The sequence below is a fragment of the Diospyros lotus genome, chromosome 2 (assembly GCF_014633365.1).
Source record: "Diospyros lotus cultivar Yz01 chromosome 2, ASM1463336v1, whole genome shotgun sequence".
NCBI classification, from domain to species: Eukaryota; Viridiplantae; Streptophyta; class Magnoliopsida; order Ericales; family Ebenaceae; genus Diospyros; species Diospyros lotus.
Window position 1 is genome coordinate 28,396,084 of NC_068339.1, and position 72,089 is coordinate 28,468,172.

General features: G+C 36.5%; 5 protein-coding genes across 5 annotated transcripts; 2 read left to right on the forward strand and 3 right to left on the reverse strand.

Moving 5' to 3' along the window:
• Positions 1-19,628: 19,628 nt before the first annotated feature.
• On the forward strand, positions 19,629-20,707 carry LOC127795924 (probable long-chain-alcohol O-fatty-acyltransferase 5). Its single transcript, XM_052327904.1, has one exon. The coding sequence runs from the start codon at positions 19,642-19,644 to the stop codon at positions 20,704-20,706; it is 1,065 nt and encodes a 354-aa protein (XP_052183864.1). The 5' UTR covers positions 19,629-19,641; the 3' UTR covers position 20,707.
• A 419-nt stretch (positions 20,708-21,126) lies between these two features.
• On the forward strand, positions 21,127-22,939 carry LOC127795926 (uncharacterized). The gene has a single exon (XM_052327906.1). The coding sequence runs from the start codon at positions 21,129-21,131 to the stop codon at positions 21,426-21,428; it is 300 nt and encodes a 99-aa protein (XP_052183866.1). The 5' UTR covers positions 21,127-21,128; the 3' UTR covers positions 21,429-22,939.
• Positions 21,496-22,740, reverse strand: LOC127795925 (BAG family molecular chaperone regulator 5, mitochondrial). The gene has a single exon (XM_052327905.1). The coding sequence runs from the start codon at positions 22,738-22,740 to the stop codon at positions 22,126-22,128; it is 615 nt and encodes a 204-aa protein (XP_052183865.1). The 3' UTR covers positions 21,496-22,125.
• Positions 22,940-23,705: 766 nt separating the features above from the next.
• Positions 23,706-29,207, reverse strand: LOC127794535 (fumarylacetoacetase-like). The gene is made up of 14 exons (XM_052325710.1): positions 28,940-29,207; positions 27,488-27,566; positions 27,214-27,272; positions 27,002-27,126; positions 26,792-26,866; positions 26,180-26,255; positions 25,935-26,034; positions 25,787-25,846; positions 25,613-25,683; positions 25,447-25,509; positions 25,214-25,278; positions 24,404-24,500; positions 24,160-24,285; positions 23,706-24,007 (listed from the first exon to the last, which is right to left on the reverse strand). Exons 1-14 carry the CDS (start codon positions 29,141-29,143, stop codon positions 23,945-23,947), a joined length of 1,263 nt encoding a protein of 420 aa, XP_052181670.1. The 5' UTR covers positions 29,144-29,207; the 3' UTR covers positions 23,706-23,944.
• Positions 29,208-46,649: 17,442 nt separating this feature from the next.
• LOC127794536 (fumarylacetoacetase-like) lies at positions 46,650-66,057 on the reverse strand. The gene is made up of 14 exons (XM_052325711.1): positions 65,723-66,057; positions 53,183-53,261; positions 52,756-52,814; positions 52,554-52,678; positions 52,356-52,430; positions 51,249-51,324; positions 50,988-51,087; positions 50,847-50,906; positions 50,606-50,676; positions 50,427-50,489; positions 49,844-49,908; positions 47,614-47,710; positions 47,371-47,496; positions 46,650-47,168 (listed from the first exon to the last, which is right to left on the reverse strand). The coding sequence occupies exons 1-14, from the start codon at positions 65,924-65,926 to the stop codon at positions 47,106-47,108; spliced, it is 1,263 nt and encodes a 420-aa protein (XP_052181671.1). The 5' UTR covers positions 65,927-66,057; the 3' UTR covers positions 46,650-47,105.
• Between the last annotated feature and the right edge of the window lie 6,032 nt (positions 66,058-72,089).

Consider the following 72,089-nt stretch of genomic DNA (forward strand, 5'->3'; position numbering starts at 1 on the left):
ACATTCCTAGTTCTCTCGAAACTGGAGACCCCTACAGAACCCTTCCAATGCTCAGATCAGTTCCCCTGAAGACCCCTTCAAGTCCAAAGCTATCCAAAGATACAATCTAGGGAAAAGTATTCCAAGGTATCAACCCAGCTTTCCCGAACAATGAATTGAGCTAAGTTTCCTAGGACAAACAAATTTAATTGTTGTATTTTGACAATAACAATGGGGGTTTAGTCCTAGATCGAGGCAAATCCAGTTATTTAGGTTGTGTCTCTTACTTTAGTTTAGACCCAAACCTCGATCTGAGTATTTAGTGATATGTGGAACCTCTGGAGAATTTGATGGAGGGCATTTTGTAAATTCACTTAGAGAAAAATTTTTCCCCATCACTTTAACACCATTCCTTGAGCTAAACTTCAAGGATCAAGTTAGAAAGTAGCTAAGGAGGTGACTTTTCATTCCCTGACTATTGGACACTCAATGTTTAATGCCAATCTCCATAACAACCATATGCCTACTACTAATAGGATGACTACTTTATTCGTGCCTTCTTGGGTATAGGGATTGACAATTGGAATGATGCCACATCACCTATCCAAATTCCCTTTTTTGTCAGGTCACATCCTCTCCATGCTCTTTGCCCAAAGGTTGCTATGCCTTTTGTTTGCATCTTCAATATTCTTGTTTCACCAATCTCAACCTATAGTCCTCGGTCAAACCCTTTTATTTCCCAATCTTTCCTTTTATTTTTAGTCTTTTAAGTAGGTATGCCCTCTTTTTCCAAGCAAGTAAACGTTGAAAGGATGAGCTCGAGTAATTGATGTTTTGCATCTGATATAATTTTGATGATGAAAAACAATTGTATTTTGATGATGAAATAAAGTTATGAGATTTCAATGTTAAACAATTTTATGATTCAAAATATTCTTTTTCATGTTATCATTTATCGTTTCAGTTTTTTATAAAAAGAATAGTCGACTATGTGTTTGTGTTCTGTTGACTATGTCTATGGATAGTCGACTATGTGGTTTAGTGCTGTCGACTATGTCTGAAAATAGTCGACTATGCTGGTTTAATCTGTCGACTATTTAAGACTTCTGTCGACTATTTTTGCATCTGTCGACTATCATGTAAGGATAGTTGACTATGGCTTTTCATCTGTCGACTATTTTTGTTCATAAAATTTAAAATCCTCTTCATATTTTTGCATCTATCGATTATGTTTATGTGTCTGTCGACTATGAAAAATTTGTGTTATAAGATAGTCGATTATGCCTTCTTGTCTGTCGACTATGTCTTGTTTTACTTGTAAAAATAGTCGACTATGCATTTTCTTCTGTCGACTATATCTTTTGCAGAAAGCTTCCAACGACTATTTTTCAAACTCCAACGGTCACAAACGGCTACATTTCTCTTTAATCTCTTGGGAAGCTTATAAATACAAGTCATGGATGATCAAGAGAAGGCTAATGGACGGGAATGAAATTATTTGAGCTTACTGTTATTCTCATTTGTATTTAAAATCGTCTGTGCTTTAATTTTTTCTCTTCAAGGCTTTGATCTTCACTTGTAATTATTTACTTCAAGCCTTGTATCATTTTTGAGAGACATTATAACTAAGAGATTCATCTCTTAGATTCTCTCCAATTGTACACTTCTTGTATTTCCTAGCTTGTGTAGCTAGAGGGCCTACTTGGTTTAAGTAGGAGGTTGTATTTCCTAGCTTGTGTAGCTAAAGGGCATACTTGTGTAAGTATGAGGTTTTAGTGAATTGGTTCAAAATCCTTAGTGGGAGTTAAGGTAGTGGATTAGGCTTGGTTTAAGCCGAACCTCTATAAATTCTTTGTGTCATTTATCCTTCCTGCTTTTACATTCATTGAGCTTTATATTTGTCAGTTCATATGTTTAATGTTTTAAATCACTGAAACCTCAATTGGGTCAAAAAGATTTCGAGTCCTATCAAGATTTTTTAAAATATCCAATTCACCCCCCTCTTAGTGTGTGCCATAGCACCTCCGATTCTAACAGTGGGGTGAGCCCGAGTTTGTACTCGAGCTCTAACAGTTGTAATGCCCCCAAGTAGGTCCCATATTAGGTTATCAAGTGAGGGGTAATAATGACGTTTGGGCTATCTCACAATGTTGTTATTAGTGATGTGTGTCATAATGCCATCTTGTAATAAATACATTTAATGTATCTTTGTATAGATTTATAAAAGGCAAGTCTATCTTTATTCATAAAATCTCCAGTTTGATATATGAATGAGTCCTTAGATCTCCTGTGTGAGTCTTATTCTTAAAGTGTTAAGACTACGTGAAGAGATTCTTTGATGACAAGATTTCTTAAATGATTCATGATCCTTAGATTAATTGGATGGAGACTCTAATTAGTTAAGTATGGGTTGGCACAAAGTTTACTACCTTAATCAGTATGAGTTACTAATAGTTAAGGATGGTGAGTCACATATCTTATGATATGAAGATGTCTCTAGTAATCACGTGGGTTCTTGTTGGAGAACAACACACTGAATGTGACACTAACGACTGACCACATGGCATTGTGGATAATGGTCATGTCCTGTAGTTGCGATAGTGTAGCTAATCCTTAGAATTGAACTGACACGATTGTTTTTTGTATTGGTGTGCGAGATTTTCTAATGCGTCAAACCATTTAATTGTAAGGTAGGGACGTTCATCTAAGTGGTTCCATATTTCTAGTATATGGAGTCAGGTGTTAAGAGATAGGATTTGTCACCCTCATCATTATTGATGAGGTGAACGTCCTATATGGTCTATTGTTAGTGTAATAGGACAGCCCCTGGCCAAGGAAAATCGATTGTTCAAGAAAAGTGTTTCCTGAGGTGTCATCTAGTCATGCTGACAACATTTGACACATAGTTACTGAGTTTGTGAGTTTATCATTCCATGACTTTTTCTCGATCAGGACGTTAGGTAGCAGAAGGATTATAGCACATGGTAATCGTCAATTTTAATAGGCTCACTTGAAGTTAAACTTCATTGTTTTCTATATTGTCTTAGATCCCTATTAGGCATTTTTTAGTACCTCTTAGATCTTCATTGGGGTATGGAGAGATTCCTATGATGGGTCAAGGAGTATTGTCCAATGCCAAATGGGTTTTGGCACTATCTATTTGCTTGCGGACAGTGAACTAAGATGTCACACACCATATAATGTTGCATCTAGTATTAGCATTGTACGACCATTATGTCTCAAATATATCATTAAGTGTTAATGAGGCAAGTAGTCGATTGCCTACAGTCGACTGGCAGACGGTTGGGAGTCAACTCTCAGAGCTGTCTCGACCCTCCTTAGTCCAATCCACATGGCAGGGAATTGAAGGCAACCAAGCAAAGTAGAAATTGGACGTGGAGGAGAAAATTGTAGAGTTTTGCTTGGCCCTTTTCTTTGCTTCTTTGTTCTTTGTTTTTGTTTTCATCTTCCTCAGTTTCCAATTAATTCACAAAGTGTGAGTGTCACAAGTGGAGAGACACACAGGTGCTAGTGATTCAAAATCCTCAAGCTAGCACTAGAAGTAGTGCACGAAGCAGTATCGGATTACACACTAGGTGTGGACAGACTAGGCCCTCCACATAGTATGGAGGATTCGGTCTCAGTATAAAACAATTTCTATACTCATCCTAACATCAAGCTTCAAGTATGCCTTTATTGTATTTCATGTGATGAGATAACATATTGCTTAAATATCAAAGTTGTGTATAGTGTGTGTATTTATAATTTTCATTGTGTATGCTTGATGCACATAAAATTTTTAATTTTACCCGCACCCCCATAAGTGAATTCCATTAGTTGTTGAGGAGAGTTTAGAGTTAGACTCAAATGCTCCCCTTTCCAAGGAGGTTACTCCCCTTATGTAGTGTTTGTTAACTAAGATATGAGCTGAAAAAAGTGAGATATGAAAAGCATTCCAAATAAAAGTATGTTCTATTGTGTTTGTTAAAATTATCTGGCAACCTACTAAAAAGAGGTCATGTGACTTCTTATATGTCAAAAATCATATAAGAAATCTCCCTACCCCCAGAAAAATTTATTCAGGATTTTATAGAAAAGAAGAAAAGAACCATATGCCCACTCTTCTCATTAAACCCTCATGCTTTTTGACAATGAGAGGGATATTTTGGTAAAAAAATCCTTATCTCGGTGCTTATCATATGTATTTTAACAAACATATGGAAAGAAAAAGTGCACTTCTTAGTACATTCAAAAAAATTTAATAAACAATCTGATAGAAATCTTGGAATGCTTCTCATCCTTATCTTAACCATTCCATATATTAGTTTGGAAAGCATTTTAACCTTGTCTTGATACTACCTTATCTTTCTCATTTTAACGAATTCGACCTTAGTAAGGAAGCGACTAAGGAACTCATGGGTAGGTTCGAGCTTCCTAATGATGATTATACTTTCTCTCATCAAAAGGCTCGTTAAGCCCATAAGGCTCCTAAGGGCTCCTTGGTAGTTTGAGGATGCCTTAAACGTCGGTCTTCATCTTCCACTTCATCCTCTTATTGTTGAAGTCTTCTCCATCCTTGAGATGAATCCTTCTTAACTCGTTCCCAATGAATGGAGAATTGTTTTTGCCTATTGTTAGTGATGTGCCCTAATGTTAGAGCTAAATGACATCTAGTGTGTGTGTAATAAATACATATGATGTATCCTTGTATGTATTCACTGAAAGGCAAGGTTTTTTTTTTTTTATCATTCATTACTCTATAGTTTGTTGTATGAATTAAAGAAAATCACTAGTATAACAGTATAGACAAAAATAAATTTTTTACCGTGTATCAAATACATGCAGCGAAATATAGCATACATACACATCATACATAATTTGGGTATTTAAGCAACACGCATATTCAACAATTGAATACATAAATAAATGCATACTTGAAACACGATGAAGGGATTAAATACAGAACCAGTTTCTGTATTGAGACAGAGTCCACCCCAAGATGTGGTGGTTCTAGTTGGTCCACACCTAGTATGTAGTAGGGTATCATTCCGGTCATCTCTTCCTGTGCTAGACATAGAGGATCTACGTATCACTGGTGTCCGTGTCTCAAAATTATTTACATAACAATTATACATATAATTTCTATGATTTTTCAGAGGAAGAAGAAAAAAGAAAAAGAAAGAGCAGAAAGCAGAGTGTCAGGGAAGAGGAAGCAGGAAGGCATAAGCAGGGCCTCTGCCTTTTATTAATTTAATCCCTTATCCTCAAATTGAAATCCCTTTTCAAATCTACATACCCCCCCCCCCCACTCCCTCCCCCAATTAATCACTTAATAATTCAGAGATTACTATGTAATTTTACTATGAACTTTTACTATGCACTATGCATTGTGTAATTTTGGTCGTCGCCCTTTACTGCACAATCAATAATTGATTTCACACTAAGCATTATGCACTATGCATTTCAACTATACACTATTGACAGAAGGGCCAATGGTCAACATTTAACCAATCAATTCTTGAGACATTTTGTGCACACGATGTTAATATCAAATGCAACACTATATGGTGTGTGACTTTCTAGGTTCACTACTTGCTAGCAATCAGATAACACCGAAATTATTTTTGGTATCGGTTCGGTATCGGTCAACCCCTTGACCTATCACCAGAACTTCTAAAAATCCCGACGACGTTCCAAAAGTTTCTGAATAGCACCTAACAGCAGTTTAGGACAATATAAGTGGTAGTGAAGTCTCATTTCAAGTGAACCTATTATAATTGATGATTATCGTGTGTTATAATCCTTCCATCATGTAATACCCTTGATGAGTCATGATAAAAGGGAATAATGGTATATGAAAATTTCCATAATTGCCCTTGAATCAAAGAGAAGGCACATATATATAAGATGTCTTAAGAAGGGCAAAAACAGTAATTTGGAGCCCCGTCCCATAAAGGTAAATTATTTTGTGGAGAAAATATTTATAAATTGGGGAATTAGATTTATTGGGAGAATTTAATTCTTGTTTAAATGTATGGATAATTATGAATTAAAATGGAAGCCAAGTAGGGTAGATTGGTGACACTTGGCAATATCTCATGAAAGGGATTTAATTAAAATATGAAAATAAGAAATTAGTTGGATTAAGTGTAAGTGGGACACTTGACATGATCTTGTGAAGCAAGAGTGAGATTAAAAGTAATTCAAAAAGAAAATAAAAATAGTCTCTCAAACATTAAATGAGAGTCATTATAGTGTGAATTAAAGAAATTTCTTATTAAATAGAAAATTAGTCATGCATTTATGTGGGAAAATAGTGGATTAAAGAAAATGCAAATTAAAAGGGATTATGTCTTTTAAGAGTGATTTAAATTAAATAAAAAAGAAATAGATATTAGTCTCCATTAAATACTTGAAAATCTAAGGCATTTAAATTAAATGAAAAATGTTGAAAAATAGTCAATCTTAAAATTAGTCAATATTTCTTAATTTTAAAAATTGGAGAATTATGGGAATTGGAGCTTTGATCCAATGGTTGAGGATTTAGCTTGGAAATGATCAAGATCTAATTGCTACAATTGATTCTTGAAAGTGGCATGGATTGCCAAATTTACAAATAAATAAATATCTAATAAGCTTAATAAAAAGAATGGATGATGGAGATTTAGTCTCTAGTTTATCATCAAGGGTGGAGATTTAAAGAGGGTAGATGGCAAGGATTGTGTTTTTCTAGAGAGTATAGATTAGTTCTTTCTAAATCAAATGATAGGATTAAGTTTATCAAAAGCACAAGGATTGTGCTAATTTCAAAGGTTAGGATTTGTTCTTCAAAAGATTGATCAAGGGCTAGAAATTAGTCTTGAACTTGTGAGATGTCAAGACATTATATAAGGAAGAAAAATCTCTAAGAGGAAGTTTTGCATGGTGGAAGAAATTAGAGAACAATGGAGAGTTCTCTTGTGAGCTTCCAAGGGAGAGAAATGTAAGATTTGATCTAAATCTTTTCTAGAAAGAAAGAAAGTCTTCATTTCTCATTTCATTTCTCTAGTCTTCAAGATCATTTAATGCTTTAAGAATTCTTTTCTTAAGGTAGTTGAAAGCCAAAGAGAGTCTTGGCAAGTGAAGTCTTGAAGCTTCAAGGAAATAAAGGTAAGGGATGACCCCAAGTGGTAGGGTTTGCTTGCATTTGTAATTGTTTTGTATGAGTTGCATGTAATGATCACATTTGCATGATTTGTGTTCTAGTGTACCTATGGCTATATGGAGGACTAGTGATGTGGGAGGGGTTGGTTAGTGCCTTAACCTATGTAGTTATGAGGGCATGGAAGACTACCCATTCATTGCATTGCATTTGCATTACATGTTCATTTCTCATGTTATATTTACTTTTGCATAGCACCCTTACTGAGTAATGACTCATAAGGTCCTTGACCTCTTTGTAGGTGGGGAATCTTCTAAAGGAAAAAGAGTTTTGGAAGGTTGAAGGTAATGGCGCAAGGAAAAATGCATGTGAAGTTGAATGTATTTTGTTGGTATAGTGGATGTTGATGTATTTATTTTAGTTAAATATGTATGAATGCTTAATGTGGATGGATTGAGGAAAAATTTGATGTTCTGGAACGTATTTGTAATATAGTAGCATTCTGGAAATTTTGGTTAAAAATATATATATATATATATATTTTGATGAAAGTCGGACTAGAGAGGCCGAGCGCGCGGCTAGGGCGCGGCCACGGGTAACGGGCGCGCCCGCGGCCCGTGCGCTGGGGGCACAACTGAGGGTTGCCGCATGCCCCTACTACTGTTGTTTGCAATTTTATTTTATTTTATTATTTTTCTTAATTTATTTTATTGATGCTACTTGAGTTTTTGAAATAAAGGCATATTTAAAAATATATATATTCATAAATAAATAAATAAATGAGGATTTGAGCCTCTAAATTAATTATTAAATTTATGTAAATTTTGAGGCATTTGTGGCAAAATTTCTATATTTTAGAAAATAAATAATTGAGTATTTTCCTTGAATTTTGAAAAAAAATGGATGAAAAAGCTTGATGTTTGAATTTCAAAAATTTATTTCCTAAGGATTGGGAATTTGAGGTATTTTTGAAATAAATAAAAAGAAAATCAATGGAGATTTGATAAGGAAAATTTTATTAAATTTTTCCAAAGAAATATTAACCGAAATATTTTCTAAAATATTTGAAAGTGAGAAAAATGGATTAATAGTTGGGCAAAGAAAATTATTTTCTCATAATTAAGGCCTTATGCCGTAATTTTAATAAAGCAAGTGTGTTAGCTTATTTTGTCGAATCTTGGGAAGTCATCATTGGCTCTTCATTAAGAGTTTGAGAAGGAGCGACACTTTACGAGGTTTCGGGTTTTATTTTCGTGGGGTCGTTTCGATATTTTCCCAGATCCTCAAGTGGAGCGAAGGGATGGCAAAGCCTAGTTCCCACTTAGGTCGTTTCTCATTGAAACATAGCCCGTCTCTTCATTTTTGGCCTTAGCGTGTGAATAGTTAGTTGATTATTCACAAGTAACACCCGTAAGTTGGAGCAGGGCGTTACACATCACCTAACATCCTAACTAAGAGAAAGTCATGGAGTGATAAATTAACAAATTCAGTAACTATGTGTCAGACTTCATTAATGTGACTAGATGACACCTCAAAAAACACCCTTCCTAACTTTCAATCTGCCAATAATATGAAACCACATAAATGAACGTTTACCTACCAATTAGATGGTTCGGCTTATTAGCAAATCCCGTATACCAATACACAAAACAACCGTGTTGGTTTAACTCTAATGATCAACACACCATCGCAACCTGATAACATGAACATTATCCACCATGCCATGTGGTCAATCATCGATGTCACATTCGATTGATCATTCCCCAACAATCACCTATAGGTTTACTAGTGACATCTCATGTCATATGGCACGTGACACCTCATCCTCCTATCAGTATCCTATACTAAACGAGATAGTAACCCCTGTGTTAGTCCATACTCGATTAATCGGAGTCCCCATCCAAAGAATCTAAAGACTAGGAATACTTTAAGATATTCTATTATAAGATAATCCTGTCACACAGTCTCAACACCTTGAAAATAAGATTCTCACACAGAAGATTTAAGGACTCATTCATATAATTCATTGAAAAAAATATAAATGAAGAAAACCTTGCCTTTTATTAATTTATAAAAAATACAATTAATGCATTAAAACGAGCCCACTAGATGTCATCCAAATCTAGCATCAAGACACACAACACTAACAATTTTCCACTTTTAGTAATGCTAATTATCATCACATGTATATCTAGTGCTACACCATTGGCAAGAATTGGATACCCATCTTCTAAAGATGTCGATCCAACGATGACTGAGTCATAGCCTTGGTGAGTGGGTCTACTATATTATCTACTGAATCTATTCTCTGTACCTGCACATCCCCACATGTTATAATCTCTCAAATAAAATGAAATATGCGCTTAATATATTTGGACTTTGATGAGACCTAGGTTCCTTCACCTGTGCAATACCTCCATTATTGTCACAATACAAAAGTACTAGTGACAATTTGGTCAGAACCACATCATCCTCCAAAAGAAACTTCAGGATCCAAACAGCTTCCTTAGCAACATCACATGTCACAACATACTCGGCTTCAGTGGTTGAATCCGTTGTGATTACCTGCTTGGAACTTTTTCAACTCACAGCACCACCATTCAAGAGATATACAAAACTAGACGTTTATTTGCGATCATCAACATTTGATTGAAAATCTGAATCAGTGAATCCATCTATATGGAAATCACCCCCTCCATAAATCAATAGCATATCTTTAGTCCTTCACAAGTACTTCAAAATATGCTTCACTGCGATCTAATGACTCACCGGGATTGGACTGATATCTACTTACAAAACTCACAGCGTATGTAATATCCAACCTTGTACATATCATCACATACATAAGGCTCCCAATTGCCGAAACATAAGGTACTTTTCTCACGCGATCCTTCTCTTCAAGAGTATTAAGGGACATCTCCTTAGAGAGATGAACACCAACTCGGATAGGCAACTGCTCCCTTTTGGAATTCAACATGCTAAACCTCTTTAACATCTTCTCTATGTACAAGCTTTAGGAGAGACCTATCAATTTCTTAACTCTATATCTATAAAGTCTAATCCCCAAAATATAGGTACCATCTCCCAGATCCTTCATAGAGAATACTCTAGACAACCAGGCTTTCGTAGACATCATCATGTCCACACTATTACTCATAATTAAAATATCATCCACATACAAGACTAGGAACATAATGTCATTCCCACTAGCTTTCTTATATAAACATGGTTCATCCGGATTTCTCAAAAAACCAAACCCTTTGATCTCATGATCAAAACGGATGTTCTAACTCCTCGATGCTTGTTTTAGACCATATATTAATCTCTTTAGAAAACACACTTGATGAGGATTGGTAGACTCAAATCCACTCGGTTGTTCCATATATATCTCTTCTTTAAGAAATTCATTCAGAAAAGTCGTCTTGAAGTCCATCTGCCAGATCTCATAGTCATAGTAGGCAACGATAGCTAACATCATCCTGATGGACTTTAGCATCGCGATAGGTGAGAAAAAGTCTTGTCATAGTAAATACCTTGACGCTGACTATAACCCTTTGCCATCAATCGAGCTTTGTAGGTCAAAACCTATCCATCTGAACCGATCATTCTCTTGAAGATCCATTTACACCCGACAGGAGCAATTCCCTCAAGTGGATCTAGCAAGACCTAGACCTAGTTGGAGTGTATAGATTCCATCTCAGATTCCATAGCTATCTGCCATTTCTAGGCATCGATATCAAATATCGCCTCCTCATAGGTGGTAGGGTCAACTAACTTGTCATTGTCTCCATACAAGAACAATTCATGTATCTCCTCCACCGATAAACCATACCATCAATTCGGAGGATGGAGCACTCTACCAGACTATGGGGAACCTATGGATAAACTCCTTGACTTGATTCGCCTTGCTCAATAATCCGATCAGGTATTTGTGGAACAGAAAGCAACTGATTAGATGAATGTATAAACATGAATAACATGAGACAAACAAAAAAAGATAGACATTTCAACTTAAGCCCAAAATACAATAGTAAAACCCAGGCATCCCTAGGTCAACTTACACGCTCTAATCGACTATTTTGATTTCATAGTCGACTTTCATGAGCAAGTTGACTTCCCTAGCATGGGAGTCAACTATGCTTCCAAACTTGGGACCATACTGAAAGCATCATTGACCTTAGGAAAAAAAAAGATACTTTGGTTCTTCAAAACAGATTTATTACGCTTAATTCTCTTCTTATAAAATCTTTCTTTTGGCAAGGGTTTTGTAAAAATATCTGTTAATTGGAATTTCGTTGATACAAACTCAAGAGATATTTCTTGGTTTTAGACATGGTCCCTAAGGAAATGGTATCTAACCTCTATGTGTTTTGTTCTAGAGTATAGCAATGGATTTTTTGTGAGGTTAATGGCAGTAGTGTTATCCATCACACTTAATAGGGGTTTGCTTAAAAGCAATTCTGAAGTCAGTTAGTTCTCGGTGAATCCAAAGAACTTGAGCACAACAACTAACAACATCTATATATTCAGTTTCGGTAGTTGGTAATGCTACGTAATTTTGCTTCTTTAAAAACCATGAAATCAACTTGTTTCCCAACAGTTGCCAAGTTTTGAAAGTGCTCTTCTAGTCTACCTTGCAACTACGAAATTTGCATCGAAATATCTTATTAGTTCAAAATCATCCCCATTTGGATACCATAAACCTATATCTTGAGTTCCAATCAAATATTTGAAAATTCTTTTAACAGCCATTACATGAGATTCTTTGGGATTTGATTAAAATCTACCACATAGGCATACACTAAACATGGTATCAGGCCTACTTGCCATTAAGTAAAGTAAAGACCCGATCCTACTTGTGACGACCTTCTCTTAAAAATCCCGCCACCAAGGGAATCTAAGAGAAAGTGCCAAAAGATTGGTAAAGAGGAACACTAAGGAGCAAAAATTCCCATTTTGACATACATAAAAGTTTTGATTAATATAGTGTAAGCAAACTGAATATTCAAGCTACATATCTACTTGATACAACGCATTGCATTTACATTCACCGTCCACTAATGGCACAACTTAATTACAATAATACAAATTCGGGACACTGATGCCCCTGAACCCAAAACACACCCCAAGACCTTTTCGATCAGAATTGTCCCGTACACATGTCTACCCACTGAACTGAACTCCATTGGACTCCCCTTTCTCCTTCACCTTTCCCTTATCTAGAATGATATAAAAAGCAAGAATGAGCCCAAAGGCTCAACAAGTATAATTTTAAGAATGCAAGGGAGCCAAATAAAAGAAAATGAAGCACACAATGGGATTACTCATATTATGACATTTCTTTCCTACTAAGTGGAATTACTAATTTACAGTAAACACACCCACGCCATGCCTCATCAATAGCAGTATATATATACAGGTGCGGGTAAACCTATTCAGCCCTTGGCCACACATAAACAACTTTGGCCCTTGCGGCCTAACTATTACATAAATAGTAACTACGAACCAAAGTCCCTCCACGCGCTGATTCAAATCAGGCGAGTATGAAAAGCCAAAGCTCCCTTCGATCAGGCCTTACGCCCACCGAGTCTAGTCTCTCCATGCACTAGTTGTCACCAGGCTAGTATAATAAGCCGAAGCCCTTTCTAACTAGGCCTTATGCACACCGAGTCTAGTGGATATAGATATATGTCACGAACATAGGTCTAGTTCACTGCGCGCAACAATCACCATGCAATGCTTATGCAACGTCACATATAAATGTTCACATACATGTAGTCACATGTTCATAGATAATCTGTGCACATGCTCACACATGGTCATATCATGCTCATGAATGCATATTTAGCATAAGCTTCCCCCATAATCAACCTTAACATAAAATAAATTATTACACCCACTGACAACCAACCTATTTTACGGTGATTTCCTCACTATTTTTGACCTTGACAATGTTTAATGCCACTTGGTTATCATGGCAAACAAGGTTTACTATGATAAGTGCATCATTCCTTTAAAAATATAGGGTGAACCGAACCTTATTTGGGCTTTTTGAACAAGATTCATCAAATATTCAAGGAAGAAAACAAGGTTAAACATGATAGAGTAGGCAAGAATTGTAACACTCGCCCCCCTAGAGACCTTGCTACCAGGAGAAATTAGGGAGATGGGACGTTAAAGGAAGTGGTACAAATACAACTAAATCAAAACAACTCTCATCACCCCCACGGATCTTTTGGTCGAGATGTCATTATACACATGCGACCCAAGACTCAAGCTTTACCACACTTAGCCTTTTTCCATGGCCATTTTCCTTACCTAGAATGATGTAAAACAAAGAGTGAGTCACAAGACTCCACAAGTATAATCAAATCATGCCAGAAGTAAGATGAACCATAAACATGAGCAGAGCAATAGAAATACAATAAGTCAGAACTGTTCGCAAAGTCGGACAACCCCTTCCCATACCCCATTGCACCACATGTTCAATAATATTATCACAACACATATTCATAGCTTTATCATACCGAAATAAAGACTACCATCACAATAACTCTACCATATTAATATGAGGATTAGAGTCCTCTCACATACTGGTTTCACAGTAGGCGAGCATCAAGGGTTGAAGCCTTACATGCATCAATTACCTTGGGTGAGTATCGTAATCGCATGCCATATCTCACACGCATCGACCATCTCATGTGAGTATCACATGCCCTAGATCACCCTAGGCAAGTATTCAGGGTATACCCTATGTGCAATAGTCACAACACAACACCTGAACATAATAGGCACAATTACATACTTTCCTAGACATGGTCACACCTTTAAATGATTCTTCCAAGCCAACACTCTTTATGATTATATATATATTAACATACTATAACACACACATGCATAGGCTTATTATGGCCATGTTCTCACTAGCAATACCCAAAAGTAGGGAAACATAAGTTAAGAAGGAGAAATAGGACTTTGAACCTTAAAGGAAACATCTGCGTAGAACAACCAGGCCTTTAGTCGATAATCCCATAGCTTCGGTCGACAGATTGTCAACAAAGGCTAAAAACCATCTGATCCCCTATTTTCCTCACCCGAGCCATGGCAAGATGAACCGAAACCTTGCTAACTCTTCACCCCATCAACCAAGAATCGTTCCCAACAAAAGCAGGGTGAACAAATCCCCTTTAAAAGCATTCACAAGAGAGTTAAACAGAAGGATGAAAGTATTTTACAATCATGAAGCTATACTTGCTCTCAAAGCAAGGGTTTTTTTTGTAAAAACCATTTTAAGAACTGAAACCTCAAACTCATGGCAAACAACAAGGATGAGAACTTGCCTCTTACTCAAAGAAAAAAGGAAGTAGAACTTGCCTCTTAAAGCTTCACTCTTGATCCAAGCTCGAGAGATGCCTCCGCAAGACTCTAACCTAGAAAAACCCATTCAAAAGAAGGAAGAAGATGATAGAAACTCAGCCATCATTTCCCAATATCACTTCTTGAATCAACAAAACCAAATAAGAATGAGAGAGGAAGAAATAGCAAGGAGGAGAAGAACTTACTGACTCTCGGCCTCCTCCCTTCTTCCCCAAGCTTCAACAACCTTCCCCAATCTTCTCCCCTATCAACTTATATACAAAAAGGCCTAGAAAATCAAGCCCATCCATAATCGGCCGATAGATTCGAAGGCATCTATCGACTACGAGAGACCCTCCTTCCTATTCTATCGACTAACCCATTTCAATTTGTCAACTAATTCCTTATTTTTCCTATAATTGGTCGACATATCCCACACCATCTGTCGACTAATTCCTCTCTTACATCAATCTATCGACAACCTTGCCCCATTTATCGACTACCAAAGGCCCTTCCCTTCTTGATTTTAGCTTCCAACACCTATTTAGCTTCCACAACCACCCAACACCTCTTGTGGCCTTCCCATAAGCTCGCTTATGGCCAACAAGCCACATATAAACTGACACAAAATTAATTAATTCATTCCTTCCCATCCACTCATTCCTTTCCCGAAATACCGAGTCGTTACAGTTCTCCCACTTTTTAATATAATTTTGTCTCCAAAATTCACGCTTGACCCACCAACTACCAAAGGGTAGACCTAAACATACTTCATTTTCTTTCTGAATTCATAGGTAACTTCATCCAAACACTAGGCCCTCCATACATATTAGAAGCGAGTCCTTATTACTCTTCTTTTTTAACCTACAAATCATATTTCCGTTTGGACTATGGCATTACCATTAACACCCATATATATCTTGCTTCTTTACATCACCACTTATATCTATAATACCATAATTGCAATATTATATATCGACATACTTTTCAACATTCACTTTCATAGTTGGTCCCCTCAATTGTATCTTCACATATAATTACCATTACACTTACATTTGTATTAGTAAGTTTTCAATCCCTTTTGGGGGTTTCTCTCTTAGTTAAATCAACTATTTCACAATACCCTTTTACATACATGACCCCATCTATTTAAACTTTACAACATGACACATTAATTTTCTTGTACTTCACATAGCAGATATCGGGCCCAGCATGATCAACCGAAAGATAAAAGGAGAACGGGTGACCGTTCACGACCAGCCAACAACTCCTTTACCTACGGTCAACTGCCTGTTATGCCTCCCTACTGCTTCCCCTTTCCCTTTACAGCTATCCATATGCAACCACATATACATGCCCCTTAATAATAATAATTTCACAAAACAATAATAATATCACGCAACACACCTACCCTCATATGATCATATGCACTAATCATTTTATGAAAATGTTCATACTCCATCATATATTATTCTCGTCATCATGTTTGTTAGTACTTTTCACACACTCATCATCTCTCTATTCATTAGTGCTTACCACACACTGTTTCCTCTTATATCAATAACTTTATCATATCAGAGGGACCAACATTCTACCACAACCGGAATCACACTAGCGAGCATCATGAGCCGAAGCTCCACATGCACTAGGTTTCCCTAGGCAAGCATTACAAGTATATACACTAAACTCATTCATATATATCGTTTTCAACACATTTAATGCAATTATAACGTATCAATTTCTATACACTACCAATTATCACGTATATAACCCATACATTATCAATTTTTGTACACATTACAACGTCATAGTCACACATGCCCAGTATATACATTTATACCTCTTTCATAGCAACCAATCAAGACACAATGCCCATAATGGAGCATTTTTGGGGGCTAGGATAGTTTTAAATTATTTAAACAACTTTCCCCATAACCATTACCCATCTTTAACACAGTTATAAATGAACTCTTCATTAAACATTCACATGTAAACCAATCCAAGCACATTTAATACAACCATGCCATGTCATAATCCGTACATGCATATATAAACATTTTTATCTTAACAGTCAGGAACGCGTCTAATCCTCTAGTTTTAGCCAATCCATTATATAACCATTATCCATACCTATGTCATAGGCTATAAGAAGTACATATGTATGCCACTCCCAATGCTTAACTTATCATCCCACAATTTCTCTCTTACTAACGTGAGCACATTTCCACTAAGTGGTGCTCTTCTCATCCCCCTCAGCATGGGACGTGGGCTCGTCCGCCAGTTATGCCAAATTTTCGTTGCCATCTACACTCAAACTAGGCTCCGTTAGCTCTTCCCTTTGGCCAATCAAACCCTGCATCTCTGCTTCAAATGGGTGTTCTGCCTCAACTCTTGTCGAGTCACCAAACTATACTCGACAGAGTTCCCAGATCTCTGCTTGTTGCACCACATCACGAGCAAAATCTACATAGTGGAACTGAAGGGTTATGTCCTGCATCAACACCTTAGTAAGCTACCTCCACATCTCATTCATATATTTTCTCCCGAAGAGAACTTGCTTCTCAAAATGCCCCTACAGACGCTCATGCAGGGTCAATTGAAACACTTGATCCACGCACCACAGGAAGCTCACCACATGCTACCCCTCACGTTGTTTGCCTCCCATCGTGGAAAGCAATTCATGCTCCCAACAATCGATCGACTTACCTTTGTTCAATATAAATTTCAATGGACATATCTAATGCCACATGACATGCCCGAATTTGTTTGGATCATCTATTAACTATTAATGACACTAAAGAACATAATACAAGCTCATCTTAACATATTATGTCGTTTCACTTTAGGGTGTGTGATTTTAATCAAGAAACCTCAAACTCATTTTGACGTTAATGAAATTCTTTCGATATGTTTGGAGAATCTCCTCACTTTCTCAAAATACCCTAACATTCTTGAGTGATGTATAGCAACATATCAAGAACTATAAATGACAATGGGCTCAATTTCAAATAAACCTATTTCTTTGACAATTACCATGCAATTCAATCCTTCTATGACTAATGTTTTGACCAAGTGATAGTCATGGATCGATTAACTTCACTAACTCGATTCTATGCTATGAATCCTATTTGGTGTGATTTGAGATGATACATTTAAAAAATCTTTTTCACACATTTATACCTTGATCAAGAACTTCTCCAATCACAATCCAACATAAGATTGCATAGGACATTCATTTGACACCAAAGGTAATGGATCATATCAGTCAAACACACGCCTTCATATATCAGTCAAAGGAGATCACCAAATGAACATTCCCACCTCAAAATAGGATGAGTTTGCATCATCAATAAATCCCCAACACCAATATATAGGACAACTATATTGTTTCAAGTCAGAGGACCATTTATACAATTGCAACTAATAACAAATCATTAATCATCTTATCTATGTGATTTGTTATCAATGTCATGTTCAGTGAATATTCAATTAGCAATCACCCACATATTTACTATTTACATCTTATACTTTATGGTATGTAACTCGTCATCTTTCATCATTAATATCTCATATTAATCAATGCAGTAAACTATTATGGTAGTCTATACTTGATTAATTAAAGTCCCCAATTAAAGAATCTAAGGACTAGGAACACTTCAAGAATTCTTATACTAAAGAATCTCATCAACATATCCTTAACAACTTAAGAATGAAATATTTCCACATATCCTTAACAACTAAATAATGAAATATTTAACAAGAAATCTAGAAACTTATTCATATATTATATGGAGAAATATGAATAAAGATAATATGCCATTTTATTAAATGCAAAAGTATATCTAATTGCCCTTACAGATTCCATCTAAATCTAGCATTAAAGCATATCAGTAACATTGATCAATTCAGTTCGATTCGATAAGTTTAGTTAATTTAAAATTTTGCTCACCTCTAACGTACATTACTCTTCTATATAGGTTGGACCTTATCCTTCTTGACAAACTACACCTCTTCAATTAAATGGGGATCAGTTGATGTGAGCAAATAATTAGGGCTTAATTTCTTAATTTGTCCAACAATGAGAGATACCATATTTACTTCCTGTTACATCCACTTTTCCAAGTTCTGCTTTTGGAGAGAAACTCTCTCATATCTTCCATACATCCTTTAATAGATGGGTGCAAATCTTGAGAAATTAGTGTAGTTTAATAAATATTTAAAATTCAAGTAATATATGAGTAATATGACAAAAAAGTTCTCAATTGAAAAGGCAAACCTTATTTGGGGAAAATCCCAAATGAGGCTATAAACGAGTCATGTATGAGTCCATAACTGAGTACTTAAGATAACTAAATAAACGAGTCTAAATCGAACTAAAATCACTCAAAAGAAAGGCTCTTTTGAAGTTACCTCTGCTGCTATAATAACACACAACCTTGTGACCCAAAATCACTCCATTTAGGTGTGTTTAGGAAAAATTAAAGAAAAATGTAAAAATGGAGAACAGAACAGAAGTTTAGGGGAAAAAAAAATTAGATATATAGACCGAATTTATAGGTGGGACTATACATCCGAATGCCCAAAGTCACTCTTAGCAACTGTTACATCCAGTCTGCCTAAGCTTTTCCCAAACATCAAAGGTAGACAGACCCTCTTATCCTTTTTAACAGAAATTATATTATTACAGCAATTTCGTACCCAAAGAAAAAAAAAATGTCATCAGCATAACATAGTGATGCATCTTTGTAACTATGAAATTTTTCTTCCCCGTGAACAGTAACTAATGAGACGTATCAATGAGTGCGCAGAATTTTAGCTTGTGATATATCATTACCTTCAATTATGAAATTCCGTTGAATAATCCCAAGGCATTTTATAATGTATCCTCGTGGTCCGCATGCCCGAATATTCAAGTCTTGGCATCTGTTTGTCAACTTATATGAAGTAAGAGTAATTAGTATATTGTGATCGTTTTCATTCATCAAGCTAGCAAGTGTACACACAAGCCACAAATCTAATTCTTTATCTTAAGTAACTTGCTATTTGATGGCTTTATCCAACAAATTATTATTTTTAAAAATATCGTGTTTTAATTAATCATTAAAACTCGGATCATGTCTTAGTCTTAATCTATAAACACCAATCAATCTGATGAGACTAGGGATATGGAAAATTCTTCAGCCTTTTGGTCAACCCTCAATCGATCCATGGAAGAAGAGATGATGAATTTCGTGTTGGTATCTCTCTCAGTTGTGTCCTCCCTCTTCTACTGCAGCGCCATTGCTGGTAAGTTTGTTCCCCATGGAACTGCAAGATTTCTTGCTGTTTGCCCTGTGATTTGCCTCTTTCTATACCTTCCTCTCTTCCTCAACACTGTCAGTCTCGGCGCTACAATCTCTTTCATGATCTCATGGCTTGCCAACTTCAGGCTCCTCCTCTTCGCCTTTGGCCGAGGCCCTTTATCCTCCCCCCTCTCATTCCCCAATTTCGTGCTCGTCGCCATCCTACCCATCAAAGTTCGTGTTAGAACAAACTCGGGACTCAAAACCCACAAATCACCTCTAAACTATGCTGCAAAGGCCGCCCTCGAGGCTGTGGTCATTTACTTGCTGTCACGTTACAGAAGCTTGCTACACCCCAAACTCGTAACCTCGCTCTACTGCTTCCACATTTACATCTCTCTGGAGTTCTGGCTTGCCATTATGGCGGCTCTAGCTCGAGCTTTGGCCCGGCTGGAGATCGACCCAGGGTTCGACGAGCCCTACCTAGCAAGCTCACTGCAAGATTTTTGGGGCAGAAGATGGAATCTCATTGTAGCGAGCACTCTCCGGCCAGCCGTTTATGATCCTGTAAGAAGAGTTGCCGCAACTTGGATGGGAAGAGAATGGGCTTCCATGGCGGCAGTGGTTGCGACGTTTTCTGTGTCTGGTCTGATGCATGAGTTGATTCTCTACCATGTTGAAAGAAGGAAACCAACGTGGGAGATGACGGGCTTCTTCCTCCTCCATGAAGTCTGTTTGGGCCTGGAAATCCGTGTCAAGAAAGCTCTGAATATTGGCAAGTTTGGGCTGCCATGGATGGTGTCCGGGCCAATGGTGATTTTGTTTGTGGTGTTTACTGGTTCATGCCTATTTTTTCCTCCGATTGTAAGATGCGAAACCGACATCAGGACCGGGAGAGAGACTGCTGCTGTACTAGACTTTGTGAAGCATCTTACATATTTAGATTGACTTTGGTTTTTGTTTTTAATCTTGATGCCATTAATTGAATTGGCATTAATATTACATCAATTTTTTTTAAAAAAAATTACTCATCATTTCAGTTTAGTCTTAAAAGTTGATATTATCACATCACTGTACCATACCCCTAGATGTGCTTTCTTTTCTTGTTTGTTGTGAAGACGTTCCCAGAACTTGAGATAAAGGTTGCGCAACCCAAGACATGACCAACTGTGAAGAAACAGAGAGTAAATGGCCATCAATGAGCCAACTTTAATGGTTGAAAACTATGAGCAACCAAATGCCACCAGAGAGAGAGAGAGGAAAGCCAAACCCAAACCCAAAATTCACAATTACCCAATACGCCTATATATACAATAGTTGACAAGCAAACAGAAAAGAACCATTGCCCTATAAGCCCTTGAAGAGAAGAGATGGAGGAGAGAAGGTTGGTCACCACAGCAAGAGTCTGCTGCATACTGCTACTAGTGATGCTGTCGCCGGCCCTGGCCTGTCCACCGGACGGCAGCCGGTGCCAGAACTGCATCGTTGACCGGTTCAAGCAAGGCTGCCCGCCATGCGTGCCGATTATGCAATGCATGGCGCGATGCCTGTGGGATGGGAACTCGCGGGCAAAGTGCACCAAGAAGTGTGACTGCAACGATGACTACCCAAAGCTCTCTGACTGCAAGAAGTGTTTGTCTCGCTGCAAATGCAGCTGTGCCACTGCCTAGCTAAGCTGACAAGTTCTCTCTTCTAGGTATGTGCTCCTTCAGTCAAATCTCTCCGTTTCATACAAACTTTTAAGTCCATGTTCAAAGAACTAAAGTATCCTGTACGTTGAACTTTAATGTTTTTTTTTTTTTTTTTTCCAATAAAGTTTCAATTAGTGTGGCTTCTGTTTACATGTGTTCTATTTGGGCTTTATCAGTAAGAGCAAAATAACCAAAATACCTTTCCAGGGGCATCAACATAGTGGTGTTATGGAATTTTTGCCCAACCGACTACCAAATTTGGCAGCACAATCCGAAAACAATATTTTCATTATTCTCGGGCTTATTATGCTTTGTTCCAATGTCGAGAGATCTTTTGTGTAAAACCTAATCCCCTCACGGGGTTCTTTGATTTGAATCTATGTTGGGTGCCCGGGTCCATTTATGCACGACACATCACCCTTTCATCCTTAAATTTCATGTGATCCACGCCGCTTACACTCGAGATGTCCGGTCTCTATTTGAACCCGACTTCGGCTAGGCTGTCACTTGCCGATCATCGTTTTCATTTGCCATGTACGATACACAATTCAACACTCAAACCATTTATTTACCCAGAAAAAAGCAAACATATTGCATATACATACATGTGTGTGTGTGCGCGTGTGCATATATATATATATATATAAAGTATAATTCATGTATGGCAAAAGAAAAATCATTGGTCGCGAAGGAACCTTTGGAGGCAGCGAAACCCCAAATGCCCGGAGCAAAACCTCTCCATTTCAAGCCCACCCCTCTCTCTACAAACATCCTCCTCCATCTTTGCCACGATGTCGTCCACCCAATTCCACCCAAACCCTAATTCCCAATCTTCAACCCTCTCCTGCGAAACGGCGTCCAAAATCTCCTGCAGCCCCACGATCCGACGGCTGACCTGCCTCCGCAGCTCCCTCACCGTCGGCGTCACGCCGGGCACCGAATCCAGACGCAGCAGCAGCCCCATCAGGGCCTCGTTCATCCTGATCCTCTCCCGTGGGTCCGCCCTGACTGCGTCGACCGTTTCCTGCCGTTGGATCAGGCGCTCAAGGCGGCTGGCCTCCGAATTGGCGGCGGCGATCTTCTTCACGAGGTTTCGGACTATGTAGGACCGGTAGGAAGACTGTATTTTGACGGCGGCGGCGACGGCGGCGGCGGACGGCGGGGAATCGGATTCGATGGAGATTTGGGTGGTTTTGGCGTGAGGTTGAGTGGGCGAGTCGTCGTTTTGGTAGGTGTAGGTGACGGTGGTGGCGGACGACGAGAAGAAGCGAGGTTGGCGAGAGGCTTTCATGGCCGGCGGAGAGTAGACAGACGAGAAACGGATAGAGATGCAGGAAGGAAAGCGACAGTGGAAGAAGAAGACTGGTGTCCAGAGAGAGCCAACTGACTTTAAGGGCACGTTTGGCACTGTTTAAAACACTTTTTGTAATCACTGTTTTAATAACTTGGTGCCTTATTGTGTTAAGCAAATAACACGTATTTAGTTGATATTTTGCTGCGTTGTATGGTATGTTTAAAAGAATTCTAAAAAGATAAAATTATATATTTAATAAATATTTTATGAGGTTGATTATTTTTAATTCGAATTGCATTTAATTTTTGCAATTCAAACTATAAAATGTTTTAAATATCCCTAACAATTCTTTGTTCCCATATACTTTATTAAGCAGCATTTAAAATATATTTTATATAGTCAAATTGAAAAAATAAGTTCATTTTGAATTAAAAGTAAAATTATTTTTAATTTAAACTGCACTTATTTTTTATAATCAGGTATAAGAAATAGTTTGAATGCCCCAATAAAATGTATAAGAATAAATAGTTATTAAGAACATTTAAAATATTTTATAGTTCAAACTATAAAAAAATAAGTATAATCTGAACTAAAATTAATAAAGGGTAAAGTATTATTATTATTTTTTTTAAAAAAAAAAAAAGAAGAATGAGCTGTTGTAAAATACTTTTTTTCAGTTTTAGATTTATTTAAAAGTAAAGTTATCATTAATCAAATACTACTTTTTTAGAAAAATATACTTAAAAAAATGACCGCTAGCACCCACCACCTAACCAAATAGATCCTTGGCGATTTAAATTGACTTACCGCGTTTTACAAATACATGTGCTCAGCTTCACCGAAAATGCGGGGCCAATGGGCTTCACTGTTTGCTCAATCTAATCGGCCTAACAAGGAAACCGGTGTAGGCCCATGGGCCATATATGGCACCGTCCAACTCCCATATTTGCACAAAAATGCAATTTCTCTGTCACTTTCCAAAATTAGTCTCATTATTTTCTCAATCAGAGGGTTGAAAATGATTCACAAGTAGCATGATGAAGACTGGAAGCACACCCAACTCGCAGTAGAAGTGCTTTATGACCACACTCGAGAATTTAACCGAAAAATATCTGGGAATCAATGACCGGGGAATCATGGAGACGACAATGAGCCCCAATGGGAATCAAAGCAGGAAGGACAAGAGGACAATTAATGCTTGTTAATGTGACGACGGAAGAATCTTCCCAGAGCATGTCCCAAATCCAACATTGAAGCCATTCCCCTGCAAATGAAATGAATCCAGCGATCAACTCTAAGTTATTAAAATAAATCCATGCAAATTGACGGGAACCAACTCAGACCAAAGTCCATCACTGAACTTTCTAATGAATGCTTTTATGGATTTAACGGACAGAAGGTTCAGTGCCAAACCACCTTGCTGCATCCTGTAAAGATGACTTCATCTCCATCTTCTAGAAACATCCGAGTTTTTCCACCTAATGAGAGCGATTTTTCTCCATTCCATGTTAATTCCAGCAAGCATCCATAAGATTCAGGTTCCTGGTTGAAAAATGAATCAGCATTCAACTCAACAGAAGAGCAAACGGATGTCCCATTGCGGTTCCTATGCTTGAACAGCTAAAGCACAATGCAGTTAAAGAAATATTATAGATCTTACAGGTCCGCTTATTGTCCCAGTCCCGAGGAGGTCACCGGGCCTCAAGTTGCAACCGTTAACGGTATGATGTGCAAGTTGTTGAGTCAGTGTCCAATATCTATAGCACGAATAGAGAAATCAATAAGCAGACATTCAGAATAACATTCTGACAATTAAAATGAGATTTTCTTTGGTGGATGTATCTTCACGTTTGTAGCTAACGTGCAAGTTTGAATGTCGAGATATGCATACAGAAGCACCGCATGCGTGTTTGGAGAATTTATTTTGCTACAAAATAAGTCAAAATTACTGGTACTGGTGAGCTGTGAAGCTCAAGGATTTAGTCTTAACCATCACTGTGTGATCATCAAAATTATATAAAATATTTAACATTCACCCATCCTAGCCAAACCCCCACCAAGTGGGATCAAGGCTTGTCATTGTTGTTGTTGCTTAACACTCACTCATCCTAATCAAGGATCATTTTTGTATACAGTCTTCCCCTTACTTTTTGCGAAAAGATTGTTTTCACAGCTCGAATTTTAAAAGGCCTGTGACTATTGACAAATGGAGGCTAGGGAAAATTTCAATACAAGCAGTTGTCATGAATCAATAAAACTTTTATTCAAAAGTACTCTAAAATTCAAGAAAATATAAATGAACCCCATAAAATATCCATGCCATTAGTGCATGCCAATTAATGAGACTTATCCCTGCCAAAGTCCTAATCTATTTTTGGAAATTGTAAATGTAAAGTCAAGTTGCCTCCACCTTCCATGTTCACCAAGCAAAAAATAAAATAAAATAATAAAAATAAAGTAAAACCCTTACAAGTGTTTGAAGTTACTCCTTGTGACAACATATGAATGATCTTCTCCAACAGGTTTAATCCGAACCTTGCAGCAAGAAGAAAATTTGATCATCTTAATGGATGATTCACAGAATTTTCTTGTGTCTGAAAGGAAATTTCTGTAAGGTATACAATTTCTTTTTTTCTTTTTGCATATGATCGTCTAATTTTAGTAGGGGAAACTTTTTGAGGTCTTTTAGTAGCAAGATAATACCTCCAACTGGATGTCATAGTTCTTTGATATCTTTTCAACAAGATATGGCAATGGATGAGGATCCTGAAACTCATAAAACAAGTGATTTAGCATGTTTGTGATAAAATATCTAAGAGATAACAGAGAACAAATTCTGTAAAATCAATGGATTGATGATGCTTTGTACCTGTTTGGGAGCATCACAAGTAAAGGGTTCAAGAGCATCTAAGGTGACTATCCAAGGGGATATTGTCGTACCTGACAGAAATGACAATTCACTCTCCAGATTTTTCAATCTAGAAGGAAAAAGCACTCGAGAGTCGGAGAAACAATCACAGGGTAATGATACTTAAAATCTTACCAAAACTTTTCCCAAGGAAAGGCCCAAGAGGCACAATTTCCCATGACTGTATATCTCTAGCTGTTGAAACCATAATTTGGTTAGTACAGCCTCATTCAATAAACCAAACAAGGAATTTTTAAATTGAGGCAAAGAGTATGGTGCATACCACTCCAGTCATTCATCAACACAACACCAAAAATATGATCTCCAGCCTCACTGATGTCTATAGGCTTCCCCAATTCATTTCCTGGACCAACTACAGCAGCCTAGAAGCAATAAAAGAACCAAGTCAGGTGAAAAGCAGAACTAGTAATGAAGCTGTATTACGAGGCAATTACCACAACCATAATGAACACCAAATATTGATGTAAAACTTCAGCTTAAGTTAGAAGGCATGTCACAAGAGCTAACCATTTCAAGTTCAAAGTCCAGCTTCTGTGAAGGTCCGAAATATGGTGGAGTATTGCCAGAAGGACGACCTTGACCTCTATTAGGAAAAAGCAGTAGAAAGCCTTGAAGATGGAATTCATGGAATTTGTGACAAATACCAGTATAAAATCAGATAATGAAGATCAGTACACAGTTCAAAAGAATGCTTACAGCGTTGGTTTTCCTGTCAATTGCCTTCTACAATCTACATTCACTTATATTAACATATAAACAAAGGATGCCACTGAAAACCACATAGACAACTCATCCTCATTTATTCCTAGGCTGCCTGTGAGCAACTGTCCCTTCTTTAGGAAATCCTTGAAGACAGCCATATTAGCCAGCAGTCTACAACCGTTTATTCTTATTCTAGTCTTTTTGGAATAAATAACATAACAAAATGAATGTAATTGCATTTAGAATTCAATTTACTTGAAGCCCAGGTTATGCAACGAACCAAGGCATTTATCAAACACGTCAAGAAGACAAATAAAAGTTTAATTAACTTTTTTTCGCTTCAAACATTAACTGATCAGAATATGAACAAATAAATTGAAGTATTGAAGACCCAACAGAGAAGATAACTGTTCCCACCTTGGTCTAACAATTTCAGTTCCAGAAATAACAACAGATGATGCTCGTCCATGATACCCAATTGGAAGATGAAACCTGGAAAACAAGTGTTACACAAGCTGACTAAAAGGAAGAAAAATAAAAGAAAAATTGTGTTACAACAACATATCAAGTCTTTATCACTATGTGACAACTGTGCATTAGTAGTATAAAATTCAAGGCAAGCATTACCAGTTTGGTGGAATTGGATTTTTTGTTTTAAGAAACATCGTCCCACAATTTTTTGCATGATGCATAGATGCAAAGAAATCTGTATAATCCCCTACGGCAATAGGAAGAAGCATTTTGACGTTGTCCTGAAGCATCTCATATAAGACAAGAATTAGAACAGCAAACATAGTCAAATTGTTAAACTGCATATTCAGGACATGCATACATCTTACCATGGGTAGAAGTGACTTCTGTCTCAGAACTTCATTATCACGTAATGTTGGTTCTGTAGCTGCATTGAAGAAGAAAGAAACCATATGTTCAAAGTTAGATTTAACTAGAAGATAAGTTTCCTTCTATCTGATAGAAATATATGAAATTCAATACTCAATTGTATTTTGAAGACTATGTAGTCTAACCAAGTTACCTAGGGAGAGGAACCGTATATACAAATAAAAAGAGGAAGTGAAAATGAAACATCTAGATGAACAATTGGAAAGAGCATACAAGATAGAAGCTTTTGAATTGTTGCACGAGCTTCCTTCCATGCAGGACGTCCCATAGCCAAGAACTTGTTAAGATTCGGCTAGTACCAGAGAAAAGGAAAAACAATTTTAGTAGCTATACATCCAATCATCCAGTTAGACCTCTGGAGATTTGAAAGTAGCACACCTCACATGCACTCGATAAGCATAATCTCTATCAAACAAACAACAAATAAATTTACAACATTCTAGCACCCTTAGTGTAACTCTCTGTCAAAATGTGATATACAAACACTTGCAAGCTATAGGCTCAGGAGGGGGGAATCAGAGTAACTCTTTGTCAAAATGATGCTTAAGTGACTTCTATCCCTTTCAGATGTAGAAAGAGAAGGAAAAAAGGCATCAATCAAGCCTGAGACACCTATTCCAACATTCTACCACCCTCAGGATGCTAGCCATATATCTATTGTTTTATGACAATGCATGATCAAGAAATCTAATTAAGAGTACCTAATTTGAAAGAAATACGGCCACATGATTCTATGAGCATACAGAATCCAAAAACACCACAAGCACCCTAATGTTTGTATTTGTATATCTATCGTTTGCGTAAAAAAAAAAAAAAAAACCTTTTCCCTAAATACAGAAGTTTCCTCAGTTTTTGCTAAAAGTTTCAGGGAAATATCTTCTCCAAAATAGTGGTCGATTATTAATATTCAAACTACGCCAAATTTTTTAAGGAGTTTCTCTCAGCTTTACACTTCTCAATCTGTCCAAAACCTGACAGTGTTTCCTCAGAGATAGAGACATCATATCGTTTCTTGGGGATAATTGCACTGAACGCCATTTACCCAAAAAAAAAAATTGCACTGAACACCCATTTAAAATTCTAAACCATCAATAACCTCCCCGCTATATGAGACGTATGAATACACAAAGTTTAACAGAAGCAGTAATTATACATGAATGTCAATGCTAGTGTGGCTGTTGCCTGTATCTGTTCAATCCTCTTCGTCACCAAAGCTTCCTACTAACCAAACAAGCCGTTATTGGCTCATAAGTCACAACCCAGCAGAAAACGAAACTAAGAACCTTTGATAAGCATTTCAATTTTCTGTTTTCGTTATCTATTTCATAACGGAAAATTGGAAATAGAAAATGATGTCTATTTTCTTTTTTCTTCAATTCAAAAAATTTTTAAAAAATAAAATAAGAAAAAGAAATTCACGGTTTTCATTTTGTTTTTATCTTATTTGCTTCCTCTCTCGGACACAGCGCTGACGATTCGTAGGCGGAAATCGCGTTGGCGTCAAGGAGTAACGCGGATGAGTCGCCGGCGACCAGATGTTAAGCTTTGGATTTAAAATGTTAACACTGGCGCTAACAATAGTCAGTACTCCAAACCACCCTCGCAAAAGCTTGCTCTCTGCACAAGTACTTGAAAGTAACAGAGCTTTTGTGGCAGTGGAGTCACCTGATTGAAGCAATCGGAACCGTTGAGAAGCGGACCATCAAAGAGGCCAGCTGAAGCGATGACGGAGAGATCCAAGACGTAGTCGCCGATGGCCACGCCCGGTCTGGCCTCCGAACCCGATTCAGGCTTGAAGACGCCATATGGAAGATTCTGGATCGGGAAGTGAGAGTCCGGCTGGACTTCAACGAACGACTCCAAATCCATTCTTCCGGCGGGGAAACGGCGTGGCAACGATGCTCTATTACAGCTCCGGTCAAGTTAGAAGAGGAATGGCCGGGTTTTAAGACTTAAATATTGTAAAATAAAATGACATGTGGAATCACGCTGATCACGTGGCAGGGAAATCTTTTTGTATTTTAAATTAATTTAAAAAGAATAATACTAATTATTATCCTAAAATAGAATTAATAAAAACACTCAAAGAAGATATATATTTATCGTATCTTATTTTTAACATTTAAATAATTTTATTAATTAATAATAAATACATCATATTTTGAATCATTTAATTAATTAATAAAATTATTTAAATATTAAAAATATGATATATCTTATCTCAAAATAAGATATTTTTATTAGTGGTTAATTAACTATTGCCTTTTAAATAAAAATAAATTAATGAATTGCATTTCTAAGTTTGTTTTAATTAATTTAAAATGAGAATTATCATTCTATTCTTTATAAATTGTCATTACACTTCCTAACCATTTTTAATAGAGATGTCAAATGAATCGAGAGGCTCATAATGAGTCAAGTCTAGCTTAATTTATTTCTGCAGGGAAACGAGACTCAATTTATTATATAAACAGGTTTGGATTAAGTCTAACAAGTTAATGTTTGCGATTCAACTTAAAAAAAAAAAAAAAATTAGACGCTGTTTGAGCTCCACGTTTTGGCAACCCAGGAAGCCCAAGTCGTTGAGCTCAATCCATTGGTTTTGAATTAAATTTATTTTTTAAAATAATAAAATTATAATTTTGTATATTAAAATTTTGAATATTAAGTTTTTAATACATAATTCAATAAGTCTATTAATTTAAAAATTAAAAGTTATAAAATATAAAAAAAGGTCACAGCACAATCACAATAAATAAGAAATATATAAAAATTATTCATATGACCACATAAACATTCTTAATATGTCAAATTTCAAATCAAATGTTAAGATGATTAAAAATAATTTTTATTATTATATTATTGTTTTAAAGTTTTATAAAACTTATCGATACTAATTATGATTATTTATAAGTAATGAAATTTTTCATAGCAAATTAATTTTTTATTAATAATAAAACTATTTATATTTTTTATCAATATTATTCATATAATCATTTAGACAATTATTTAAAAATTTAAATTAATATATAATATAACTTTAGAAGAACAAATTACAAAATTATATATTAAAATTAGGTCTCGCCGAGGGGCTTTTGCTGGACTTGACCACTTGGGCTTGAGATCTCAAGCTTGGCCTGGGCTGTGAGCCTAGCGGCTTTACCATCTCTTTAATATTATTGTTGGTTAAATACAATAATTAATTTATAATTGTACATACGTGATTGTTTGTTGTCAATTTTCGAGAGACCTACAAGAGAGGAAGCAATTAGACACATAAGGTGTCTTCCAGTGTGACCCCTCACATGTTTAAGTCAATTTCTATTTGAGTGAGAATGCAGTAATAATAAAAGTGCTATAAAATTAGAGTTATGAGTATACTTCATCTCAAGGGATATTTTCCTATTTATAGAGAATGAATTTAACAAGTAAAAAGGTATCTACATCTCTCGGAATCACTTTTACAGATTTTTAAAAGAGTACAACGAATATAAGTTTGACTCATTCTTCTTAACCTTGCAATACAAAAGAGTCATTTAAAGACTAAATCTTAAGAGCCTATGATATTCTGAAAGGGTCTCTCACTATCAGGAGATAGGCTTCTAGGTTAGGGTCTAAATGACCCCTAAAAGTCTCACAAAAAAAATCTCTCTATTAAGAGATAGAGGCTCCCAAGTGACTCATGAAAGTCTCCTGGAATGGTCTTCCAAGGACACATGAAAAAACCTTTTGGGAGGGGGTCACTGAGCCTTTAAAGAATTTCTACCAAGTGATTTGTATAAGATTCTTAAACCTAAGGCATACATGGGTGCCCTTTGAAGGTTACTCAAAGTTCCCTCGAGAGACCTAGTCACCAAGAGACCTTCTGAGGGTCTCTCGGAGACTTCCTTTCTTAAGGAAGTCTCTTAATTGATTTTGGGCCTCTTCCTTTGGGCTTGGGCCCATACTTGGGCATAACAATTATTCCATACCTTTTATTTTGCTTGGGCCCATATTTGGGCATAACAAGTATTCCATACCTTTTATTTTGGGTATCCTGGGTGAAAGAGTATCTATTTTAATATTTTTGGTACTCCTTGGGAGACTTTACTCTCCTGAATTTCTAAGAGACTCCTTAAAATTCCAAGAGACCTCATTCTCTTAAAATATTATTTTTTCTCAAGTTATTAATTTCTGGCTAGTCTAGACCGTGCAGCCCAAATCTTCCAACCTTTTATCTCCCACAGTGATGTGTGGTACGAATGTTGAGACCCTTCATCTCCCACAATCCTTCCTATAAAAGAAGATCTTTAATAAACTCATTTGTATATAACTCTCCCGAAGATCTTTAAATTAGCCACTCACAAGATTCCTAGTCATTTGATGACCCATTTTCAAGCCTTCAGCAGTCTCCCACAAGATTCTAGTCTCCCGAAGAGTCTCATCATACTCTCCCGATGTTTCTCAAGGTAATCTCTAGGTGACCTTCATGATACTCTCCTAAAGTCTTTAAGAATTAATGGCTAGGACAAAAACAATCCTGAAAGAAAGCCCTCTCCACTAAGAGATCTTTCTTGGGAAAAGCTTGAGACTTGAAGAGGGGGACTTAGCTAGAATTTAGGACACATTCCATTTTCCTCCTAGCTTCCAAATTAGACTACCTAGGCAAGAAGAGACTTACGCTGCCAAAGTGCTGAGAATTGCATGGCGATTCACGAAGCTTCTCTTCTTTCTAGGCTTCGTCTTTGATTCCCAAATTTGGCATGCAACTACTGAGGGCAAACCATATTGTCCTTGCCCAGCTTTATCCCCACGGTTTGGCCCAATTGATTGGGTTTTCCACCCACGCCCCCTCAGTTAGACTTTGTTGGAGTAAATAACAATAATTATATATAAAATCGGTATAAGAAAGTTGTAAGTAATAGCCTATGAAGACGGCATGATCACAATGAACAGAAAAATATTACAGATCGAGTCACTCAAACACACTGTTCTGAAAACAGAATCGCCCTGCACTGGCAGTTAGAAGACTACGACGATAATCTTAGTAGGATGAAACGATCTTACCAGCAGAACAATAACCAAGAAATGCTGGAGCTAGCAGAACTCAAAAGGGTATTTTGCTCTCTGTTTTGGGTAGAAGAAAGATTAGAAAATGGAATGAAACTCTCTGGTAAATAGTAGAGTTTCAGGGGCAGAGACAAAGGAATGGTCTCTCTCTCATCTGGAAACCAACGAACTGAACTTGGAAACTCGAATTTAAACACATTTGAGACAACCCGACAAAGGAGTAAAGAATCAGTTATAGCTAGAGTAGGAAAACCAAAGCTAGGCCAAATAATTTGAAAAGTTGTTGGGACTGCAACAGCACTGTAGGAAATCTAGAAGGCACTAAATAGCTGGACATGCGAAACAATTTTCGAAATGGTGTAAAGATAAAAAGAAAATTAAAAAAAATAATATATAAAATAAATTTTTACTAAAAAATATATTATTTTATTCTTTTTTATCCGATCAGAACGACCGACCAGACGGACGACGATGACGACAGTGCACGCACGCGTGTGAGTATGGGTTCGCTCGCTCACAAAATTTGGGTGCCCTTTAAGGCTCAAATCTAATATCATAATTTGGACTATTTATATCCACTTAAAATCTCCTCACTAAGCAATGTGGGACAACAAACACTCCCACACACTTAGCACATATACACTCACACATAACAATCCCCCACATGAGTGTAAGTGTGTTGAGATAAACAAAACAAATCGACACGAGATTACAAAAAACAAACAAATAAGTTATGCATTAGGTAAGATGTCTTTTGGACTTAAATCTTCCTTAGTAAATATCTATCGAACTTATCGAAGAAATAGTGAGACTAGCTCTTGAACTATCATTCTCGTGGTAAATCGAGACAATAGATATCACACACAATTCATCTTATACGATTGTGTCCTATACGATTGTGTCCTATACGATTGTATCCATTTTGGTCCTAGACAGCATCCTGAATTCATGAGAGCTCTAGAGAACCCAAGCCATTTGAACAGTTTTCATAGAAGTGACCCACTTCTACTCTCATATAGGTAAATACTGATTAAGAGTACTTTGTCACTACTCCTCTTAAGCAAGATATCAATATTACCTTAAACACCGACAGAACACACACTCTAATTACACCTCAAAAATTGGAAGAAACTACAAGTTTCTCAGTGTGTTAACTATGAATTATTCCAGTCAGTTTTCCTATTTAACCTAGATCTTAGGATTTCCAGTCAACTAGGTTAGGTTACCACCAGATAATTCATTTCATAGGCTTTAACCCCATTCCTTTGGTTGTATATGTGACCTACTCTCTGGTCACTCCTTTTGTCAAAGGATCTGCTACATTTTCTTTTGATTTCACATAATCAATGGAAATTATTTCATTGGTGAACAGTTGCCTTATTATATTATGCCTTTGCCTTATATGTCTTGACTTTCCATTGTAGACACTGTTCTTAGCTCTCATCGAAACAGCTAAGTTGTCACAATATATACATATAACGTTTACAGGCTTTGGCCACAATAGAATGTCTTCAAGGAAATGTCGAAGCCATTCTACTTCTTCATCTGCTTTATCAAGAGCTATAAACTATGATTCCATTGTAAATTGTGCTATACACGTTTGTTTTGAAGATTTACATGATGCAACACCACCTAAAGTAAAGACATATCCACTGGTTGATTTAGTCTATGAGCTATCAAAAATCCAATTAGCATCACTAAATCCTTCCGATACAAGTGGATACCTCGTATAAAATAATCCATAGTCAAGTGCGTACTTTAAATATCTAAGAACCCTGACTAGTGCAACCCAATGATCATGTTTAGGATTGCCCGTGTATCTTGTCAATCTACCTACTGAGTAGGCAATATCAGATCTTGTATAATTCATTATGTACATTAAACTTCCAATGACCCTTGAGTATTCTAGAAAAGATACACATTCATCATTATTCTTCTTTAATTTAGAATTTGGATCAAATGGAGTAACTGTTGGGTTACTCTCACAATGACTGTATTTTCTCAACACTTTTTCTATATAGTGCGATTGAGAAAGCACGAGAAAGCACATATCCTTCAAAATTTCTGATTATTCAAATTTCAAGAATGACATCGGCAAGACCAAGGTCTTTCATGTCAAAAATTAGAATTCAGCATCTTCTTTGTAGATTCTATGATATTTCTGTTAGTACCCACTATCAACATATCATCTACATACAAGTACACAATGACACATTCGTGATTTATGTTTTTAACATAAACACATTTATCACACTCATTTATCTTAAACCCCTTTGATAACATAGTATGATCAAATTTCTCATGACATTATTTGGATGCTTGTTTCAGCTCATAAAGAGACTTTAGCAGTTTACAAACTTTCTTTTCATATCCTTTTACTAACCCTTCAGGTTGTTCTAGATAAACTTCTTCTTCTAAATCTCCATTCAAGAATGCAGTCTTTACATCCATTTGGTGAATTTCTAACGTATGTAAAGCTGTAACGACTATCAACATCCTTATGGACGTGATTCTCGTCACTGGGGAATAGGTATCAAATAAATCTAGCCCCTATTTTTTGACGATATCCTTTGGCTACTAAGCTAGCCTTGTATTTATCAATAGTGCCATCAACCTTCAATTTTCTTTTGAATATTCATTTGCATCCAATTGGTTTACTTCTAGGAGGTAAGTTTACTAATACCCACATATTGTTTTGCATAATAGATTTAATTTCACTATTGATAGCTTCTTTCCAATATGGAACGTCAGATGAAGACATAGCTTCATCATAAGTTTGAGGCTCATCTTTCAACATGTAGGTTACAAAATCTGGTCCAAAAGAATTAGTTTTCTTGACTCTTTTACTTCTTCTAGGTTCAAATTCAGTATTCTGGTCATCTTGACCTTGCGAAGAACTTGCCTCATAATTCTTTTTGGTACCACCATCATTGTGTCTTTCTTCCTTAAAATGAAATATATTCTCAAAGAATTCAACTTCAATAGATTCCATAATTGTGTTGTTATTAATATTAGGAATTTCTAATTTTATAACTAGAAATCTATAGGCTACACTATGCAAAACATAGCCAATAAAGACACAATCAATAGTTTTAGGTCCAAGTTTAGTCATTTTTGGTAAAGGCACTTGTACCTTTGTTAAACACCCCCACACTTTCAGGATTTTGTAGGAGGGTTGCTTCCCATTCCACACTTCATAAGAAAATTTATCAGTCTTCTTATGTGAAATTCTATTCAATATTAAATTTGCAATAAGTAAAGCTTTCCCCCTATAAATTATGGGGTAATCTCGAACTATTTAGCATGCAATTAACCATGTCTTTTAATGTTTGATTTTTCATTTTAGTTACACCATTTTGTTGTGGTGTATAAGGTGTTTTTGTTTGATGGATTATACCATAAACTTCACAGAACTCAGAAAGAGACGATAATTCATACTCACCACCTCTATCTGATCTTAGCACCCTTAATTTCTTTCCAAGTTAATTTTCAACTTCTACCTTATATGTTATGAAAACATCTAAGGTCTCATCTTTACTATGCAGTAAATACACGTAACAATATTTACTACATTCATCAATAAATGTGATAAAGTATTTTTTACCACCTCTAGTAGGAGTATTTTTCATGTCACAAACATCACTATGAATTTATTCAAGTAATTCATTGTTTCTTTCCACTAGTGGAAACGGATTTCTTGCAAACTTTAATTCAACACAAACTTCACATTTATATTTTTTATCAATGTTAAAGTTAGGCAATACCATTATTTGTAGAGAACGATAATTGACATACCCTAACCTTGAATGTCAAACATCACACAACTTAACAATATGAATAGAAGAGTTATTCTTATTATTATGCTTAGGAACTTGGACTAACACATTGAGTTTAAACATGCCAGCATGCAGATAGCCCCTTCCCACATACAAACCCCTCTTAGTTAGAGTAAATTTATCTGACTCAAATACAAGCCTAAACCCATATTTGTTAAACATAGTTCCAGAAACTAAATTCTTCCGAATTTCAAGCACATGCCAGACATCAAAAAGGGTAAGAATTTTTCCAGAGGTCCATTTCAACAAGACCTTACCTTTTCCTTCCACGGTAGAAGCTGAAGCATTCCCCATATATAGCTTCTCAATGCAATCTAATTTTTCATAAGTGGTGAACAGAGACTTGTCCCCACAAATGTGCCTCATGGCCCTAGTATCAATCCACCAACCCTTGTTATCAGTAACCATGTAAACATCAGAAGCAACTGCAACAAAATGGTCATCTTCCATTATATTAGCCTAACTAGGCTTGGTTTGCGCTGGTTGTTACCAGAGCTCTGTCCCTTCTTGTGACGACAATCAATAGCTCTATGACCCGTCTTGCCACACACCCAACAACTGCCTTGAATACGTTTGTTAGTAGTATTTTTAGGACCTAAGTGTCCACTCTCTTCTTAGCTTGTTGCTTTTTGGGTTGGGATCTTGGAGCCGGAGCCTCAACCATATTGGCCATTGCTTCAAACTTGTGAGATATTTTATCTATCTTTCTATTGTCTTCTTCAATGCAGAGTTCAAGGGCTAGATCCTCCATAGACAACTCCTTTTGCTTGTGCTTAGATAATTCTTGAAATCTTTTCATGAAAGTGGTAATTTTTCAATCATAGCAGCTACTTGGAATGGTTCATTAATTACCATTCCCTCACTGTGCAAATCACTAATAATGATTTGTAATTCTTCCATCTGGTTAACTACCAGTTTGGTATCTACCATTTTGAAGTCTAAAAATTTTCCCACAAGAAATTTATTGGTACTAGCATTTTCAACTTATATTTCTTGTCTAAAGCTTCCCATAGTTGCCTAAACGTTTAATAGGCATTGCAATAGACATTATATAGTGAATCTGTCAATCCACTCAAAATATAATTCCAACACATAAAGTTAAAATACACTATAAAAAATCAACATTTAGCGGCCTTTTTTTTTTTTTTTTTGCATTTAGTGGCGATTTTTAACCGCCGCAAAGAGTTTTAGCCGCGATTTTGAAAATCACTGCTAAATTATGCATCGCAGAGCATTTACCGGTAGTATTCAGCAACTGCTGGAGTAACCGCCGCAAATTATATTTTTTGCGGTGGTTTTTAAACTGCCACAAAATAAGTGATTTAGTGGCGATTTTTAAAATATTCAGCGGTGATTTCGAAACCACCGCAAAAATTAAAAAATAAAATAAAATTTTTAATTTTAGTGGCGATTTTTAGAACAACCGCAAAAATTTAAAAAAATTAAAATTTTTATTTCTGAGCAGGTAAGCCGCACGCCTGGCCACTCGCACCTGCACTCGTACGAGCTAACGCGCACGCCTGGCCCTTGAGCGCTATGTGGCGATGCTGGAAATTAAATTTTCAGCATTCCCCTTCCCCGATTTCGAACCCGAGATCTCCCCTATGTGCGTGCGCACTCAAAACCATCTGATTTGCGATACCTCTTTATTATATATCTGCGCATATAAATTATATACTAATCCAACCACTATTTTATATATTTTTTAAAATTATTAAAATTTTGTTAAATTTCTTTTTATTTTTTAATGAATTTTGTGATTAATTTAAATTAAATTTTATATTTATATTTAAGATTTTATATTTCTTTTTATTAATTTAATTTTTAATTATTTTCTTAAGCAAAATTCAAATTTTTAATGAATTTTGCAGCAATTTTGAAAAACCACTGCAAATGTTAATTTACTTTTAATTTTAAATTATTTAATTATTTTTAAATTTAGCGACGGTAAACCACCACAAATGTTAATTTAATTTTAATTTTAAATTATTTAATTATTTGTGAATTTAGTGACAATTTCTCAAAAATCACCGCAAATGTTAATTTAATTTTAATTTTAAATTATTTAATTATTTTTTAATTTAGCGACGATTTTTGAGAAACTGCCACTAAATTAAATGTTTTAATGAATTTTGCTGCGGTTTTGAAAAATCACCGCAAAATGTTAAAAAAAACTACTGCAAAATACCATGTTTTGCAAAAACTACCGCAAAAGATCATGTTTTCTTTGGCAACCAAACTTCTTTTATAGCTTCAATTTTGAGTCTTGTTTTCTTCGGTAGTAACCGGGCAATCCTCTTTAAGGATATGAGCCAAGTTCAGCGTGGTGAGGTGAAATACCATTTTCTATTACTATCTTTTAAAATATTCGGTATTAAATTGTTGTGACTTTTCAACATGAAGAGTTGTCTTGGTGACAGCAAGCCCAACAACAATGGTAGAGGCAGTACCGGGCACGATGGATGAGGTTATGTTTGGAGTAGTGACCGGGGTAGCATTGGCACCAGTAGTGTTGGTGGCCATGCCAGCTTATAAAAATTATGTCTTCAAATTGTCAGAGTAAACAACAATAATTATATATAAAATTGATACAAGAAAGCTGTAAGTAATGGCCTATGAAGACGGCACGATCACAACGAACAGAAAAATATTACAGATTGAGTCGTGCAAACACGCTGTCCTGAAGACATAATTGCCATGCACTGCCAACTAGCAGACTACGACGATAGTCTTAGCAGGATGAAACGATCTCACCGATAGAAAAGCAGCCAAGAACTGCCTAAGCTGGCAAAACTCAAAAGGGTATTTTGCTCTCTATTTTGGGTAGAAGAAAGATTGGAAAATGGAACCAAACTCTCTAATGAACAGTGGAGTTTCAGTGGCAGAGGCAAAGGAATGGGCTCTATCTCATCTGGTAACCCACGAACTGGACTTGGAAGCTCGAATTTAAACACATCCAAGACGACCCGACAAAGCAGCAAAAAATCTGCGACAGCTGGAGCAAGAAAACCAAAGCTAGATAATTCAAAAAGCTGTTGGGACTGCGACAGCACTGCAGGAAATCTAGGAGGCGCTAAACAGCTAGACATGTAGAGCAATTTCTAGAATGGTGTCCGGATAAAAAGGAAATTAAAAAAATATATATATTAAATAAATTTTTACTAAAAAAAAAATTTTTTATCCAATCCGAACAATCGATTGGATGGCGATGGCAGCGCATGCATGTGAGTATGGATTCACCCGCTCACAAAATTTGGGTGCCTGTAACACCCTGCTTTTTCTCTTACCGAGCGTGTCACTGTGCTGGGACCCAAAATATACATAAATTATTTTTTTCTTTCTTTATCGGTACATAACTTAACCTCAAGTATCGAATTCCAAACAAAACCCCCAGCAAATCATTTAAAAATGCGGAAGCAATAATCAAAACCTGATATGGTACATAATCAATTCACTTATATTATATCATAAAGAATTCGTACCATATATTACATCATATCTTTAACAGCTTTAATACATGAAGAATCCATAATATTCTAACAAGTCTAATCATCAATAAAGTATCAGCTAAAACATCTTCGAGACAGCTTGTTGAATCCTCGGCCACGCCATCACGCTCCGTCATATCTCAACCTGCTCCATGTCCTAACTGCAAGTCTAAAACTAGAACGTGGAATGTTCCAGGAGCATAACCCATTAGAAGATGAAACTTCTAGTGAGGGTCTAAAACATATATACGAATGCATGATGCAATAACATGAATAACATTTGCTCTTAGTGTAACTTCCCTGTCCCGCAAGCCCGACTAGGAATCCTAGGCAAATCCCGAACCTCTACAGGATAAACCTAACGTTATTCCCTCAACGCCCTTAGGGAATTACGACTACACTCTAGGGGCGACATTCCATTCTCATGCACAAATATCAATGTGACAATAGTATCGTGCTATGCAGATATCATGACTTTCCATGCAATATGACAAAATAAATCATATCTTTCGTAAATATTATACATATATAAGCAATCATATATTTCATAAATATCATGCATAATAAACAATCATATCATGTAGGATAGGAAAACTCACAAAACCATGTTTAGGATAAAATTACTCACCTTTGCCCTAAAGACCAAGATACCTCGAAAAGCGTGCTTCGCCTCGATATGCGTGCCCGACCTTGATTCTCGTGCCAACTCTCAAACGTTGCACAAATCACATCATCTCGATCACCTCATTCATCAAAATGATATTTCATCACTAAATATCCTCAATATTCCATTTATTTCATTTTTCTTCATTTTCTCTCATTTTTCCTCTCCGAAAATTCCAATAAATACATCGGGACTATTTTCTCAAATATAATTTCACAACAATTCATTATAGGCTATGAACTTCAAGGGAAAAATACTTAACTTACCTGGATGTTGCGTTTTTACGTAAAACAAGGTTCTTTGATGCTAAAACCGAGACATCGAGAATCCCAAATCCAAATATTTTTACACGAACCTCCGCAAAATATTTTTCTTGATTTTCTAGCATTTTTTCCAATTTTTTTCCAACAGCCCATGCGCCCACACGCGCCTGCACTCTCTAGGGTGAGTGGTGGCACGTGGATGACCGCGCGTGATCGGCACGCGCCGGTCATCTTCTCCAGCGACGCCCGTGCCGGCGATCCGAGATGCCTCCACCGTCCTCTTCCTCTCATCCAGTCGATCAACATGGCGTACCTTAGAGGCTTAAAGGAGCACTGGAGGTGCCTCAACCGGGCGGCCAAAGTCTCAGCTTGGCCGGCCGTCTCCTTTTCCGGCGAGGCCTCGAACGGCCATCAAACCTTGACCAAAATCGCCCAAATTCTCCAGAAATGCTCCTCTCACTATGGGCAACAAAAGCCCCTTAATTTGGAGCTCCAATTTGTTCGTTTAAGCCCTCGATTTGAAGCTCCATTCCTCCCCATTTTCGGCCTTCATGAAACCCTTATTTATAGGCATCTTTGATGCTTCAAACACCCTTGGCCGCCATACCCATCACCTTAGGAGGCTCGACCTCCCCTGGATCGACCTCGAGCGAGCTTTAGCCAACCACAAAAAGCCATTTGCAGGCGTGCGAATATTCGGCCAACTTTCAGCCGCTTTTTCTTCAAAATCCGGCCACCACGATGGCTTTTATCGACCCATCCCTTTACCAAAAGTGTTCCCCAACCATCTCTCGTGAAAACCCAGGCTTCAGATGGCGAAAATCGGCCATGGCCGACCGGCCATGGGCTGTTCAGTCTTTGCCAGCTTTTTCGTTTTTTACACTTTGGCCCTTCAACTTTTGGGTTATCTCACTTTGGCCCTTTTCACTTAACCCCTTGACTTTTCAATATTTCCCTTGAGTCCCTCAAGTCCTAAAACATTCATTTGACCCTTGAGGACTCTGAAAAAATATCATTTCGGCCTCCCTCTAGCAATTTCAAAAAACTACACTTAGGCTCGAATCTTCGTTTTGGCCCTAAACCTTTTCGTTTCTTCCTGAAACCACTGAAAGGTTGTTCCTTATGAAAAACCGAAGCCTCCTTAAGCTTCCGTTGACTTCTGAGAAGTCATCTATAACAATTCGGTATTGCAACCTAATTGGCAGCTCTATTTTTGCTGTACCGAAAACTGTTCCCGATCCAATTTCTTTCTACACCATAAATCCTATCTCGAGGTGCTCGTTAATGTCACATCATTTTCCTTTGGAATCTCGGCTCCAGGGTACTCCCGGTAGTCGATTTGGTCAATTTTTTAGGCTATTCAAATACCAATTTTCTCTGAAATCCCATTTTTCTAATAAATTGCTTATTTTTAATTAACCCAAATTTCTTGGGTATTACAATGCCCCTTAGGGCCCAAAGCCAATATCATAATTTGGGCTATTTATACCCACTTAGAATCTCCTCACCAAGCAATATGGGACAACAAACACTCCCACACACTTAGAATATAAACACTCACACACAACAGACTTTTCAAATGTTTTTACTGAGGAAAGAAGATCAACACGCCAGCTTCTTTACTCTTCAGAGGCTAGCTGGACTTAAGAAGTTATTTTTGATTTACCCAACAAAGGAGACAACTTTGAATCTAGATGGTTTGTGGTTAAGCCTCCACCAAGATGGAACCCCTTGCTATAGTGGTGTTAGGACAACGATCGAGAGGAAAAGATCCCCAAACCCAAGCAGGCCTAAGCTATGTACTGTCGAGCCATTGAGGGGTTGATGTCTCAGGAGGGCCGTGTTATCTACATGATCTTCTAACCACTGAAAACATCTTGGTTGTGGGGTGGGGCATCACTCTCAAGAGTATACCTAGACCATTTCATCCCTTTTCGTTTCCAAGATCATCCATACTTAGTGAAGCCTCTCCACCTAAAGGAATGTTAGGAGATCAGGATGATCAAGATGGCTAGGATAACCACACCGGGGAATTTGATAAGTCATCTTCTTCACACACTTCCATGCCCTCATAGGACCAATCACCTCCTAAGGGTACATTTCTTGTATCTTTAGCAGATTTATCCTAGCTAGATGTTTTAAATAGCTAACTTTTTTCTTCTTATATTGTCTTTACAATGATGGATTTTATGAGGGTTGTAGCTCAAATGAGGTAGATAAGTGATTCTCATACGTGAATAGTAGATGAGCATCCCCAGGCTCACAAACATCTCCAGCTTCAACAAAAGAAAGCAAGTACCTTGTCGTCATCCCCCCTTTCTAACCCAGCTAAATCCTTGGTAGAGGTTCCTGTTCCAAGACCTTCTCAAATGCCACCCCCTAAAGCCATTCTTCCTCATCCTTAAGTTGTTCAAGCTAAAAGCCACCATCGCGTTCCTGGTCCTCTACTCAATAAGGATGCTAACGTCACATCTCGTCTCGACCTAAATGAGCACCACTACCGACACTGGGCTAAGTGCAACCAACTTTTCATCCCATTTCGTTAAGGTTAAGGGGTGAAAATTCCTAAGTCAATAATTGGATAGAACAAAGAGATTTACAAGGACTATTGGTTGAGCTTAGGGATAATGTTGAAGGAGGTGCATTGAATGTTGATGCATATATGTGTGTTAGTGGGTATAAGGAGTTTGATGGCATCCCCACTATACCTAAAGGATGTGATGATCATAAATGACATATAATCCCAAGGAAGAAAAAGTCAAAAAAAAATTTCATATGATCCGAGATGTAACTAGAAGACTATGGTGATCTGGTATCGTGAATAGCTATGGCATCAAATAAGATATAAGTAGTTAACAAAGACAAAGAGCTAGGTTTGAAATGGGTTACCCATGGTTTGTTTTCGTTAGTTGGTAAAAAGTAAGGGTAGTTCTATTGTGAAGACAATCAATAAGGACCATGCATGCATGTTGTAGAAGCATGAGAAATAGGCAAACGACCTCTAAAAGGTTTGCAAGAAATAGATAGAGAGGTTTGGAGTTAACCCAAACTGAAATGTGAAGGAGATGAAAACTAATGTTATGATCAAATAGTTTATTTTTGTAACTAACCTCCAATGCTATAGGGTGAAATGAAAGGCATTGAAAATATTGAGAGGGAGTCTGAAGGAGCATTACACTTTACTGTGGACATGTGCATCAGAGTTGTTGAAGACAAATATTGGTTATTTGTTAAAGCTAAATGTTGAAAATCCAACCCTGAATTCAAAGTCCGTGTTTAAGAGGATTTATATTGGGCTTAATATGTTAACAAGAGGTCGAATGGCTAGTTGTAGGGTGATCATCAATCTTGAAGGTTTTTTTTTTTTTTTTTTTTCTAAAGACAATGTTTGGGGGTGTATTATTGGTTGTAATAGGAATGGATAGGAACAACCAAATGTCCATCTGTTAGGCAACCATGAAGGTGGAATGCGAACACTCGTGGACATGGTTCCTCACATTGTTGTTTGAAGATTTGGGTGTCATAAACGAAAATGGATAGACATTTATCAATGATAAACAAAAGGTACAAAGTCAACTTTGGGAATCAATTTTGTTTGATTTTTTTTTTCTTTAAGCTCGAACAACAAAATAATGCATATTTCATTTTTTTTTTTTTTCCTTTGATGCAATATTTATCTCAATTGGTTTATAATTTTCATCTCAAGTTTAATGGTTATGTGTATTTATCTCAATATTTATCTCAAGATGCACTGAAGAAAATGGGAAATGAGTTGAAAGAAACATGTGAAGATTTTGTGAATAGGGGCCACCAAAACTTTTGTAGGGTATTTCAAAAAATGTCCCAAATGTGAAATTGTCCATAACAACATATCTAAGACCTTTAATGGTATATACTTGAGGCTCGATCCACGCCAATTGTGGACATGTTTGAGAGTATTCAAAGGTCACTAACGGAAATGAATGTTAAAAAGAAGGAAATGATGGTTGCTTCAAGTGATCAGATCTGCCCTAGAATTAGAAAGATATTTGAAGTTGTTAAGTTGGATAGTTGGAACTGCATAGCCACACCAAAAGGAAAGGGCAAATTTGAGGTATTTATATTTGCCATCAAGGTTGTTGTTGACATTAGGAGCCTGACTTATTCATGTAGGGAATAGGACTTAATTGGTGTCCCATATTGTCAAGATATCTCCTGCATTTGCTATGCTCGGAAAATTAGGAATAGGACTTCATGGACGATTACTAAAAGAAGGATGTACTATCTAAGAGCATACAGTTTATATATATATATATATATGTAACCATTTAATGGCCTTAGGATGTAGGAGTCTGATGTTACAAAGTCTATCCTCAAACCCCAAACAAGAAGATGCCTAAAAGACCAAAGAAGTGATGGAGAAAGGATATTAACAAGGCTAGTAAAAGTTCCAATCAATTCCTACATATATCCAAACAAAAAATAAAGAACATAAATCGAATACCCAAACAAGATGTCCAAATATGAACATCCACGCCCAGACCGATAAACTATTCATACCAAAAGGATCATATCTATTGATAAGTTGCAAATAATTTAACCATAAATAATCTCTTAACCATCCTATCAAATAAGTGGAAGATTTATTAAACTGCAAAATGTTACCCTGCCATAATGTGATGAGCTTCCAATGCCAATAAAAGGTAACCCATCCAATGGTTAAGACCAAGGGTGAAAATGAAATGTCAACTGCATTTACAATTTGGACACAACAAGTGAACTTACTAACAAAAAAGTGTGGCTTCATGAAATGTACACACACCATGCTAGAAGGACAACATGGAATGAGTATAAATAAATAAACATGAGCATAAATGATAAAGGCTTTTGAATTGTTGCACAAGCTCCTTCCACATTGGATGCCCCATAGCCAAGAATTTGTTAAAGATTCTGTTGCTAAGCAAGAGTATCAAAAGACAAAAACAATTTTATTGGCTTTATAATAGAATTCAGTTCAAGGAAGTGATCACCCTGGGAAAATAAAGAGAAGAATTAAGGGAAATGAGAGGAAGAGAAATAGTCAACTCTATCCCTCAGTACAAAGTTCTAAACTCTTATTTATACATCCTCCTGTAGGGGCTAATAATTTAGGAAATACTGCCTCTAAACTACCCCGCATGCTGCAACAAACTCAAGGATTACATACATGGCTGCCCTAGCCCTCTTCTTCCCTTCTTAATTGCAAAGTTGCCATTCTACCTCTTGCAAATTCCTACTACCTCATCTCTTCCTTTAGGTTTGGGAATCTCCCCAGATTCAGCTAGCTGATTACTATTACTTTACATCGAATCACCCGATTAGAATTCTAAAACGTGAATATCACACACCTCATATGCCCCTAAACACAATCGGTTCTTAAACCAGGAACCTAAGATTTAGATCGAGCAATGAGATGAAAAGTTTTGATACTTTCATTCAAAGATAAGAACTCTACTTATACAAATTTCTATGTTATCTAGTCCTACTATTTAGGAGATAAAATACAACAGATTTTAGAGTACAAAATAATCAAGATAATTGTTATTTTTTACTCCTATTTTCTCCTATTATTGATCCTGATTTTTAGAAGTTTTATCTTCACCACACTTAATCCCTTATCTTCACCGGATTAATTTCCTCTTGCTGTATATCAGCTACGGCTTCTTCTCTTCTGATAGCTCCTTAGCCACTAGGACTCTCCAACAGCCCCTGTAAGCCATTTTATCTTCCTTTTATGGAATACAAAGGCTAAGGGAGTGATCAGAATAACTCAACGCTTCCACCATTCTACCACCCACAGTGGTGCTAGCCATTTCATCTATTGCTCTGCAACAAGGCATGATCAAGACATCTAATCAAGAGTAGGTTTAAAATTCAAAACGGATGCTTGCTAGCTTGCTGCCACTCACCACTTGTATTCCAAAAGACAACCAGAAGTAATTGGTCGGCCCAAATAAGAACAAAGCATAAGGGTAGGATTTCTTACTCAATTTACCGCAAAAGAAACATTTTGTTTGTTGTCTTCATAAAATAGAAGTTGACAATCAATTCGTTAAAGATATCATTTTACAAGAACAATTGTTTTTCTAACTACGTTATCAGTCTAAATGAGATTAGAATTACAATAATTATGATAATTGTATGGAATTGAAAGGCCACAAATTTAAATTGCCAACAACTTCTTTGCGAAGCAAGAATGGAGCTTGAATAATAAACGACCATCCCCATCCCCTACCCTTGAAAAGCAAGAAACTTTTTACCCTCTATTTCTAGTACGGGAGACAGATAAGATTTTTTTGGAAATGCCAAAATAGATCAGTTGAAAGACGTCCTTATTCAAATGAGGAGGTGCAGTACAGCTGAAGCTGATTAACTGATTGATACAAATAACAAGAAGATGACAGTTTACTCACTTCCTACTTTCTACAGCATCATCTTTGATTATCTGAAACATACAACAGTTGAGGCCAAGATGAACAAGAGCCTGCCGAGGTAAAAACGACATTTTCTCAGCTACTTTGGTGAAGGAAGAATCTTGCCAGAGCATGTCCCGAACCCCACATTGTATCCGCTCCCCTGCAAATGAATTCAGATATCGAGATTTGTCAGTCTATATAGCAAAGACAATGACAATGACATGTCAAGCTTTTATTCCACATCTGAGAGTAGAATCTAATCAGATATGTTGTCACAAAGATGTGTCGTGTGCTTAAGTGGAATAATCAACTGCAATGTGCTAAATAGACGCCAAGAGTTGAAAAGGTTCCACGATATAAACCTTGCAGCAACCGGTAAAAATGACTTCATCGCCGTCTTCTAGAAATGTATGAGTGGCTCCCCCTAAGGACAGTGGTTTTGTTCCATTCCAAGTTAACTCCAGCAAGCATCCATAGGATTCCGGTTCCTATGGGGAATGAAATGGCTCATCAACTTAAAGTGGAACAAGGAGTAATGTTTATTTTTACTTTAGAAGCATCTGCATTTCAACATCATGTAAAAGCTGATGTTTCAAAAATCTTACAGGTCCACTTATTGTCCCAGTTCCAAAAATATCACCAGGCCTCAAGTTGCAACCGTTGACAGTATGATGTGCCAGTTGTTGACTCAAAGTCCAATATCTATTCCACAAATAAAGAGATCAATAGCCAGTAATTACAAAAGGGTACTTGATAAGTGTCTTTTATACACTTATTTTGGTCTATAAACTTAGCATTTATACATTCAATGAGCATGATTTCTACTTGATTTGGTTCTATATATGGTTATGTAGATGTGGAGCATGTGTTAAAGCGGACATGGAGCAAAAAGAGTGATTTTTTGTGCATGATGGGAGTGAAATGAAGTTTGGAGGCATGGTCGGGTTTCGAATTAAAAAGAAGCAAAAGAGTATCGAAAACAAGAAGTTGAAGATGATAAAGCAAGAGGCCAAAGAAGAAGGCTAGCGGGCTTATAGCGGTATGCATACCGCTGTAGCACCGCTATAAGACTTAGTTTCTGGAGCTCACGGTCTTACAGCGGTATGCATACCGCTGTAGGACCGCTTTAGGAATTATTTTCTGGAGCTCACGGGTCTGCAGCAACAAGCATACCGCGGTAGAACCGCGGTAGGATTCAAAGTTTCGTGACAAGGCCGTTTTAAGCCCGTTTTGATCCAAATAAAAGGGAAATAGACTCCTTTAAGGTGAAGGACTTTGATAACTTAAAGAGAGCTATATAAAGGCTTATTTTTGGGAGATTAGGTCAGCTTTTTGGAAGGAGGAGAAGACGGCAAGTTGAGGCAAAAAGGGGAGATTTTCTTGAAGATCTTCGGTTTTGGTTTTATTTTTCTGTTCTTTATTCTTTGTAACATCATGAACTCCGTTTTTATTACTTTTTCGTTGGTTGAAACTATGTTAGGCTAAGTACTTTGTGGCTAGGGTGATTGATGAAACCTAGTTCAATGATGGTTTAATTAAAAGTATTTGGGTTTTATTTTATTCTTGTCTTTTGAGTTGATCGTTTGTTATGCACCAATTCCGTTTTGATGCTTGGCCGCCATTAGAACGTGTTTGTGATTTATATTGCTTTCGAGAGATTCAATATAGATTAGCACTTGATAATAAATGACATAAGGTTCGATAATAGGTAGAGATACCGTTATGCCTTGTGAAATCTTATTTTGATGATCATTGTGGATAAATGCATGTTTTTATATTTGCAGATTAATTAGAGATAATTAATCTCATATGTGAGCATAGATTCGATTGACCATCGAGAGAGGCTTTTGATTAACTTAGGATCATCGATTTTCAGATCAAAGCAAGAATTATAAAACTCAATCACTGAGAGATTAAACCAAATATAGAACTACGGTGGATTCATGAACCCTAGCGCATTAGATTTCCATATTTAAAACCTAAAGAATTATTTTGTGTTTTCCTTTGGTGAGTTAGTTTTAATTTATATAAAACTTCCATCGAGTATTCTTTGAGTTGTGTGTGGCTTATTAAAGATAATAGTGGTTAAAGTAGGGACCAAAAACCAATCCTCGTGGGAACGATACTTGATTCATCATTATATTGCTTGTTACGATTCCGTACACTTGCGGGAAAGAAAAAGTCTAACAGTACTCCTACATGATTACAACAAAATACACTACTTATTGCCAACAGCTAACCTGCTAGTAGGCATGGCCGCTAAATTGGCTAGCCCTTTCATCTTGAAAGAGAGTTTTCTAGCAGTGAAAACTCAAAGAAGAATGGATTTCAAAAACTCAAAGGAAGAACGAAAACAGGGTTCCATCTTGTTTTCTGCAGTTGGTCAGCAGTAGCATCTCTCTGCCTACCACAACCCTTAATCTCTGTTCTAACAAATTAATGCATTTCAAAATCTTAAAAAGTACTTAGCAGTCACCCATCCCCATGTACTATTGAGCTAGTGATCAAAATAATCATATGATTGTTTAATAATGATGGATAAAAAAGAAAGCAGTATATATAGTTCTCTATAGCAATAAAAATTGCCTATTTCAAGGTGTCAGAATTGCTTATTAACAACTTTTGTTTTAAAGGTGTAAGTTATCTTTTGCCCAATAAAACTTTCAAAAAGAACAGTTCCCAGTAATAACTGAATTTGTTAACTAATATACTTATAATATCAGAAGCTATAAATAACAAGAAATAAATAGTCCGACAAGCATTTATTGATAAGACAAAGTTTGTCTATACCTAGATACCAATGAATACAGGAAACTACACAAGTAAAACCCTTACAAGTGTTTGAAGTTACTCTTTGTGACAACATAAGTGTGTTCTTCTCCAGTGGGTTTAATCCGAACCTTGCAGAAAGCAGGCAGTTTGATCATTAAAATGGATTATTTGCAAAACTTTCTCAAGAACATTAAAATTTGACAACACTACAATCAAGAAGGGAAAATTTTGAGGCAGGTATAGAATTTTTTTGTTCAATGGTGCCAGACAGAAGCCCTATATGTCATTATAGCAAAGTGCATCCCCAGTGCACAAGCACTCCCCACTTTGCAAGGGTTGGGGAAGATTGTATTTGTAATTTTGTACACAACCTTTCCCTTACTTTTTTTTTTGAAGAGATTGTTTCCACAACTCGAACCCATAACTTCCTAGTCACAAAGGAGTAACCTTACCTTTGTTACTGAGGCTCACCCGCATGTCATTATACAGTTAAGAGAAAAAAAGAAAAAAGATAGCTACTTGTCACTGTTTTCTATGGACTTGACAAGCATCGAATGTGGCACATTGGACATGTTCAACCACACAAGATGCCATTCCTTGACACTAATAGAACAATTGTATATGGTACACAAAAGTGCAATTGTACCTCCAAAGAAATGTCATAGTTCGTGGAAAACTTTTCAGCAAGATATGGCAATGGATGTGGGCTCTGCAAATATAGTATGCATGCTTTAGCATGTGACTATATGAGAAAATTCTCAATAGTAAACAAAATCATGAAATCTAATCGGAGGACTCCTTGAACAGTTTAGATGGACAGGCTACCTGTTTGGGGACATCACAAGCAAAAGGTTCAAGAGCATCTAAGGTCACAATCCAAGGGGAGACTGTTGTTCCTGCAAGATTCCAAGACAAGAATTAGAGTCTGCTTCTGTAATTAGAGCATCAAGCATACAAGAAACAAGAGCAAGCATCCATTCACTCTGCCTAAGACGCTATGTATGTTCTAATCTCAGCTTCACATAATGGAAACAGTGATAGAGAATAAAGCTTTAAACATCTTTACCAAAACTCTTTCCAAGGAATGGCCCAAGAGGCACATATTCCCATGCCTGGATATCTCTAGCTGTGAAGAAGACTTCAATCAGTACAGCCTCTACAACTAACTAAACAAGGAAAAGATAAGACAAAAGAGTATAAAGCATACCACTCCAGTCATTCATCAAAACAAGCCCAAAGATATGATTTTTAGCCTTGTTAACATCTATAGGGTTTCCCAATTCATTTCCAGGCCCAACTACAGCAGCCTAAAAGCAAGACAAAGCCAGAATCAAGTGAAACCAAATTGTTTACTCATAAAGCTGTACTACCATGAGATGGCAATTGCCATATCCATAATGAACTGACACAGAAGACCTAAACATAAAGGTCAATCTTTAGTTTTTGTAGAATGCATGTAAGAGCTAACCATTTCTAGCTCAAAGTCCATCTTCCTTGAAGGTCCAAAATATGGTGGAGAATTGCCAGATGGATGACCTTGACCTCTATGGAGGAGATGAGCAGTAAACAAAATCATGAGATAAAATGGAAGGAACCATAGTAGCTTAGAACATCAAATCATAGCCTAAAGTCCAATTAACCATGTATAGAGGAGGGAATCTTCAGCCATATTCTTTGCGTTGAAAAAGTTATTCATCAAAGGATGTAACTATAGGCCAAGCAAAAGGTTTGCAATCTATTTTCTTGTTGAAAATGGAGCAGTTAAGCCCCATTCTCCTGGGGGGTTGCCACAGCATTGAGTTGTCAGACATATTACCTCTAAGCATATGAACATTGCTAGTGCACATACATATAATTAACTATATTGTAAGAGAATTTTTTCTCATTTTTATTTCAATGTGTTCCCAATTTGATTGGCATCTATGACATTATTTGCAATTGCCTGTGTTCAAGGAGATCCTCAAGGTGAGCTATATATGTGAGCAAGTAACCTCTTCTTCTCCTTATACTTTCACAATGAAAAGATAAAAAGGAAAGGAATGCAATCACGGGTAAGAACGAATATAATGAAAGCTCTGGTTCTATATAAACCATAGAGATAATTAGATACATGAAGTGGGATGCATATCAACAACATAAATACATGACTAATGGCATATTAATTACTCAAAGGTTACACTAACAACGGAAATACACAATCGAGGGCATACTAATTACTCAAAGGTTCAAGCTACAACTTGCACCAGGTGTATCACTTTGTTCCTGTAAGGATAACACTGTACATATGATGAAGAATTCTAGATGGGAGGGAGTCACATATTCTATGGTGGCTCTTCTTTTTGGTGTACATTAGTTATTCACAAGATGTTAAATGCTAGAGCAAGGCCTCTGGAAAAATAATGATGATTAAAGGGGAGCTTTTGCCATTGCATGGAGAAAAAGCTGTCATGGCTTTCAGACATTTACATTGAAGCTTCCTTTTAGATTCAATCCCACATGATAACTCTCTTTTTCTTTACACCTTTAGTAAAACTAAAAGTCATAAAAGGTAGGGATAAAATTTATTTTTTTCCACCTCGGTCTAACAATATCTGTGCCAGAAATCACAACAGATGATGCCCGCCCATGATATGCAATAGGAAGATGGAACCTAAAAAGTAGTTAGGCAAGTTTGAATCAGATCTTGAAAAATGGAAGAACTTTAAATAAACAAAGGATACGTGCTTTCCAACACTTTATCCAACAAACACAACAGGGACTGAAATAAACATACCAGTTGGGCGGAATTGGGTTTTCTGGTCCACGAAATATGGTCCCACAGTTCTTGGCATGGTGCAAAGATGCAAAGAAATCTGTATAGTCCCCTATTGCAATAGGAAGAAGCATTTCTACCTTGTCCTAGAGCATAAGGCAGAAGACATAATTAGAATGACAAACAGATACAATCAAACTCCATATTCAGCAACTAATCTTACCATAGGCAGAAGTGCCTTCCTCTTCAAACCTTCGTTGTCACGTAATGTTGGTTGTGTAGCTGGTTGAAGAATAAAATAGGTGGTAATTTAATGCTAGATTGACTCAATAATTAAGCTTGCATCTTTCCATTACAAATGTACGTGCACATATATACATACAAATTCAACTCTATCATCCCCTTGAAGGCCCATATATTTCAAAGCCTAAGGCATCTACTCCCGTAGCATAGAGTGCTAACCACATAAATAAAATTAATCAGAAGAAACATGAGAATTACAGATTAATTTCACAATGAGAAACAGATGAATGCAAAATATGCTATCAACCTAACAATTAGCACACATGACAACAACTTTTTAATTGAGAATTTCACATTGAAAAACAGATAAAACGTGAAAAGGTGGGAGAACATAACAATTAGCATACCTGACAGTAGCTTCTGAATTGCAGCACGAGCTTCCTTCCATGCAGGCCGTCCCATACCTAGGAACTTGTTAAGATTTGTCTGGCACCACCACAAATCAAATGGTAAACAATTCCATCAACTTAAAAGCCCATTGCCCAATTACAATCTCAAGAAATACCAATCAAAAGAAAAGCAAAAAGAAGAGAAAGAAACAATTCACTCTTAAATACAAAGCCCTTCAACTCATTTGGCATTACAGTGGCAATAGAATTTTTTTGCAGAATGAGTCAACTGCACCTTTTGCCACAAACTAAATTTAAGAGTAATTACACTATTTCTTCTTGCTCTGTGGTACTTTCACAGGATATCTTATTGACCATATGATGATATGCTAAATTCTAACGCCTTGATAGTTTTATGGTTAAATTGGTTAGTTCACTTCCAAGAATGGTTGATTTAATCCTGGATTAAGAAATTGGAACCCACCATGCATGCCTACTTGAAATATTTGTCACAGGGTTCTCAAATATTATGAAACTTGAAGCTGCCCTGGGGCCTCTAAATACCTCCCCCAAGATAAACCACAGCAAGACAATGGTCAAAAAGATCTAGAGGCAAAAAGGTAACCATCCTATCCCGAAATCTGGCAAGCCAATAATCAAACACCAACACCTCATCCAGCTTACAATATATGCAACTAAAGCGTCAATTATTCCAAGTAAGAATAGGACTAGAGAAGGATAAGTTGAAGAGTAGAACTCAATATAAACCTATTGAACCTCTCCATAACAATAGTCATAGAGACATCCATACTAAGCATTTCAGACTGATCTCTACACACATTAAAATCTCCAAGCAGAACCCAAGGTGAGCCATAGACCACGCCAAGAAATCCCACAACACTATTTGCCCATGATCATCATTACCAGCATATATAAAGGTGATGTAAAAAGAAACCTAGGACACAAGGATCCAACATGAGAGAGATAAACTCTAGTCTCCAGAAACCCCAACAAACTCAACTGGCTCCTTTGAATGAGGGACCTCACCTCCCCCTGCTTTGCGGGCCTTTTAAGGACACACATTCCATGAGGACACCCTCAATAGTATCAAGCTTTCAAACCCACTAATTTTTGCGTTCTTCATTTAGGCTTTTGAAAGGATTGACTAGAAAAAGAGTGAAATAGAATTTGCACTTGAGCCACCAACTGTAGCCTCACTAGGTCAATAGTGTGGGGCCTCCACTGCTTGTATGGCCATATCCTTAACTGGGCTAGCGTCTCGATCACTGTCCAACATAAGGCCATCACCCTCAACAACACTCACTAGAGGCACACTGGGATCCTCCTCCATCAAGTTGCAAAATCTATTGGCTACCAAGGCTTGAATCTCTAAGACGGGTGCATCCCCTGCCACAAAGCCTGCTACCTGACCATAGTTGCACAATTCATGGAACCCCCCATGACCTATGTTTTAGATCACATGTATTTTATCAGGGTAAAAACACATATTGGAATGGGGAAGGATGCTACCTGGTGCCATCGTTTAGGTAGGATTAAGAGTAATAGAGAATTTGGAGGGAGAGTTCAAATGGAAGGGAGGGAAACAACAAGAAAGAGGGAGAACGTTCAAGAGAAAGAGAGAAAGAGAGAAAGATAACAGCAAAGAATTCAATTGATTTCTCAACCTGCTTTCCCTCCTCTAGCCTAGCAACACATCTATCCAAAATGTACAATCCGGTAAAGCACAACCACTTAACAACTAAGTATAAGCAATACAAGCAGCAAGCATAAGAAAAGAAATGCAATCACTCTAAGACCCTTCTGCCCCTAGGAATGTGAAACCTGGATAGCTAAAAATGGTGATCCCAAATATAAAACTTTGAAGTGACTTGATAGCCCAAATTCAAAAGTCTAAACTCGGAAATCATTTGGAGATGAAAGAAGTTAGCATATCATTAAGCTTTTGAGATGATTGTTAGCTTTAATTTGTTATGTGTTAACTAAGGTTTTTTTTCCCGTTTCTGGTCCTACTATTATGGTTTTATGTTATTGCAGGCTTGCTTTTTGTTAAGTTGAACCTTATTTTCATTGCAATATCTTATGAATATAACAAATTTTTTCCTTTGAATTTTAATAGGCATACCAATACATTATTCAAAGGAAAACATGAACCAAACTATCGTACCAACTAATCCTACACCCCACAAATGCGTACCTAGCTAAGTAGCATGCCTCATACCCAAATACATTCCAAGAGACCATGGATGAACGTGGATTTCGACATAAATCTCATCATCAGTAGTCTCATCATATCCCTGAAATAACTCAAACTCCTTGAGAAATGCAAAATTGATAGATAACTCCACACATACCTTGGCAAAACCCAATTGAGACCTAGCCTCAGTTTAAGCATCCACGTGAATGGGATGACCCACAACACTAGCAATAAACTCTAGTCCCTTAAAAAACCAAAATTGGAGAGGGACATTGAGAAATTTGACCCAAACAAGGATAGTAGAATGAGAATCCTTAGACAAAACCATGCCAAGAGACCATTGCTTTAGAAATAAAGGCCTTCCTCCAACAATCCAAGGACTAGATTCAAACATCTGTAACATTTTATCCATAGAAGAAAACTAAAAGAAATAGAAATTGGTGCTATTGGAGAGTACCTCAATTAAACCCAAATTTGACCAAGGTTGATAGGCAATATGCTATACAATAGGAAATGACAAGTGTTTCTCAAGAAAATTACTCTCTAGAATAAACTACCAGTGCTTGGCCAACTCAACTCAACTCAACTACATTAGGAGAGGAGCGAACCTTGATTTTACCAGTGTCCATGATGTGCCGAAAATACAAAATAAATACTAGCACCCCTTGTTTGATAAGAAAGTTCGCCACAAACAAGAAAATACTAGCTTCGATTTGCCACACTCTAAGATAGAAGAAGGAAAAGTGATAAGAATTAGGATAAAAATGTTCTCTGCACTTTCTTCATAAAAATGTTCATACCAAAACATTACAAGATCACACATATAAATATTAGTCTTAAAGACAAACATAATAATTAAAGACAGACAACATCATTGCCTTTGTTGACAAAAGAGGGCTAATGATGATAAAAGACAAACCAAAAACATAAAGTAAAACATCATCACGTCACTTTTAACAAAGGGAATCATGATTGCCTCATTTGACAAAATGAGGCTAATGATGATAAAAGACAAATCAAAAGTATAAAGAAAAATGTCACCATGCCACTCTTGACAAATAGAGTCATGATGATAAAACACAATGATACATAAGGACAAAACACTCTCAAACATAAAGGACAAATGAAGGGTGATATCATCCATGACATCAGTTATGAGACTTGGGCTTGTTGGAAAAACTAGGGCCTGGTGGATGGACTGATTGCTTGGACTTGATCATGGAGTGCCTAGGTTGCATTCTAGTCCTGGTCTTCCAAGCAAACAAGCAATGTGATTAATTTGGGCTTTAAATCCTTCACTTTGAATTCTAACTTTTCCAAATGAGCTAGAGTCTTCCCAATAAATAACTCAAGTTCCTTTTGAAATTCTTTAGCCCTTGAACGGGTAATTGGCCCAAGACTTATATGCTCTTAGACAACCCTTACCTTTGCTTCTTTACCGTTCACATCACTCCAAGACCTTGAGTGGATGACAATGCATTTTGATTGGCATACAGGTACCCCCTTTATTAAGCATTACAACCCAGGACTTGGGTAAACCAGCTAGTGGTCCACCATAATTGCCATAGGGAGATCGCATTAGATTACCCCTCATACCTTGCTCATTAAATTCGAATTGCAAAGACTTTCCATCACTAGTTAAATCACCACCACTTTTTCTAGTCTCGTTTAAATTAAATTCAAAATTAAAGGGAGTGGGACCCACCAAATGAGATTTGTCAAAATCAAGAAGATTCTCTCTAGCCACCAGAGGATTGCTTTTTCGACCATCTCCACTGTCGGTCACCATCCCACATTGGTCAAGCCATAGGATCACCACCTCTACCTTGGATTTTCTGACCAATCTATGTTTGAATCCCATCACCAATGAAGTTCTCCCTATTATTCACACCACCAACATTGTCCCGATATTTTCAACCACCCTGAACCACCGAGTAACCCCCCAACCAATTATGAATTCAATCTACCATACCCTCTGTCCAATACCTACCATCACCAAAACCCTCGAACCTAGTTTGATGGCTCAAGGAAATCATCAGAGGCCTTCATTCCCTCCACCTTAGTCCCCCCATGTTCTCATGGCTTCTGTTTCAACAGGACACAAAGCCTTGGAATTTCCACCAAATTTTGTGGATTTTCTTCATCATCCATCTGAACCTCCTCCAATAGACCAATACCACCATCTCCAACAAGACCCATGACCTTTTAACCATCATCCAACACCCTAGAAGCCCTACCCATCCCAGATTCCTTCATAACCAAGCAACCTTTGTTAGTAGCCTAGAACGAAACCAATGACACACACCGTTCTCTGTTCGAACCAACTAGCAATGCCTCCTGCTTGTCCAAACCTTCTGCCACAGAGCCACTTGTCGAAGAGGCCATTACTGAAGCTGGAGAAGTGACTGGTGTAGTCACTGCCGAACCATTCTTCCCCACAAAACCAAGAAAATCTCCCCACACAACCTTATATCTTGATCTAAAAGATACAAGATAGGGATTATTTTCTCTTGCCCTAGTAGCTACACTTGAAGAAGGGGATGGTGGAGTTGAATAGTACTTAAGAGCACCTCCAACCCACCCCCAAATTTGGGGTGACGGGTGAAATGCCCTCCAGCCCACCCATAATTATTTTTGTTATTATAAACAAAAATAATTAATAATTTTTTTTATATATCAACTTAAATTACTACCTAAAAATTACACAATTAACCAAAAAATTTCAATTATTAATAATATTTTTTTTATAAAAGCATCACATTTACTATCTCAATTAACAAAACATTACATTCAACATGACAAAATTAAAAAAAAAAATTACATATAACGTAAAAACCTTCACAACACAAACATAAAGTCGAACATGCAAAAGAACTTAATTTTAGAAATTAGTATATTCATCCCACAAAAGATTGACTAAGGCATCTCGAAGTGCAATGTGAGCCTCTTAATCCCTGATTTGTCTATGACAAGCAAGGAATCCTTCAAAGTGAGAATTTTTATCACTTACCATCTCAATTTCTGGAACTAGCGCTTTCATCCAATCTTGAATTGGTGCATCAACATCACATTCATTTTCTACAATCATGTTGTGCATTATAATGCACATATCATTATGTCACGTAATACATGTTTTTCTAGAAACGCGTTGGTCGTGCCACAATTGCAAAGCGAGATTACAAAATGCCAAATGCACCTTCTACATCTTTTCTACAACTTGTTGCTTCATGGAGAATAATTTTTTTCTTGGGACCACGTGAATCATGAATTGTTTGCACAAGAGTAGACTACTTTTGGTTATATACTATCGGCTAGATAATAACCCGTGCTATATTCTTTTCCTCGAATGACATAATGAGCGGGAAGAGCAATACCTTCAACGAGGTTGACAAAAAGGTGGGATGCCTCCAACACATTAATATCATTGTTTGACCTAACATGCCATATCCAAATATCATAATCAGCTACAACCTTGAGGATAATGCTTGGGGATCCACTACGACCTGCATATTGTCCTGCCCAAGCCATTGGACAATTTTTTCAACTCCAATACATACAATCTAGTGATGCGGTCACCAATCAAGACTCGGCCCAAGGCTGACCCAACCAAACCGGAACAGTATCACCAAAATAGTAGTGCTATAATGTTATTTTAATACTTCTTAAGTTTTAGAATTCTATTTGATTTAGGATTCTACTTTATATTTCTACTTGATTTAGGATTCTATTTCATGTTTCTACTTGATTCAGGATTCTACTTCATGTTTGATTAGGGTTTTATTTTTATTAGGATTTTAGTTGACTTTTATTTAGGATTTATTTCTATTAGAATTCTAGTTGGATTTTGTTTTCCAAATATTAGATGGATTTGGATTAGCCAAATACTATAAATACGCCTAGGATCTAGAGTTTGTAATCAAGTTTTAATCAATCAAATTTCAGCAATCTATTTGGGTTTTCTTAGCAAAACAGTCTTGTTTTTGCGTCTTCTTGAAAGTCAAGCTTTGGCCATTGAAATTTGTTCTTCCAAGGGTTTATTTTGGTGTGTTTTTTCACACACGCGCTACACGTTGCGTCATCTAGGCTACCCAACATTCATGGAAACTCACGTTGTTCATTAACATGGAATAGCCTCACAATGTCATTGGAGTTGGGCAATCTCCCAAATCTCTTCAAACTTTCAATTGTTACGGATTCTCTTATTTTAATGTATTCATCAATGGCATCTACAGCTAGACCATATGCCAAAATTCAAAACACTGTTGTTATCTTCTAAAGAGCTAACAATCCAAATCTTCCTATACTATCTCTTTTTTGCACAAAATAGTTGTCATGACCTTCCACGGCCCTAACAATTCCTAAGAATAAATTTTGAGACGTGAAATCTTCAACAAAACATTTTTTCATTGTAACGTGGATTCTCGACAAAATAGTAGCCGAACAAGTTTGCACCAGCAATGTCTTGATGCATCAGTAAGCATTTTTTTCGTTGATTGAGATAGTGAGTAATAAGAAGGTTGTTGTTGGAATGTAGGCAAATTGTCGTGTCCTCTTATGCATCAATCATTTTGAGATTGGTCTAAAATTATACTTCATCATCATTTTCACCGTCGGATAATGAAGAAGAAGAAACATAAGAGGGACCTCCAACAGTGAAACTCATTGTTTAGTGAAAAATTGGAAGACTGGGCTTTGGGTTTCCAAAGTTCAATATATTTAATATGAGTGTGCAGAAAGATAAGCTATCTTAGGTAAGCCATCTCATTCGTTGAATTGAATTTCGGCAAAATCTCAACCCTACATTCCATATGCAAATGGAACATCACTTTTTGGAAAGATAAGATATCTTGGATAAACCACCTCGTCCGTTAGATTGGATTTCTACAAGATCTTATCCCTACAATCCATATGCAAGTAGATCATTACTTTTTGGAAATATAAGATAGATAAGCCACCCCGTCCGTTGGAATGGAATTCGACAACATCTTAGCCTTACAATTCATATCCAAATCATATCTTACCTTTTTTTTTTTTTTTTTTTATAAAATACCATAACACACATTATACCTTTAACTTCTCTTAAGTATCACATTCATTCTATCTAGAATCTCCTAAAACTTACTTCTACTCAACGAAGTTCTTCATACTCACATAAAGAAGATATACACCTATATCTTGTACATCTTGATGTTTCTCAAAAATCTATTACGGCTATATATCAGTCTAGGGACCAGTTCTGGTCTCGAATTGAAAGTGAGTATAACAATACACTTCCAGGTTCTGTAACTTGGGCTCAAAATAAAAAAATCCTTACAGAAGCGAATGCAAGTTATCATGGCTGAAGTTAACAAAATGCGAGAATGTACTCGACAAGTTGAAAATCTGAATTCAAGCAATCCTACGGAACAAGACATTGTGAGTATTATTCGTAACATTAGTTTATAGAATTATATTTAAATGAACATAATATTACATTTGAATCATTCTGCAAATGTTTCGAGCCAAAATGTTGCTAGCAGATAAAAGAACTATAAGAGAGGATTCAAATTTGATCATGTCTGGCCTCACCTAAAGATATTGAAAAATTTGGAGGCGATATTAACACAAAAACAATCCTTCATCGACAAGGTGGATTTAGAGAGGATTCAAATTTGATCATGTTTGGCCTCACCTAAAGATATTGAAAATTTTGGTGGCAATATTAACACAAAAACAATCCTTCATCGACAAGGTGGATTTAGTGCATCATCAGAAGGAGAATCTCCAACTTCATAGTACCACATGCCATCACAACCAGCATTTTCTTGATTGTCTTCATTTTCTTTGGATATAAACGAAGAAGATGTTGAAGATCCTTCTACTCAATGACCCGTAAAGGCAAAACTGAAAAGGAAAAACGACGAAGAAAACATAAAATTTATTGAAGCTATTAAGGAAGAAAATCGACAACTTGCTAAAGCGAGGATAGACACCATATTTACCAAATCCAAATGATCCGAGCACAAAATGAGTCAAGGGCCATGGCTGAATATCGAGAGGAAAATAAGATTTTATTGAAAGATTTGACATCTATAGAGGATTCAAATCTACGCAAATATTTCCGAACTGAACAAACAAAAACTTTACAAAAAAGAACTCAACAACAAGGTGGCAGATCTCAAAGTAACCTGGTTCCTTTGGCCAGTATTTCGATAATATTGGAGGATCCGGAAATGATCTACCGGATTATTAAATTATTATCTTTGTTTATGATGTCGTAGTGTTCATTCAGCTCATTTTTAATTATCGTGTTTGTAAATTTATTTAGTACATTTAATAATTATTACTCATTAATTGATTACAGTTTATGAATATTATTTAAAGATTAATATTAATAATAAGTAAATAAAAAAAAATTTACCCCAAATTTGGGGTAATGTGTTTGTCCCCATTTTGCCCTTCCATTTTAAGTATAACAAATTTTAATTCCTTTTATATCCTTTTTTTTTTATATTTTTACATCTTTTTATTTACTTATTAATAATATTTAAATAATATTAATAAATTATAATCAATTAATGAGTAATAATTATTAAATGCACTAAATTAAAAATAATTAAATAAAATTTACGTACACGATAATTAGAAATGAGCCGAATGAACACTATGACATCATAAATCTTGAAACTAAAGTTTTTAAGATTTAAATACTACATAAACAAAGACAACAATCTAATAATCCAATAAATCACTTTCAGATCCTCCAATATCATCGAAATACTGGCCAAAGGAACCAGGGGTACTTTGAGATCCGCAACCTTGTTGAGTTCTTTTTTGTAAAATTTTTGTTTATTTAGTTCGAAAATATTCGCATAGATTTGGATCCTCTATAGATGTCAAATCTTTCAATAAAATCTTATCTTCATCTCAATATTCAGCCATGGCCAACTTCTTTGACTCATTTTGTGCTCAAATCATTTGAATTTGATAAATATGGTGTCTATCCTCGCTGCTCTTTTTCAAAATGTTAGCAAGTTGTCGATTTTCTTCCTTAATAGCTTCAATAAATGTTGTGTTTTCTTTGTCATTTTTCCTTTTCAATTTTGCCTTTTTTGCCCTTACAGGTCAATGAGTAAAAAGACCTTCAACATCTTTTTCGTTTATATCCAGAGAAAATAAAGACAATCCAGGAGATGCTGGTTGTGATGGAGTGTGATACTCTAAACTTAGAGATTCTCCTTCTACTAATGCACTAATTCCACCTTATCAATGAAAAATTGTTGTTGTTTTGTTAACATCGCCTCTAAATTTTTAAATATCTTTGAGGAGAGGCCAGACATAATTAAATTTGAATCATTTCTTGTAGTTCTTATCTTCTGCTAACAGCATTTTGACTCGAAACATCGACAGAATAATGCAAATGTAATGTTATGTTATGTTCATTTAAATATGATATTATAAACTAATGTTACGAATAATACTCATAATGTCTTATTCCATAGCACCACTTGGATTCAAATTTTCAACTTGTCGAACACATCCTCACATTTTGTTAACTGTAGCCATGATAACTTGCATTCACTTCTATAAAAAAAATTTATTTCAAGCCTGAGTTACAAAACCCGGAAGTGTGTTATTATACTCACTTTCAATTTGAGACTAGAACTGATCCCTAGACTGGTATATACCCGTAATTGGATTTTGAGAAACACCAAGATACACATGACACGGGTGTATATCTTCTTCGTGTGAGTATGAAGAACTTTGTTGAGCAAAAGTCATTTTTAGGAGATTCCAGATAGAGTGAATGTGATACTTAAGAGAAGTTAAAGGTATGATATCATGATGTGTGTCATAGTATTTTATAAACAAAAAAGAAAGTAAGATATGATTTGAATATGAATTGTAGGGGTAAGATGTTGCCAAAATCCAATCGAACAGACGAGGTGACTTATCTAAAATATCTTTTATCTTTCTAAAAAATGATGATCCACTTGCATATGGATTGTAGGGCTAAGATATTGCAGAAATCCAATCTAACAAACGAGGTGGCTTATCCAATATATCTTATCTTTCCAAAAAGTGATGATCCACTTGCATATGAAATGTAGAATTGAGATCTTGCCGAAATCCAATCCAACGGATGAGATGACTTACTTAAGATAGCTTATCTTTCTACACACTCATATTAAATACATTGAACTTTGGATACTCAAAGCCTAGTCTTCCAATTTATCACTAAACAATGAGTTTCACTGTTGGAGGTCCCTCTTATGTTTCTTCTTCTTTGTTATCTGACGGTGAAAGTGATGATAAAATACAATTTCAAGCCAATCTCGAAGCGATTGATGCAAATGAGGACACGGCAATTCACCTACATTCCAACAACAACCTCCTTATTGCTCACTATCTCAATCAACGAAAAATATGTCTACCGATGCATGAAGGCTCGATTCCTGGTCATATAATGATCAATCATGATTGAGAGATTGTTGGTGCAAACTTGTTTTACAACTATTTTGCCGAGAATCCACGTTACAATGAAGAGATGTTTCGTCAAAGATTTCACACGTCTCGAAATTTATTCTTATGAATTGTTAAGGCCATGGAAGGTCATAAAAACTAATTTGTGCAAAAAAGAGATAGTATAGAAAGACTTAAATTGTTAGCTCTTCAGAAGATAACGGCTGTGTTTCGAATTTTGACATATGGTGTAATTGTAGATGCCACTGATGAATACATTAAAATAGGAGAATCCATAGCAATTGAAAGTTTAAGAAATTTGGTCGTGTTGTTGTGGAAGTATTCACAGAGTGTTATATGAGATCGCCCAACTCCAATGATGTTGCGAGGCTACTCCATGTCGACAAACAACGTGGGTTTCCAATAATGTTGGATAGCCAAGATTGTATGCATTGTAGATGGAAAAATTGTCCAACGACTTGGGCAGGACAATATGCAGATCGTAATAGATCCCCAAACATTATCTTTGAGGTTGAAACTGATTATGATATTTGGATATGACATACATATTTTGACATGCTAGGGTCAAACAATGACATTAATATGTTGAAGGCATCCCACCTTTTCCCCAACCTCACTAAAGGTATTGCTCATCTCGCTCATTATGTCATTTGAGGAAAAGAATATAACCTGGGTTATTATCTAGCCAATAGTATATATCAAAAATGATCTACTCTTGTGCAAACAATTCATGATCCACGTGATCCCAAAAAAAAATTTGCCATGAAGCAACAAGCTTGTAGAAAAGATATAAAACGTGCATTTGGCGTTTTGCAATCTCGCTTTGCAATTGTGGCAAGACCGACTCATTTCTGGCAAAAACATGTACTACCTAGCATAATGACTACATGCATTATTATGCACAACATAATTGTAGAGGATAAGTGTGATGTTGATGCACCAATTCAAGATTGGATGGAAGCGCCAGTTCCAGATTGGATGGAAGCGCCAGTTCCAAAAGTCAAGACAGCAAGTGATGAAAATTCTCACTTTGAAGAATTCCTTACTCGTCATAGACAAATCAATGATAAAGAGGCTCACATTGCACTTCGAGATGTCAGGATTGATCATTTGTGAGATGAATATACTAATTCTGAGAATTAAGTTTTCTTGCATGTTCGACTCTACGTTTGTGTGGAGAAGGTTTTTACGTTATATATAATATTTTTTTTTATTTTCTCACGTTGAATGTAATGTTTTGTTAATTAAGATAGTAAATGTAATGCTTTTATAAAAAAATTATTATTAATAATTAAAAAAATTTAGTTAATTACGTAATTTTTAGGTAGTAATTTAACTTGATATATAATAAGTAAGTAAATAATTTTGGAAATAAAATAAATATTTATAATAACTAAAATAAAGAAAAAAAGAAAATAGGTAAGTTTTACCCCAAATCTGGGGCAAAGGGTTGGAGATGCTCTTAGAAGACATGGAAACTAAGGTTAAAACCCTAGCAAGCTAGAGAAGAAGGGCCAGAGAGAGGAGAGAGCATTTTGGCAAAACCAGGGTTTGGTAGTTTCTCCTTTTTCTCTAATACATATAAAATTCTTAACCATCACTAACCTCCCCACTATATGAGACGTATGAATATAAAAAGGTTAACCAAGCAGCAATTATACAAGAACGTTAGTACTTCAGTACTTGTTGCCTGTGGAAATTGCGTTGGCCTCAAACAGTCACGAGGATGAGTCACCGGAGACAAGATGTTGAGCTTTGGATTTAAAATGTTAACACTAGCACTAACACTAGCAATAGTCAATGCTCCAAACCACACTCGCAAAGCTCGCTCTCTGTACAAGTACTTGAAAGTAACAGAGCTTTTGTAGCAGTGGAGTCACCTGATTGAAGCAATCGGTATCGTTGAGAAGCGGACCATCAAAGAGGCCTGCTGAAGCAATGACGGAGAGATCCAAGACGTAGTCGCCGATGGCCACGCCCGGTCTGGCCTCCGAACCTGATTCGGGCTTGAAGACGCCATATGGAAGATTCTGGATCGGGAAGTGAGAGTGCGGCTGGACTTCAACGAACGACTCCAAATTCATTCTGCCGGGCGGGAAACGACGTGGTAACGATGCTCTATTACAGCTCTGCTGAACTGAGAAAGGAAGACGGGCGGGGAGGGAGGCACTGGAAGAGGAAGGGTAAGCTTAATCAGTTCGCTCTGTCTAACTGGACTTAAATAGAGGAAAGACGAGCAGGTGAAATCACGCTGGTCACGCGGCAGGTAAACCTTTTTCTGTATTTTAACTTTATTCAAATAAGAATAAATTAGGAAATTGCATTTATAAGTTTGTTTTAATTAATTTAAAATGAGAATACAGTTACGTTTAGTATTCCATCCCCTGCCACCACCGTCTGCAGTTTTGTTGATTTGGGTTGGAAATCAAGGGTTAAAAACCGCGGTTGGGGTAAATTTAAGACTACGTTTTGTTTACTTTTTACTTTTTAATTTTTAATTTTTAATTTTTAGTTTTGAATTTATTTTTAATTTTTTATTTTATTAGTCTATTTTTAAAAAATTAAGAACACGTTCTCTTTTCATTTTAAAAATTATTTTTTAAAATAAAAAATTAAAAAACGTATTTTCTTTGAAATTTTGAAAATAATTTTTAATGATATTTTATTCAATAAATTTGATTATTCAGTAAATTAGAAATATTTAATGTTAATATTTTATTAAAAATATATATATACATTTTAAAGTTAATGAATTTTGTAATATTTTTTTATTATAATAATAAAATATGAATAAATAAATAAATAAATGTGTTTTGAGTTTAAAGTTTATTTTAGATAAAAACACTCAAAATAACTTTTTGTTGTTTTAAGTTTTCTTTACAATTTTTTTTTGTTTTTAAAAATATATTTTTAAAAACAGTAAAGATAATGCGTTTTCATTATTTTAGAAAATCGAAAACTAAAAACAATTTGAAAATAGTAAAGAAAACGCAACCGTAATTTTTAGAAAATTGCAGACTTGGCTATAATAAGTTGTAGGAAAATTCTATTTGCAATCATAAGTTTTGCTCTCTGCAACCTACTTTTAATATTCTTAAAAAATCTTGAAATAAAATCTCATATTTACCCTTCATTTAAATCCTTTATGCTCAACCACCCACCATTACTCTTTGAAGTGCGTGCACGCACTTTCTCGCCCACCATCGCTACTATAATACCCAATGTTCGTATGAGGATGCCACGTAATTTTAATAAGTTTAGAATACCGAAAAATTGGTTTGATAGCAGTTATTAGTACCGAATCGACTGCAAGGAATGCCTCGGAGTGAAATTATCTAAGGAAAATTATATAGTCTCGACGAGCGTATCGAGATAGAATTTATGGTATCGAAAGAAATCGGATCGGGAACAGTTTTCGGTACAGTTAAAATACAACTGTCATTTAGGCTGTAAAACTGAATCGTTGTAGGAGCCTCCCGAAAAATCAATGGAACCCTAGGGGGGCTCCGATTTTGCGTAATGAGCAACCCTTTAATGGTTTTGGGAAGAAACGACAGCCAAAAATAATAGTGGGGCGAATCGTCCTTTTTGACTATGTTTTGAGTTATTAATTTTGAATTTTCGGTACGGTAATGCAAATTAATTTGAGGTTTGAGGGCTTGGTTGCAATAAAAATTTTGTCAAGTGATATTAAGATGAACTATGGGGATTAAAAGTATAATTTTCCTTTTGTTGGTGTATTATATAATAGCTATATAGATATATATACATATGTGTGTGCGTGTGAGAGTGGCCAACGATTAGCTTCTGTGAAGCTTTAAATGGCCGAGATTTTGGCTGCAAAATGGGGAGATTGTGGTAGCATTTGAAGATTTGAGAGATTTGGCAATTAAATGTGACGTACAAAATATATAAATATATATACATATCCGTGCGCATGTGTGCGTGAATGAGAGCTTCTGTGAAGTTTTATTATGCTACAAGTTGAATTATTCAATTGATGGCCAAGGACTTCCTGCAAGATTCAACATCCGAGATTTGCGTGAGATTGGAGAAAATGTCAGCAAGATTTGAGAATAATGGCAGTAAGATTATGATAAGATTGAAACAGTGTGAGATATATAATCTATATATATACACGTTCGTCCATGGCTGCCTATAAATAGGCAAAGAAGTTTGGCCAATTGAGAAGCATCAAAGCAAGGGAGAGAGAGGAAGAGAGAGAGTGTGTGTGTGTGTGTGTGCTGGAGCAGAGAGGGCCGAGTGGGAGGTAGCAGCTTGCGGCAGCCATGGCCGCAAACTCGAGCAGAGCAGCAGCGCACGGAGCAGGGGCAGCTGTCGCGGTGATGATCGCACGATGCAGCGACATTCGGCGAGGTCGATGGGGTGATTGGAGGCTCGAGAAAGGGTTAGGAGAAGCTGGCGCGACCATGGAAGCCATGGCCGCAACGAGCTGCAACCCGCAGCAGCCAGCGACGGCCGCAAGCCGCTCGCAGCGTTTCGTGCGTTGTGCCGAGGTCTGGCGAGGCCGAGGCGGCCGGTGGTGGGCGGCGGGAGGGGCAGCTGGTGCGCGGGCGGCGGCGACGGAGGCTGGTTTGCGCACAGGTCGGGAAGAAGAAGAGGAGAAGGAGGAGAAGAGAAAAAGAAAAAAAGAAAAGAAAGAAAATAAAAGAAAAAGAAAAGAAAGAAAAATAAGAAAAAATTCCAGGAAATTCCTAAAAAAAAATGGGATTTGGATATTTATTAATATTCTAAAAATTTTGGGCGAGAAATCAGTTCAAGCACGTATTTCGGGAATATGACACGCAAACCGAGGAAGCCGGAGAAACAGTCAAGGTATGTAAAATTCCCTAGAAAATTTCAGAAATTCAAGAATATTATTTTATGAATTGTTGTAGAAAAATATTTGAGAAATATTTAGTTTGGATTTATTGAAAAAAATTAGGAAGAAATAGAAAGGAAATTAAAGAAAATACTAGAAATTATGAAAAAATAGGTTTTAATATTTATTTAAATAATTATGGTGATTCAGATACTTTGAGACTGAAGTTGAAGAGACTCGTGCAAATTTTGAGATTGGCACGCAAATCGAGGCAAGACACGGATATCGAGGTAGCCCGATAAGCTTGAGAAGGTAAGTGATACTCCCCAATTAAAGTTAGTTTTATGGAAAATGCTTGGTTAGTAAGTGGTTTATGTTCCTCGAAAATGTTTTCATCATATTGACATGCCCTGATAAGAATCCATCACGTAGACTGCATACATGACATGACTATAAAATGCATCAATACACGTTGATATCATTGATCACTCACATTTGAGGCCGTAGGGAGTACGAACTGGCACCGCTGTTTTACCAAGGGTGCACCCATACACCTCGGTTTCGAAAGAGGGGCCGCAAAAATGGTAGATAGCATGAGGGGTGCAATTGACACCTACGATGAAAGACATTGCATTTATGCATGAAATATGTTTTCTGTACCCTTACTTAGATGATTCATCATCTAATTTGAGCTTTGCCCCTGGAATATTCAAACGTTTCAGGTGGAGATTGTAGCAGATACGAGGATAAATGAGGCATGAAATGGCACTTAGCAGAGTGCATGAGAAATGAAATGTATATAACGTAACCCCTGTATTTAAGTTCTGCTACTTTAGATTTTGAACGATTTGAGGAATGTTGAAGATGTAAGAATTTATTTATGATTAATGTTAAGATATTAGGTTTCGATCATTGGTTCCGCATTTGATGTGTAAGTGATTATCTTTCGAGATTAATGTATGGGAATTCTGGGACGGATTCGAGGAATGATGTGATGTAGCATTAATGTTTGAAAGAAAAAAAAAATTGTCCCAAAATTGTCCCAATATATAATGCGCCCGGGAAAGCGGGGCGTTACAGCTACAGCCACTTTACTCACCATATTTGAACACATTTACTCACCCACACCGCACAGCCATTATTATTCAACATCCAGCATTACACAACAACTATTCTTTAACACGGAAGATTGCTAAGCACACTTCTGCTCGTCATAGGCAAGTTAAGCATAGAAGATTATTATAGACAAATGTTTACGAAGTTTTACAAAGAAGATAATAACTATTCTTGTTCCGGCGAGAAAGAAGATGATGAAATCCATGAGGTATTTGAAAATTTGTTGTATTTCTAAATTTGTTTATCATCAACAAACTAAAACCAGGAGTTGGGACACTTGGAGTGTTGACCAGAGAATGATCCCCTGAATCCTCGAATTCGGGGAATCAGTATGCCCCGAATCCTTGGATTCGGAGGAGTTGATACATCCCAAATCGAAGGATTTGGGGACTCCTTGAGTATTCGAACCGAAGGATTTTGGAACTCGAGGATGCCCCAAATCCTTCGGTTCGGGGGAGTCAAGTAGCCCCGAATCCAATTATTTGGGATATTTCATTAGTTTAAATTATTTATGTTTTTTATTTACATAATTTCTTTTGTTCATTTCAACAGTCAGCTGTTGAACCGTTTACTAACAATCAGGTATCATATATTATTAAACTTTTATTTAATTATTATTTGAACAATATTTTCAAATTGTTTATGTTTTTTATTTACATAATTTTTTTTTTCATTTCAACAGTCATTTGATGCTATCGAATCATTTACTACCAATGAGGTATCATACATTTTTATTAAACTTTTATTTCATTATTATTTGAACAATGTTTGAATTCTATTTTTTATCAGTTGTTTAGCAGTAAAGAAGAACTTATTGGATGGGTTAGACGTGTACACCCCAATTTTCTTGAGCGTGTTATAACTTAGGATTTTGAGAATATAAAAAGTTTTCATATCACAATAGCTGCCATACACCACACAAATTCCCAAAAAACCCTAATTTTCACATTCTCAGCTTAACAAACCCAATATAAAATAGTTAAGACATGTGTTAAAATTTCAAATGCGGAAGCTAAATCGAACCTAATATGGTTCACAGTCATAACGCTTTATTTATCATACATAAAATCGTTCAAGACGTCTACAAAATATATTACATAGACATCATCTCTAGTAAGTGATAACTGAACATCTTAAATATATCCAAAATTACATAGATTCGCACATAAACAAAAATATGCTAAACATGCTACAGGCAGTAATTTAAGCTTATTCTTCAGCTACCTCATTTCCCTTAGAGCCGCTCGTCGAACCTGGAACGTTTGAAGATTTCAGGAACATAGTCCAATTAGAAGATGATTCTTCTAGTGAGAAACTCCAAAAACAGTTTATATCAATGCATGATCAGGTATAAAATGTATGAGAAGACAAGGAGAACTACTCCGAAGTGCCTCGTGAACACGTTAGCCTCCTCTAATGAGAGCTTTCTCAATGGCGCACGTATAGCGCCTCTCAGGAGGTCCCCAACCATATCACTTCGACCCGACCTCATAGCACTCATGCAAGAACCACATCCGTTGTTCCTTAGGCACACGATCTTCCCCACGAGAGCTTTCTCGATGGCGCACGCATAGCGCCTCTCGGGGGATATCCGATTTTTTCCCTCGACCAACAACAAATAGGTACAACAGTATGCCACACAAATTTTATAAATACAATAGTTAAAAACCCAATAGCATATAATTTTCAGAAAAATACATTTCATATATGCAACATGATTTCACGTAAGAGAATAACAAGCGTTTATGTATAAGAACTTCACGAAACACGTCTCATGCAATAGAAGTCTCCCATAAGAGAATAAAAAATAAGATTTAGAGTATAGGAGTCTCACCTTGTTGGTTTATCTCTTGGACGGTATAATTTCACAGCAAACGTACTAGGTTTCTGCAGAAAACACGCGTTTGGTAAACCTAACCTCAAATATTTTTACATATGATTGAGAGGCATTAAATTAGGGGCATAACTGAAAAATTTGAAGGAAAATAGGCCTCTCACGCGCCCTCACGTGCCTTGGAAAGGTGGGTCACATGCCTTCACGCACAGCCATTTTTCGGCACGTGTAACTCACGCGCGGGCACCAGATTACGGACAGCAACGCCTTGTTTTCGTATTTCGGCCATATCTCCCTCGTTTTAACTTCGATTCGACCCCCGTTTGAACCTACGCGACCCTCTCTTTCCCCTCTACAAGATTATAAAAAAAAAAAATTGAACTTACCTTACTTTTTTTCTGACTAATTTCAACGAAGACCTGCAACTCTTACGAGGCTTGCTCTTCGCCGCTTTCTCCCCGCCTTCTTACTGAAC

Bases quoted from the DNA above. Each gene is read 5' to 3' on its own strand.
- LOC127795926 (XM_052327906.1), top strand. From the start codon at position 21,129: ATGGAGGAGAGAAGGTTGGTCACCACAGCAAGAGTCTGCTGCATACTG.
- LOC127795924 (XM_052327904.1), top strand. From the start codon at position 19,642: ATGGAAAATTCTTCAGCCTTTTGGTCAACCCTCAATCGATCCATGGAA.
- LOC127794535 (XM_052325710.1), bottom strand. From the start codon at position 29,143: ATGGATTTGGAGTCGTTCGTTGAAGTCCAGCCGGACTCTCACTTCCCG. The intron at 25,684-25,786 runs GTAAGATTTTAA...CATTTCTGTCAG, and splicing joins TTTCCTTGGGAAAAGTTTTG to GTACGACAATATCCCCTTGG. The intron at 25,510-25,612 runs GTACAAAGCATC...TATGAGTTTCAG, and splicing joins CTTGTGATGCTCCCAAACAG to GATCCTCATCCATTGCCATA.
- LOC127794536 (XM_052325711.1), bottom strand. From the start codon at position 65,926: ATGAATTTGGAGTCGTTCGTTGAAGTCCAGCCGCACTCTCACTTCCCG. The intron at 51,088-51,248 runs GTTAGCTCTTAC...TCTTGCTTTTAG, and splicing joins TGGACTTTGAGCTAGAAATG to GCTGCTGTAGTTGGGCCTGG. The intron at 47,169-47,370 runs GTTTATATCGTG...ATTCATTTGCAG, and splicing joins TTTTTACCGGTTGCTGCAAG to GGGAGCGGATACAATGTGGG.
- LOC127795925 (XM_052327905.1), bottom strand. From the start codon at position 22,740: ATGAAAGCCTCTCGCCAACCTCGCTTCTTCTCGTCGTCCGCCACCACC.